This window comes from Xenopus laevis, chromosome 6S, assembly GCF_017654675.1.
Source record: "Xenopus laevis strain J_2021 chromosome 6S, Xenopus_laevis_v10.1, whole genome shotgun sequence".
In the NCBI taxonomy this organism is placed as follows: Eukaryota; Metazoa; Chordata; class Amphibia; order Anura; family Pipidae; genus Xenopus; species Xenopus laevis.
This window is the reverse complement of record NC_054382.1, coordinates 16,415,810-16,475,303: the sequence shown is the minus strand read 5'-3', so window position 1 is coordinate 16,475,303 and position 59,494 is coordinate 16,415,810. Positions and strand designations below refer to the sequence as shown.

The window sequence follows — 59,494 nt, the reverse complement described above, 5'->3', positions numbered from 1 at the left end:
AATAAATCACTTTCTTTACATTCAGTGTGCTGGAATTTCCATCAGCTACGGCCCCTGAGCAGGCAGTTCCCAGCAGGCCCGGACTGGCAATCTGTGGGTTCTGGCAAATGCCAGAGGGGCTGCTATAAGGTGGCAAGTATTTAGTGGGCAGGTGGGGGCTGTTCGGGCCTCTCTGTGGGCTGATTGGGCCTCCTTGTACCTGAAATGCCAGGGCCTATTTTAATTCTCAGCCCGGACCTGGTTCCCAGGTCCTCCCTCCAGAAGGATAATTTGCTGAGGGCTGTTTGAGCTCTACATCCATATTTTTGGACATACTTGTTCAACGTCACATGGAGAGGTAGAAATGATGCAATCCAGCATCTGACAGTTGGTCTCCATAAAGCACCCGTGGCCATACTTAAGCACAGCCACCTTCTATTGTTTCCACCTTCATTTTCCCGTATTTTTTTTTTTTTATTGGAGCTGGCTGCTGCTCCTGTATAAATGATAGTGACCCAACAGGACATGCCTAGACAGTTGGCTGGCATGGTTGGAACCAGTCATGTTGCTCAAACATATCTTAGCATGAAGAGCCAGCTTTACCTGTACTGTTTACTTTTGAAGAGGAAAATTAATACTGTCTCCATCAGAATAGTTAAAGGGACTCATGGCAAAACATGTTTTTTACAAAATGGATCAGTTAATAACACTCCTTCAGCAGAATCCTGCATTTAAATCCAAAAGTGCAAACAGATTTTTTTATATTTAATTTTTAATATGATTTAGTTTCCCGAGTGCCCTCAGTCATGTGACTTTTGCTCTGATAAACATCAGTTACCTTTTACTGCTGCACTGCAAGTTGAAGTGATATCACCCCTCCCTTTTCCCCCAGAAGCCCATCAACAGAGCAATATAGAAGGTAACACAAGATAACAACTGCCTGGTAAATCTAAGAGTAGCACTCAATAGTAAAATCCAGGTCCCACTTGCATTACTAACCATGCTCCTAAGGGCTAGTCCACACAAGGAGATCCGGGGAGATTTTGTCGCCTGGTGACTAATCGCCTCGTCTCTTGAGCGACTATCTCCCCGAACTGGCTCACTGAGGCAACTTCGGGTGACTATAGAAAGCGCATCGCCACGTGTGCATTAGCGCAGACGACGTTGCATTGTAGCCTATGGGGAAATAGTAGCTCAAAAAACGAGGAGATTAGTCGACAGGCGACAAAATCTCCCCGAATCTCTTTATGCGGCCTTACCCTAAGTGGTAGATATTACACTCAATAGTAAAAATTCAAGTCCTGTTTACCCAAGTCACAACTCCTTTAGTTACTCTGAGTAGAAGAAACAATAGCTTATCTGAAAGCAGTTCCATTATAAAGTGCTGGGTCTTTCTGAAAGCACATGACCAGGCAAATGACCCGAGATTGCTGCCTACACACCAATATTACTACTAAAAAAACATACATTTATTGCTTCAACAATAACATTTTATATGGTAGAACAAATTACTTGTAATGTACCCAGTGTAAGTTTGTGATAAAAAGTTTAACATAAAATTATGCCAGAATCCCTTTAAGTCCACAATATAAAATTGGTATCTTAAATCTAGGTAGCCACTACCATATAAGTATTTATTGTAAGGGCAGAGACACATGGTCAGATTCGGGGAGATTAGTGGCCACTAATCTCCCGGAATCTGACTATGTGTCTCTGCCCTAACACTGCTTGCCCTTTATATTGCAGTAATTGAATTAGTTTGTCTACAATATATAACTTACATGTTATCAGTTAATTACCTTGAGCATTATCTCTACCTTGGTGCTAGTCAAATACACAAAGTCTGACCAAACCAGAAGGATAATATCATGGCCATGGGAAAAGAAAACATGTTATTAAGCAAAAACAATGAAATGTCCACAATTTAACAAATGCTCTGAATCACCTTCCTAAAGAGCTTGCATCACGGAGAATAGGGGTTATCACCTTATACTCTTCAAATAACCTTAATCTAGCCTGCAGAGCTGAGACTCTACATCCAAGTTGGCCTTCACTTCGGTCATATATCAATGGGTGATATTCTGGAGATGGCAGTCGTTACAAAATACACATACAAGTTATATACATAAACTTGGCATCTTGGGTTTACTGTAAAATCATTACTCATGAGTAGAATAAGGATTTATTAAATAAAGAACTTCAAAGGTTCCTTGGTTCTGGTTTTATTACCTGGTCTTCAAAAGAAGGTGTGGCTTTCAACAACAGGAAATAATTTGCACAGGAATGAGTTCATTGCTTCTTTGTTATTCTCAGAGAGAGAGAGAGATAATCCGTTTATGTATAAACTTTGCTTTGAGACATTATTTTATACCTAGGGTCCACATTCCCGAATATTCAGGGGTAGTTATGTAGGTAGGAATAATAAAGAAGTAAAAGGTACGTTTCTTGCTCTGGAGAAAATCTTTGGTGGCCAACCCAATTCTGATTTATTTATTTTTTTAAGCACAATTAGTTCAGTAGCGCAAATTCAAGGCTCCAAATTAATATTATATGCTTGAGTTCTCCACAGTAGAGAAACTACTAGATAATTCTATCCCGCTGGTGGACCTCACTTTAACTTCTTAAGGGCAGAGACACACACTGCTATTCGGCTGTCCGAAGTCGCATGAAGTTTCCTCGTGAGGCAACTTCGGAAAGCGAAGCATTCCGAGTGCCATCCCCCCAGCGATTTACATTACATTAGGGGTGGGAAGGGGAAAACATTTTTTACTTCCTTGTTTTGTGACAAAAAGTCATGCGATTTCCTTTCCCTTCGGTTCGGCCAGGCAGAAGGATTCGGTGCATCCCTACTTTCTATTCTCTCGCTGTTGGCTCAGACTGTTGGAAAAAATGTAAGACAAGGCAGCTGATTAACAGACCTGTCTTTGCTGGGGAACTATGGGTGGCCATACACTATAACAGTGATCCCCAACCAGTGGCTCTTGAGCAACATGTTGCTATCCGACCCCTTGGATGTTGCTCCCAGTGGCCTCAAAGCAGGTGCTTATTTTTGAATTCCAGGCTTGGAGGGAAGTTTTGGTTGTATAAAAAACAGATGTACTGTTAAACAGTCTCCTTTAGACTGCCAGTCCACATAGGGGTTACAAAACAGTCAATCACAGCACTTATTTGGCAGCCCCATGTTTGTGATGCTCCCCAACTCTGGCTCACCGTAACAAGATGGTTGGTGCTCACTGCAGGGATCAGGGCCAGAACTAGGGGTAGGCAGAGTAGGCAGCTATCTAGGACGCCATCATTGGAGGGGCACACTTTTTTTTTCATTGTTTCTTTTTTTTTTCCAGCGTTATTTCATAATTTGTTTCAATAATCACGGTCACTCAGTCGGGTGGAATCCCCCTCCTTCACCTTCTCCCTCTTGCCAGCAAGTAAGAGTCCCTTCTGTGCAGCGTGACGTGCGTATACGCAGAGAGCTGGGGGGCTGCTTGGTGTGTCTCACACTCGCTGCTCTCAGCCTTGCACAGTTACACTGAACTGAAGACTTTCTTTCTATAACTGTAAAGTGTGAAGCTTCCAAATATCGATCGGAAAGACCCGTCTGAAGCCTCCATACACGGGCAGATTAGCTGTCAAATTGGTCTAAACTAGGGATGCACCTAATCGAAGCCTACTTTGCACGTGACACTTTGTCACAAAACAAGGAAGTAAAAAAATGTTTTCTCCTTCGCACCCCTAATTTGCGTGTGTGTGTGTGTGTTTCTCTGATATACCGTAGTAAACACATTTGTAATAATACCCAGAGAGTGCTTTCATATTATATATCAAACAATTCCAATGCACCCAAAGCCCTCCACAGTAATGTAATACAACTCTCAACATCTTCTGAGAGGTGAACTTACCTGAAAAGTACCTGCCAGGTAAAATGAAGTGTTGATCTGCCTCCACTACTGTACAGGTGTGACAATTAGAAGGAAGGGCAGAGTCAAAAAAAAGAAAAGATCCATTCCCTGTCAATAGTGGAAAATAATTAGCCATAACATTGAATTATATTTAATACCTCCTGAGAAAATTATATCCAAACAGAAATTATGTGTGCAACTTCCACTAAGCACATAGAATACTGCAGTGCAAAAAATTGTATATTCTGTGCAACCTTATAAGCAATTTAAAGGAGAACTAAAAATGAATGTGTCCACAAATGCCATATTTTAAATAGTGAACTTATTGCACCAGCCAGAAGTTTCAGCTTGTCAATAGCAGCAATGATACAGGACTTCAAATCAGCTACAGGGTTGATTATTACATTTTCATGCTAGTTGCACTGGTTTCTGTGCTGCCATGTACTAATTATTCTGCTTGATAATTAGCGACGACCCCTAAGCTTAGCTTCTCAACAGCTGCTCAGAGCCCACTGAGCATGTGAGTGTCACAGACACTTTCCAAGATGGTGACCCCCTGTGACAAGTTTGAAGTCCTGGATCATTGCTGCTATTGACAAGCTGAAACTTTAGGCTGGTGCAATAAGTGTAGTATATAAAATATGGCATATTTAGACATTCATTTTTAGGGTTTAGTTCTCTTTTAATCCCATTACCAATAGGGCAACCAGAAGATATCAAACTACTATTTCTTTTAGGCCAAGAACAAAAGCTAAGGCATAGAACGTGTCATTTAAATCAAAGTGGTGATCAAGCCAGCTTTCCCTACCAGTCATTGCTTCCAATTACAAAGAATAGGAAAATTTTCTTTCTATAGGACCTGCGGCTCACTTTAGACGTCACTGCCAGTGCAGAGTCTTTCCCATTCCCTGACTGGAGTAAGGACCACTGAAGTTAAAGGGGTTGTTCGCCATTGAGATGACTTTTAGTATGATGTAGAGAGTGATATTCTGATACAATTTGCAATTGGTTTTCATTTTTTTATTAATTCATTATTATTTTTGAGTAATTTAGCTTTTTAGTCAGCAGTCCTTCAATTTGCATTTTAAGCAAACTGGTAGCTAGGGTGCAATTTACCCTAGCAACCATGCTTTAATTTGAATAAGAGACTGGAAAATGAATATGAGTGGGACTGAATAGAAAGAAGAGTAATAAAAAATTAGCAATAACAATAAATGTGTAGCCTTACAGAGCATTTGTTTTTTTAGAAGAGGGTCAGTGACGCAGATTTGTAAGCTGCAAAGAGTCATAAGAAAATGGCAAAAAACTATAAAAAAAATAATGAAAACCAATTGAAAAGTTGCTTAGAATTGGCCATTCTATAACATGCTAAAAGTTACCTTAAAGGGGAACTATCACAAAAATTTTAATTTAATAAAAGTTTCAGCATACTGAAATAAGAAACTTTCTAAATATAAACAAATAAAAAAATCTGTTCAGTTCCTGAAATCAAGTTTATCTTCACTATTTCTCTGACAGCATCAATCTATCTATCTCTATCTATATATCTATATAGTCAAGCTCTGGCACTCACAGGATTTGCACAAAAAGGAGAAAAAGGGTTATCTGATGATTAAAGATGGTTTATTAAGTCGACGTTTTAATAAAGTCGGCTTAATAAAACATCATCTTTATTCATCAGATAACCTTTTTTCTTCTTTTTGTGCAAATCCTGTGAGTGCCAGTACTTGAGACTCTATATTTACAAAATTTACTTGAGCACCCAGGTCTCTTCATCTACACTCGAGGTGTGCAGCTTGTACTTATGGGGTTTATATATAGATATATTGGATCTAACTGTCAATGACTATATGACACCCAACTGCTGCATGAGGACAGAATGAAGAGAAACAGATGCTGAGAGAGGGATAGTGAAGATAAACTTGATTGTTTTGGAAAAGATATTTAATTGAGAATATTTAATTGATTGTATTTGTAAAAAAAAAAAAAAAGCTTATTTCAGTAAATTTTCATTTTTGCAAGAGTTCCACTTTAAAGGTGAACCACCCCTTTAAAGGAGAAACAAACCCTTTACCCAAAAAACTTTTACCGGAAGAAGGGAAGAAGACGGCTGCAGTGAACTCTGCTCCGAGGGGTAAGTAAAAAGTTAGGGGCATATCCCCGGGGGGGCCTCTAGGCTGGGGGAGTCTATGTGGGGTGGATAGGGATTTTGGGTAAAGGGTTTGTTTCTCCTTTAAAATGCCATGCGTGTTATATCCCTAATGCCTTTTTTTGCCATTAACAGTATAATGTAAGGTATTTAACCATTGGTGTTTAACAGCACATGGGTGAGATGCAACACTAAACATTTGCTGGTAAGCTTTACAGAGAAAGAAAAAAACAAGTATAACAACAGATACACGCGTCAGGGAGTAGAACTAGAACAGCCAAACACAGAAGTCAGCGAGATCAGTTTTAGGTCTTTTAATTTTTTCCTTAATTTAGTGGGAGCTTCTCCTTCCTTTCATTTAAGAAAACAAGTGCAGAACATTGAATAAACTTGACAATGAAGTTAGAGCTGAAATCAATACAGAAAAAAAGAAACATCACCACGCATTTTGTCTGTCAACATGTAATGCCCTGGGTTTATTTTTGTGTGAGATTTCAGTCACAATTTCTTTCCAGGTAGGATTAAAAAAACCTCCAAGGATAATGTATGCCATTGGTGCGGTCATTCAGACTTTCGGTACTGACATAACATTAGTAGTCTGTGATGTACCACTCTCTTCACAGAAGAGAAGTCAAATATTTCCAAAGGAAGGCACCCGATAGTTGTGGTTCTGGCCTTTCAGCCTTCTGGAGAATTGTAAAAGGAAGAGAAAAAGGAAAAAAAAAAAAAGCTGGCTGTTTCTGAAATTGGAATGATGATACACGTACAGCAACTACTGCATTCGTCTCCCTTATATCCTTTTCTTAAGAACAAGTAAAGAATGAAGTCTTTTAACAGTTACACAATAAAAAAATAATTTTTAGAGGGTTTTTTTTCCATTTTTTTTTTTTAAAAAAAAGGGCAGACATAAAAAAACAAAAAACAAACTCCAGTTGTATGGACTCCATTTGCATACTTGATTTAACACTTTTTTGGTGTAGGAGGAGATGGGGCAGCAACAAAACCTAAGTGCCTGAAGTAGCAGAAAGCACCCACGTGATGGACAGGCGAATGGGAAGATTCAACAGACTTCATTATTATCTTGTAACTTGTCATATTACAACAGGAAGATCCCTAAGACTTTTACATTCCCCACTTATAAATGTTGCCGTTTCTCTAATTTCTGTATGTATGTCACCATTTTTTTTTTTTTCACGATACACAGAAAACTCAGGGGCCCAGCGAGGAACCAAGTTATACCATTTACAAAATACCAAGGAGTCTACAGCTACCTAACACATTTACTACAGCACAGGAACCAATGAAGGTACAGTGTACAAAAAACTGTAAACACGGCACAATAAATAGATAAAACAGCAGGTTCCGCACCATGCACATGATGTGATGACACTTCTCATCTCTATACAATCTCACGCTCTTACTTTGTTGCAGTTTGTTGCCCGTTTTGTTTTTTATCCCCCCAGTGCAAAGCATCACAAATGAACAGTTCTGTATTCAAGTAACATATATACAAGGGTATTACAAATATGCAGTACTGTACAGATAATTGCTGTATTTATAATTTACAGATGTTTATTTCTTTCCTATTAACAGTACGAAAAAAATAAAATCAAAGCATGAGAGATGTGCATTGCTGTTGAGTCCCCACAGCTGCCACGGAAATGCAGTGTGCTGCTTCCCACCATCCCTTGCATTTGTAATGCTACTGATGCATAGCACCTAGACAAGTTCCGAAGGCTGCAGTCCCATTCCTGTGGAAACTACGTCACCTCCATGGCTACTGTGTTGTCTGTTATACTGTTCAATGCTGGCTTTTCTGTTTCATGGTTTTCCCTAGAGAAAAAGAAAGCAGATAAATTTACTAAATCCATGACCTAATCTCTTATTTTAATAAATTGAACTTTTTACTTTATTTCATAATGGAATAAATTATTTGACATTTCCGTTTTCTGTTAGTCCAGCAGAAGCACGTCTTGTATCAGTGGTGATAGGCAGTTAAAGGAACAGTTCAGTGTAAAATAAAGGCTGGGTAAATAGATAGGCTGTGCAAAGTTAGCCAAAAATGTAATGTATAAAGACTGGAGTGACTGGATGTCAAACATAATAGCCAGAACACGACTTCCTGCTTTTCAGCTCTCTACGAGTTAGTCAGGGACTTTAGGGGGGGGGGCACATGGGCCAGCTAGCCTACCCTATATCTAAAGTTTTATGAGATACTGATCGGGGGACATGGTTTACACAGGCTGAACAAAGCCCCATATTCTCCACTCAATTTTAACGTATGATTTTTTGATGGGTATTCCACTAGTACACTGAACAATTCCTTTAATGGCAAGCAGTGGGGGCAGTGAGAATTATTATAGTGGTGATTTACTTTCCCTAGCGCTAGAGTACCAATAGGAACTAAGGGAGTGCCCATCTAACAAGACTCTTGCACTCTGGAGAACAACTAAGCGACTATGGCTTTAATGTGTTGCTAGATTATCCTAGGCAGGGATGGCATTGGTTCCCCATCCAAATTAAAGATTATAATTTAAAATGGGGTAACAGTACATGATCCAAATCTGCTTGTCGAAGGAGGCCACTACAAGATCTTTGCTTGATTTGCCAACTCAAGTGGCAAGCAAAGATGGACTGATTTAATCATTGGGTCAATGATCAGATCACATGACAGACCTATGGCCAGTTGAGTATTAAAGAAAAAGGTCAGTGTAAATATAAAAACTAGGTTAATAAATAGGCTGTGCAAAATGAAAAAAATTCTAATGTTTCTAATATAGTTAGACAAAAATGTAATGTATAAAGGCTGGAGTGACTGGATGTCTAACATAATAGCCAGAACACTACTTCCTGCTTTTCAGCTCTCTTGCTTTCCAGTCAGTAACCAATGGGGAGGCACATGGGTCATAACTTTTGAATCTGAGCTGAATGCGAAGGATCAATTGCAAACTCACTGAACAGTTATGTCCCATGCAGCCCCCCTTATAGTCGCTGACTAACAAGAGTTAGAGAGCTAAAAGCAGGAAGTAGTGTTCTGGCTATTATGTTACACATCCAGTCACTCCAGCCTTTATACATTACATTTTTGCCTAACTATATTAGAAACATTTTTTTTTATTATTTTCCACAGCCTATTTACCCAGTTTTTATTTTTATACTGAACTGTTCCTTTAATGTCCATGGCCTATGAGATTCCCAGCCTACCCTATATCTAAACAAGTTTTATTAGATATTGGTTTATTCACACTGAATAAAGCACCATATCCTCCACTCAATTTAAAGTGTGAGTTTTTGATATGTATTCCACTAGTATGTGTTAGCAGCCAAACAAAGCAGAGGTGAAACAAGACAATATTTGTAGCCAGGTAGCACCAACAATTTACATATTTTCCCCTTAAATTAAAAAATTTGTTTGAAGGGAAAGAATGCATAAACAAAAGGCTAAGGGTAAGGCCACACTAGGCGATACGCTCGCAATTCCCCATAGACGCCAGCGCAAAAGTTTCCCCAGCGATTGCGGATTAAAAGTCGCGGCGAAAAGTCGCCGCGAGTCAAATCGCTGCGCTATCGCCTAGTGTGGCCTTACCCTTACAACATCTTCATTTGGAGGATTATGTTAAGGCTTCAATAAAATAAGCAGAAACATTAGTTTGATCAATTTACCATGACGGCACATTTTCTCTCACTTACCGTGGTACTGCATCCACTGAAGATGCTGCTGGAATCTTGGGTACCTGACAATTTGCCGCTGCTGCTGCAGCCAGCTTTAAGGCAGACGAAGGAACAGCACTTAAAGTCCTAGGTAAATGGCGTGCATTGAGGGTGTTAATAGAGTTTACAGTGGCAACGGAGGAGGGGACAGTCAATCGGATGCTATTCCCAATCAGGACCTGAGTTGTTGCAGAATTGACAGCAGTTCCTTGGTGACTCAGAGCGCTGTGGGAACTAGCAGTCTGTGAAATATTGGAAGGCTGTAGCAAGGCTGAACCAGTTGATAATGGTTGACTTGAATGTACAAGTGCTGCAGGTGTATTACTACTGAGGTGTAAGCCCTTGTATACTCCTAGAGGGGGAAAAGTTAATAAAATACAATTAAAAAACCTAAAATAAACAATATCAGAATATTTTTGACAGCAGTTTATGAGAAAATCAATTGCTATTTGCTTTTCAGGACACGTTTTTAATACCTTTAGAAGAGAATACTTAAAGAGGTGGTTCACCTTTAAGTTAACTTTTAGTACGTTATAGAATGGCTAATTCTAATCAACTTTCCAATTGGTCTTATTAGTATAATAATATATAGTGTAATAATATTGGTATTATTTATGGTTTATAGTTTTTTTTAAATATTTGCCTTCTTCTGACTTTTTCCAGTCTTCAAGTGGGGGTCATTGACCCCCATCCAAAAACAAATGCTGTGTAAGCCTACAGATTTATTGTTATTGCTACACTTTATTCCTCATCTTTCTATGGAGGTCCTCTCCTGTTCATATTCCAGTATCCCATTCAAATCAGTGCATAGTTGCTAGAGTAACTTGGACCTTAGCAACCCGATTGCAGACATTGCAAACTGGAGAGCTGCTAAATAAAAAGCTAAATAACGCCAAAACCACAAATTATAAAGAATGAAAACCATTGCAAATTGTCTCAGAATATCACTCTCAGTCTACACCATACTAAAAGTTAACTCAAAGGTGAACAACCCGTTTAACTTCAGTGGTCCTTACTCGGGACCTGGGGTTTTCCACATAACGGATATTTCCGTAATTTAGATCTTCATACCTTAAGTCTACTAGAAAATCATGTAAACATGAAATAAACCCAATAGGCTGGTTTTGTCTCCAATAAGGATTCATTACATCTTAGTTTGGATTAAGTACAAAGTACTGTTTTATTATTACAGAAAAAAAGGAAATCATTTTTAAAAATTGAGATTATTTGATTATAATGGAGTCTATGGGAGATGCCCTTTCCGTAATTCAGAGCTTTCTGGATAACGGATCCCACACCTGTACTTCCACCTCAAAGTTGTCCATACACATTCAACTGGTGAGTACACAGTTTGCTTAATTTATATGCAATGGAGTTGTAACTGCCAATTGACAACTGTGCACAAGTGAACAGGTAACATCCTAAGACTGAACCCACCTGAGGATTGAAGGATGCCATTCACTCCAATTCCAAGGACTACGTCATCCTTCATTTTGAAGGCCAACAGCTGTTCTGACGTCATCAAAGCTGTAGCAGCAAATTGAGCGCTTGCAGAATCTAATGTCTTTGAAATAAAACCCTTTATATGCATACAAAAAAAGAACAAACATTAGTTCCAAAACAATTGTAAAGCTAGAGCTTCTAAATGGTGAATCAAGTTTTATTTGTGCCACCAAACAGGCAATGGTTTGAAATGTCACCTAGTCATAAAAAGCTGTATAATAAAAGCCCTTTTCAGATTAAACATGAAACCCAAATGCTTTTTTGTAATTAAAATATCCATACTGGTTATAAATGTACTTAAAAATCCCAGCTGTAAATCTACCTTGTTCTTTATCGACACCCCTAATTCTCCAACTTCATCTGATCTGAAAGGGCTGCAGCTGACCCCATCCTTTAAATACCTGGGGATTACTGTCCATACAGATCTTAAACAGTTTATGGATCTTAATCTCCAACCCTTGATGCTCACCCTGGAAAACAAAATCAAAGCCTGGGCTCACCTGCCTTTATCTCTAGTGGGACGTATTAATTTATTTAAAATGGTTATGTTACCAAAATTCTTGTATGTCTTCCGGCAAACCCCTATTAGTATCCCGTCGCAATTCTTCCAGAAGCTTAAGTCGCTCCTGACGCATCTATTTTGGGGGGCTACCCAACCCAGAGTAAAAGCAACGAAACTGCAACTCCCCGCAGACAAAGGTGGACTAGCAGCACCCAACATGTTTCTATATTATCTAGCAGCCAGATTAACGATAGCATGGTGGTGGGCCTCTCCAACAAGGGAAAACCCTTCTACTACTTTGGAAGCTCGGGTGATGGGATCATACGAGGGACTAAAAAACTTGCTATATAGAGGCATTACCAGTTCACGCAACATTACAGTACCAATGACAGCGGTGGTGCAGGCCTGGCGTACAGCTCTTCAGCTATTCCCGCGACCTCCCAACCACATGTCACCTTATGCCCCCCTTTGGTGTAACCCAAACCTATCACAGGTACAAACAGTGCCAGACCCCCAACTGTGGGCCAGTTTCAATATTAAGTATGTTAAAGATGTTTGTGTAAATGATGCTATATGTGATTTCCAGTATTTGAAAGACAAGTTCCAAGTCCCGAACTATATGTTATTTAGGTTTTTCCAGTTGAGGCATGCCTTATCCGCTCAAGTCAAGGGCCACACTGTAGACACATCCTCGAGACGCATTGAAGATGGGGTGCACAACCCTCAACTCACTAAGCCACTGTCTACGTTTTATGCCCAATTAATCTTATCGTACTCAATACCAGACCTTACTCCTCTTCGTCAATGGTCGCAGGACATTCCTAGTATAACTGAGGAGGTTTGGCTAGATATTCTGGACTCACACTACGAGTATCTGGTTGCAGCTAGAGACAAATTACTACAATTTAAGGTTCTGCATAGAACCTCTCACTCCCTCCAGATTACATAAAATCTCAACGCAATACTCGGAGGAATGCCCAAAATGCCATCAGACCCCGGCAAATTTTATGCACATGTTTTGGTCATGTGCCGAAATCCAACAATTCTGGAACTCTGTTTCTGGTTACACATCCGAGGTCATAAGTATCCCAATTAAACCTGACCCATTGTTTATGTTACTTAACCAAGTGGAGGAACTGGTCCCAACAAGGGCAACAAGAACTCTCTTAGCAATCTTATTTACTACGGCCAAAAAATGTATAGCTCTGAAGTGGAAGGCCCAGGACCCTCCATCACTTGGCATGTGGCAGAAACAAGTTAACTCAGTAATCCCTCTTTACAAGCTGATATATATTAGAAGGGGATGCCCCGAAAAGTTTAAAAAGACATGGGACATGTGGCTAGAGGCTCAACCAACTCTCACAGTATAAGGCATAATATGCGAGTACATGCAGAATATACAAGGATCTAGTTGTTCCTACTCTTGGATGGCCCCTTTGTAATCTTCTAGCAGGTCCACCCCAACTGGTACAGTGAAGCAATGAACCACATAAAGTACCAAAGATTCTCACATATTCTTTAGTTAGCTTAAGCAGGTGTTCAAATCCTTCCCTGTTAGTTAAGGTATAAGTATGAGTCCTTGGGGCAAGTGTGTGTGTAACTCGATCACGTATATAAACTCCTATACCACCTAACAACCCATTTACCCAATACACAAGGTAGATACAGCACGGTGTTCGTTTAGCTGAGGCTTATATCCTGTATGTTATACATGCTATCATCGAGTGTACCGTATTCACTTGCAATATGACTTTGCTATGCCTACCTGTGTCATACTGTTGTTATTCTGATATACTTAATAAACTTGAATTGTTAAAAAAAAAATCCCAGCTGTCAATCATATATCGCCTGCCCCTCCTCTATGTCTAAAGCTGGCCATAGACGCAAAGATCCGATCGTACGAATCAACGTACGATCGGACTTTCCCATCTCCCGACCCTCCACTAACCATTCAGATCAAAGTCTTTACCATTCCGATCAAATAAGAACAGATCACCCAATGTTCTGCCCCTGAAAGCAATCGTACGATACTTATGTCTGACAACACTAGTGACAGTCTACCTCTGAAAATCGTACGATCGGCAATACACGCAGAGATATTATCGGCAGGCGACAGAAATTTTCTAACCTGTCCGATCGACCAAACGACCGATCTCCGACGGACGAAAAATGTCGGGACTCTCCACACACGGTCCGAAAATCGTACGAATCCACGATTCGTACGATCGGATCTTTGCGTCTATGGAAATCGTACGAATCCACGATTCGTACGATCGGATCTTTGCGTCTATGGCCAGCTTAAGCCATAGAGGCAGGGCAGGCAATTACTTTCACTTTCAATTCAGCACTTTCTAGTTACAGCTGCACTCCTCACATTGTCCCATCCCTCCTTGCCAGCTAATTGTGCAGCCAATTCATGGGCAGGGGTATCAAGTCCACAATTCTGGCACATAAACAAGCTTTTGGAAAGATGCAAAGCTTTTCAGTGTTCATGAAAGGGCTGCTGCCTGCTTGATGTGATTGTGAATTCCAAGACTGAAGGAAACAAAATGTAAAGAAGCTGTATAGTATAAATAAAGTTTATTTGCTCAACAAACCTTATAGAAAAGAATTTTCAGGTGACAGGTACCCATTAATAAAGGGACAGAACAGCCTGAAACGTTGCCTGGTTGTTGTTGTTGTTGCACAAATAAAACTTGATTCACCATTTCTTTGGAGAACTGCTGGAGCGATCATTGTATAGTATACCCTACCCTGTGCAGAGGGGATTGCAGCTTTGCACACAACTCTTCAAAAAGCAGGATTAAGTGTAAGTGAAGCACAGTCACTATCTTTACTTTCCATTTGGCCTATTCTGAGCAGGTAAAAGAGAATAATAATGTCCTATTCAGATGCTACTGGGTAAAGCTGCCACCCAGTGTCACAAACAAAATTATTTATAATTAAAGGGAAAAAAAATAGTCTTTATATCCAGCCAAATGTTGCACTGAACAATAAATCTTTAAGTACACATAACCCCCTCAGACTATAATTATATGTGCATGATAAAATATGTAAGAGTTCACTCGTGGTACTTGCTTTTACCACCCTTAAAGGGATACTGTCATGGGAAAAAATTAATCAGTTAATAGGGCTGCTCCAGCAGAATTCTGCACTGAAATCCATTTCTCAAAAGAGCAAACAGATTTTTTTATATTCAATTTTGCAATCTGACATGGGGCTAGACATATTGTCAATTTCCCAGCTGCCCCAAGTCATGTGACTTGTGCTCTGATACACTTCAATCACTCTTTACTGCAAGTTGGAGTGATATCATCCCCATCCCTTTTTCCCCCCAGCAGCCTAACAAAAGAACAATGGGAAGGTAACCACATAACAGCTCCCTAACACAAGATAACAACTGCCTGGTAGATCTAAGAACAACACTCAATAGTAAAAACACATGTCCCACTGAGACACATTCAGTTACATTGAGAAGGAAAAACAGCAGCCTGCCAGAAAGCATTTCTCTCCTAAAGTGCAGGCACAAGTCACATGACCAGGGGCAGCTGGGAAATTGACAAAATGTCTAGCCCCATGTCAGATTTCAAAATTGAATATAAAAAAATCTGTTTGCTCTTTTGAGAAATGGATTTCAGTGCAGAAATCTGCTGGAGTAGCACTATTAACTGATGCGTTTTGAAAAAATCATGTTTTCCGATGACAGGATCCCTTCAAGGAGGGCCACATATAGTCTATGAATTCTATATCAGCTTTAAGGGGCCAGTTTAATATTACAAACATGGTTTTCAAACAGTACATCACAAATAATCATTTTGACCAATTGTTTGCAATATAGTACAGTATGGGTCTCCTTAAAATGTAAGTTTTAGAAATTACTTTGGTCAGTATTTAAATAAATTGTGGCACATAGTAGGAAAAAAAATGTACCTGTGATGTGTTGGCAGAAGAATTATTATTTGCATGCTGCTGATGGATTTGAGCAAGCTGTTGTTTCTGCATTAGTGCCAATTGTTGTTGATGTTGCTGGTATTGTTCGGCTGTAACTGCTAGGAATAAAATGCATGGCATTAATACAGCAGCACGTCTGAACTACATGCCCGGAATTATAACGTTTTTTTTTTATTTTTACACTAGGTATATCTCTACGTTCATTCAGAGAAATGCATTCAGTTAGTACAGAAAGTAAGGGTATTCTGACAGCAAATATGAACAACTATTTTTGGTAAATAAAACTTACTATATACCGAGATAGGTGGAACCACAGTGAAACAAGGTGATGTAAGCAAGAAGTGATAGGACAGGATCAGTACTTAATCTGATTTAGAAAAATGGTAACATGGGATGCACAGAGGCGGATGACCATGAACTGTATCAGAGGAGGATCCAAGCAACAGTTACTGCAGCACACTGGAAACTGGCAATTTGCACAAAAAGTGATTTATTGGCTCGAAATAGACCTATCAAAGCAGGCAACGTTTCAGGCAACTTGCAGGACTCCAACTAAGCATACTACTGTATTATATTGCCCTTCATATACCAGGGAATAATCCAGTATGGCCGCATGTTAGCGTCCTTCTGTGTACTCTTAGGAAGCAGATTTTTGGTCATTGTTAAACAGACGGACACCCATATCATAGGAAGACACTGGATACTTGCTATTATCTTGGAGTAGTTCATCATTTTATAGTTGGTACATATTTCATAATCTAAAGAGTTAGTTATATACAATGTATTTGTAAATGGCATACTTTATAGGGTTAGGCTTGTCAGCGAGGCCCTCTCCATTGGGTCTTTAGTAGTGGCTTAGAGTATTATCAAATGAGGTTGTTTCTCGGTTTGAATATAAGCACAGCATGAGCAAAAGCCCCTCAGCTGCCATCTCAATTGTGTGTCTGCACCCAGCCTGGATGTAGAGACAGAGAACATTTTTCATGAAAATATGCATTTTTGGCCTGAAATCCATCAATGCCAAAAACAGTCGCATTTGGCATTAACCTTAAAGGAGAAGGAAAGGTAATTTTCAATAGCTATTAACTATAAACTATTAGTTGCATGCCCCCCATCGGAAACGCCATACTTTAATTACCCATTTCGCTGTGGATTTTTTGTACCGAGAGATAGAAGTAAATCCCCAATGCGGATATTGCGGCCAGCATTTTGGTGATGTTCTGAAAGTGCCAATGCGCAAAATGTATTCCTCCCCCATGACCCCTCGTGTCATGCTTTCAATGCTCACAAACACTTGCCTCGGGCCTTGCACAAACACTTGCCTGGGGGATATACAGTAACTGTTTGTACATTCACAGAGCTTGGATGATTGATTCTGCGCATGTGCAAGCCTTATATAGCAGATCTATAGATTATCTAAAAACACTTTTTTTTAGGCTACACATTTATTGTTTTTGCTACATTTAATTATTTGTCTTTTTATTCAGGTCATCTCCTATTAATTTTCCAGGCTCTTATGCAAGTCAATGCATGGTTGCTAGGGTAATTTGGGCCTAGTATCCAGATTGTTGAAACTGTATGTTTGGAAGGAAAAAGGAGAAATGTGTATTTATCTTGGGAAAGATGAAGAGACCTTGCTCATGTCTTACTGAGCAGCATCACAACATCAGTTCTGTTTTCCTACTGAACATATTTCTCTCCTATGACTGTACAGTTACTAGAATTAACCAGCAGGTGGTGCAGATGTTACAAAATTCATTATATTATTAGTTAAAAAGTGCCTTGACAAGCACCCAGGGCAATTTAACATTTTTTATAGGTTTACATATACTCAAAAACAATTTGAACAACAAATAAGCCCAATATCATTGCTTTAATATATTGCCAGCAATATGGATTCATGCAGCTTAGTAACTATCAAGTACAAGGCACTATAGGTTTACAGAGAAAATTGAAATAATTGAAAACTAAATTATTTGCATTAAATATGCTGTATAGGATATATGCCTTCCCATAATTTGAAACTTTCCAGATATTTCAGATATAATCTGTATTACCACAAGAGGCAACTAATGGTCTCTTCAGAGAGGCTACAATCTCCCCGGAACTGCCTTCCCTCTGCTATAATGAGAAGACGCAAGCGTCAATTCACTCGCGGCGTTTGAATTGCCGAAGTCGCCTCACAAGGAAACCGGAAATCGAAGCGCCGCGAGTGCGTCGCCCTGCAGAAGAGGCGATTAGTCATCAGCCAACTAAATCGCCCGAATCTGCCCGTGTGCCCCTGCCCTTAGGCCATCTTAAACCTTTTTCTCAACAGACCCAGATTAACCAGAAATAAAGACTTTTTCCAGTTACTTTCTATTTTTTGCGGGTACCGTTTTTCTAATATTTAAGTGTAGAATTTGATTTTTTCCTTCTAAAGCAGCTTGGGGGGATGCCGACTCTTTAACTGTTCCAAATTGATACATTTAGTTGTCCCTGCTGAGCAGAAACCCTGAGTTAGAATTGATACAGCAGTTGCTAATATTCCACAGATACTGCTGAGAAATGTATCAACTAATGGAGCAAATTGTAACCGTCCAGAGGCTCCTGGATCACTGACTGAAACACTAGAGACACGAACATTAAACTTTAAACTTCAAATGGTAAAAAATAAATAAGAAGGAAAGCAATTGAACAGTCTGTTTATGGTGAACAATCTGAAAACAACTGAACTGAAAAAAAAAAAAAAGTGTTTGGAAGGTGAACAACCTCTTTAAAAGGAACAGTAACACCAAAAAATTTATGTTTTAAAGTAATAAAAATATCATGTAGTGTTGCCCTGCACTGGTAAAACTGATGTGTTTGCTTCAGAAACACTACTGTAGTTCATATAAACAAGCTGCTGTGTAGCCATGGATGAAATTGAAAAAGGCTATATGGCACAGGTTAATAGTGGATAACAGATAACACCATTATGTTCTACAGAGCTTATCTGCTGTGTAACCTGAGCCTTTTCTTCTTTAAATGGCTGCCCCCATTGCTACACAGCAGCTTATTTATATAAACAATAGTAGTGTTTCTGAAGCAAAACACATCAGTTTTACCAGGGCAGGGCAACACTGCATTATATTTTTATTTCTTTAAAACAATTTCATTTTTTGATGTTACTGTTCCTTTAAGTTTAGAATTGGGACCACAACACAAATATTTGTTTAGAACCAGGCATGCACCTGGTTATAATGAATACAGCAAAGGGGAACCCATATTTTGGGTCCCAGTCCAAAGTTTAAAGGAGAACTACCCCCACACACACAAAAACAGACCCCATTCACAGCACTCCCTCCCTATCACAAGGTGCCATCTTCTGTATCTGTGGGTTTTCTCTGGATCAGCTCACCAACACAAAGTCTGCTGGCGCGTGCACAATTGCAGCGAATAATGGAGTATTGTCCAATGCACATACACCAGAATAGCTCAATGTCGGCAAACTGAATAGAAGAAAATCTGAAGATACAGCTTGTGAACTCTGTAAAGCCGACCTTTTAGATGCAGAGTAGCAGAGCAAACAGGGATGCTATTTCTTGTAATAGACTAAGGGAAGAGAGCAGAGAGAGGACCAATGGAGGGCAGTGTGTGGGGGGTTAGTTTTCCTTTAAAGGGGTTGTTCGTCTTTAAATTAACATTAAGTATAATGTAGAGAGTGATATTCTGAGAATTTGCAATTGGATTAGATTTTTTTTATTATTCGTTTGTTATTTAACTTTTTATTCAGCAGCTCTCCAGTTTGCAATTTCATCACTGGTTGCTAGGGGTCTAAATTACCATAGCAACCATGCATTGATTTTGAACTGAAATATGAATAAGAGGATCAGAATAGAAAGTAATAAAAAGTAGCAATTACAATAAATGTGTAGCCTTATAGAGCATTTGTTTTTAGATGGGGTCAGTGACCCCTAACTGAAAGCTGGAAAGAGTCTGAAGATGAAGGCAAATAATTAAACAACTATAAAAAATAAATGAATACCCATTGAAAAGTTGCTCAGCATTAGCCATTCTATAACATACTAAGAGTTAACTTAAAGGTGAACCACCCCTTTAAAGTGATATATACAACCTTTTTAAACATAAGCTCATTGAACAGGATTTCATCAGGAAATATATGTTGCTTGTTCTTGCATTAAAGTAAATAAACACTTTCACCATAGTGCTTTCTGTCTTACTGCCGAGTCATTGTTTACATAAAACAATCTAATAATAGAAATCAGTCTGCAGATACTGTATAATGTACTGCTCATTATCTCAAAGCATTAAAAAGGATGTAATTTAGGTTTTTTTTATACATAGCTCATCATCCCTCTTTAAGCTAATTAACCTGATTTTTTTTTGGGGGGGGGGCAGAGTGTATTTAGGGAAACCAAACAATTTTCCAATAGTGCTTTAAAATGTCAAGCACATTGTCAACACAAGTCTTATTTATTGTGTTTAAGGTACATATAGGTTTATACTGGCCCTTTAGGGTCAGGGCACACAGGCAGATTCGGGGAGATTAGTCGCCCAGCAACAAATATCCTCTTCTTCGCGGCGACTAATCTCCCCAAACACCTTCCCGCCGGCTATAAAGTGAATTGGCGGCGGGATGGCACTCGGAGCGATTCGTTTTCCAAAGTCGCTCGAAGTTGCCTCACGAGGAAACTTCTGGCGACTTCGAAAAACTAATCGTTCCGAGTGCCATCCTGACGGCGATTTACATCATAGCCGGCTGAGGATGCAGTTTGGGGAGATTAGTCGCCCTGAAGAAGAGGAGATGTCGCGGGCAACTAATCTCCCAAATCTGCCTGTGTGTCCTGACCCTTAGGAAGCATTGCCCTTTCCCCCCCAACATGAGGAAATCAAATTAAAAGAATATGTATTCTATATTGGTATTCTTTTACCTCCCACACTGCTTACAAGAACCAAGAAGTTAGAAACAAACTAGTTTTAATTTCTGCTTAAAAAAAAAAAAAGGTTTTTGATATCGCCGAGCTAGAATAGCAGGCAAAAGGTATGCCCAGCACTATCCTATTCACTGAACTCATGTTGAACAAGGGTATATGCCCTGCAAAACCCAGCTGCTACAATAGATAAATAAACCCATGGATTAATTGCAATTCACAGGGAATAAATTGAATGTACACACAGGCGTTTTTTGCTGCGCTCCCCTGCATTGCACTTTCTTCCATTTAGCCGCAGGGGAGCACAAGAGTAGACGCACTCAATTATTGTCAATGGGGCTGTCCTCACACAGACGCATGTATGCGCCAAACGCAGGTGGGACACAGCATGTTGCATTCACCTACATGCGCCTTTGTTAGTACAGCCGTCACAATAATTGAGATTTATTAAGAGTCGAATAGTAAATTCGAATTTTCAAATTGTAATTTTGATCAAAACTGAATTGGGAATAATCCAAACTCCAAATGTTGAGATTACTCAAACCTTGACAATGGGAACAATTTGAATTTGACTATTTTCCACCTAAAACCTTCCGAGTTCATGTAGAAGTCAATGGCAGAGGTCCAGTGACCCATTTGAAGATGTTAATAGCCGTCCTAACATTCAAGGTTTTTTTTCCCCGGAGGAAAAAAACTCAATGGGTTGAATATGAATCTAATACGAATTGAATTTTTGGATTGTCCCTATTCATTAGTTTCGAACAAATTTTTTCTTAACCTCCCATTCGAATTGTGAGTGTATTCGACTTTATTAGAGCAAAAAATATTCACATGAATTCGAAATACGACCTTTGAGAAATATGCCCCTAAGTGCTAATCCAGAGATAGATTAAACGAGTACCACCCCTTCCCTTTTCTAGCAAAAATTTTCTCGTTCTGTACAGTTGAGTGCTTAAACCAGGTAGAGAGCTCTAATTTTCAATTTTCAGCTCACTGGTTGCTCTCTTTCCCATTGTCAGAGTTAAAGTGACAACACACATACAGTTAGGCCCATAAATCTTTGGACAGAAACAAAGTTTTTCCAATTTTGGTTCTGTACATTACCACAATGAATTTTAAATGAAACAAATGAGACTTTCAGCTTTAATTCAGTGGGTTGAACAAAAAGATTGCATAAAAATGCGAGGAACTAAAGCCTTTTTTTTTTTTTAACACAATCACTTCATTTCAGGGGCTCAAAATCAATTGGACCATTGACTCAAAGGCTATTTCATGGGCAGGTGTGGGCAATTCCTTTATGTCATTATCAATGAAGCAGATAAAAGCCCTGGACAACATGACACCATGAGGTCAAAGGAACTCTCCATGCAGGTAAAACAAGCAATCCTTTAGCAAAAACAGAAAAAACCCATCCGAGAAACTGCTACAATATTAAGAGTGGCAAAATCAACAGTTTGGTATATCGGTTTACGCTACTCTACTATTTGCCAGCATTCAAATGGGGGTCACTAACCATGCAGCCTGTCTGGCTAGATGGAAGCCTAGCAACCAGATAGCTGCTGAATTTCCAAACTGGAGAGCTGCTGCACATAAAGCTAGATAGTTTAAAAATAAATAAATAAATAACTGCCTTTTGCACAAATCCTGCATGTAGAGAGACATAATGTCTGGTGATTTCAACAGTGAGCTCGAATACATCTTCTAGGATAAATTGGATCATTCATGACACCCAACAGATTTTTCTCCTAACTAAAAACCATTTAACACAGACCAATGAACCTTTACTTCACCTCCTTTGAGCAGGGTGTACCGATTATTAGCACTGAAGCAGTGCAGGGGGGTGCACAATCTTACTCGCCTTTGCATGAAATTAGGAGCTCAGTTCAGATGATATTTAATATCTGTATTTGTCAGATAAGCATCGCACTGTAGCTCTGTTTCTAATCTAGCAACCTGCTAGTTTTTAAAACAAATGTGAAATGTAAGATAAGCAAGCTTAACTGAACAACTTTATTTTTTACACACCTCATTAATGGACAGATGAACAAGTATGGCAGTAACAAGGGTATGAAAAGATAAAGAAGAAACATACCAAAGTGTGCTGAACCACTGCTACTTTTACTGGATGTCGAGGTACTACAAGACTGGGTTCCAGGTTGTGCTGCGCCTGTTCGAGTTATACCCTTGTGAAACGTTCTATAGGAGTAGTCATTAATGTCACTTTCATGTAGGGATGTTGTCCGAGGCCTAAAATGGCGCCACCTACATGATTTAATATGGACTAATATCTGGCTGAGGTCTTTAGAGAAACATTTATCCGAGGTATTCGTTTCTGAGGTATTGGCAAATGAATTGATTGAAGAGTGTTCTGGAGAGGAAAGCATGTCAACGTCCAGCTGACGAAAAGCACTATTGTAGTCTGAATGGGCTCTGTCAAGGAGCGCCCTGTAGAAAAAAAAAAAAAAAAGATCAGGAAATAGAGTTTAACACTGAAATATATATTGAAAAGATATAGACTGGAAAAGAAAATTCGATTGCCTTAATAAGAGATAGTTTTAGGGGATAGACCACTGAAATCTTAAAATAAATTAAACCTAGGTAGGTGTATACACCATGAACAAGAAGTTTTTAAAGTGTAAAGTTTAAAGGGATGTGCTGCAATTCCAGATTAAATGTTATATTGTGCGTCGCATTCTAACATTTTCTCATATGGCAGTCTTAAATGCAGCTTGAGCTCTACTTAAATGGGAACTATCACGAAAATGAAAATTTAATACAAGCTTCAGCATACTGAAATAAGAAATTTTGTAAATACAAGCAATATTTGGCATCGTTTCTGAAATAATTAGGTTTATCTTCACTTGCCCTCTCTCAGCATCTGTTTCTCTTCATGCAGCAGTTGGGTGTCAGATATTCATTGACAGTTAGATCCACTATATCTTATAGGGCTTCCTTTCTTAGCAGATGAATTAGAGCTCACTCAAATAACGGATTCTTGTACAAACAAAATAACTGCCTTTTGTACAAATCCTGTATGTAGAGAGACTGGATTTAAGGTAATTGTAATAGAGTGAGCTCTAATACATCTTCTAGGCAAAAGGAGACCCCCCTATAATATATATTGGATCTGCCAATGAATATCTGACATCCAACTCCTGAATGAAGACAGAATGAAGAGAAACATATGCTGAGAGAGGAATAGTGAAAATAAACTTGACTATTTCAGAAACGGTAGAAAATTAATTAGAAAGTTTCTTTTAATATGATGAAGCTTATATTAAATTTTCATTTTCGCAATAGTTCCCCTTTAATTTTCCAGCTAAAGACACACATTGGCAGAACCATATTTTTAGGAGAATAATAACATAAATAAGATAATATAAATAAGATAATATAAATAACAACATCTGTTATTAGCTGGGCCCACAAGTTGTATGATGTCACTATGGTGACCTTACAGAGGACAATGCTGCTATATTGTATTTGACAAGATCGCTTACCTTCCACCACGTCCAACCCGTCTTCGCGCAAATCCAATACACTTGCGTGGAACAGTGAGAGTAGTGAGGCAGTATCTATAGCGAATTTCTCCAAGACCTCCTTCCTCTGGACTACACCATGGCCAGTTGCCAGTTTGGTCCAAATGTGGCTTGGAATTACAAGAAGGAAGCCCTTCATTATTAGTATACAACAAAAACCGCTTGTCTGTGTATAGGCGTGAGGACTGTTACTTACAGCATAGTAATTACAGCCAGCTTTCCTACGGAAAGCAAATGGACCATCTGGATCATTTTCTTCCTCAGCTTCTGAGGAGCCAGACATGACCTGGTAAAGAAACCAAAAAAACTGTGTAGATCAGTTTTACCATTTCTCATTATTACTATTGATTTGATAGCTTCCCATTTCCTGCTTTGTAAAAAAACGTATTTATTTCACTAGTGGAGTTTATCCAGGGAGTGGAATAGCTCTTAACCAAATATATGCAAAATATTTAATGGCTATTTAAACTACTCCAAGCATGAAAAGAAAACCATTGTCATTTAAGGCATCACTTCGCTTTCAGCAAAATAAACGGTGCTTCCCATGGAAGGTGATCCTCCAAGTTATTTTTCTCTATATTGCCACACATTATAATCAGAAAAATAATTGTATGCCTTAAAGGAGAAGGAAATGCTAAAATTAAGTAAGCTTTATCAGAAAGCTCTATATACATACCAGTAAACACATACGAACTGCTACTGTTTTAAGAGTATCTAGTTTAACAATATCAGATCTCTATATTGACCTTTAGACCCAACAATCAATGCACTGCCCCCAAAAAGGCTGTCTGAAGAGACCCAAGTAGACATTTTGCTGGACCAAAATGTATAATACAGTCCTTAGTTTAACCTGAACTTAATTCCCAATTTAATTTAAAAAAAACCTATATACCTGGGAGAGAGGTTCATCATCAGAGCTGGGAAAGTCATACTGATTTAGATCCTTAGCATTAAACACTGGCAGTGCAGCAGGACTTGTCTGTAGAGCAGCAGGAGATGAAGGCAAGACTTTGGGCTTCTTCTCATATTTTCTTTTCGGTCGAACAGCATCAGATTTTTCTTGCTAAAATTAATTTGAATGGTCTTAAGACATGAATTCAATTCTTTAATAACTATTATGAACAACAGTTTAGAATTATTAACATTAATAAAATAGGAGTGTGCTCTTCTAATGTAACTTGCTGACAATTATTATAAAATAACATTTTCTTTATACAGAGGAAAACTTGCAGGAAGTGGTACAGATCTTTTTTTCTATTTTTTGATCATGTACCATCTATGTATTTATATTGTTTCTCAGACCAAGTGGCTGCATCCTAAGGTCACATGTGATTTGTCAGATTAGGAGATTGCAGCTGGCTGGATGAAGTGGTTTGCATATATCCATGGAATAACCATGTTTCTAAAATTGTCCCACACAATCCAATATCACAGCAACGTTAAAAACACCACGTTAAATAAATCTTACCTTGTTAACTTTAATATCTATGGTGTCTTTATGTAAAAATGGAATAGGAGAAATGGGCATGAGGGGGATAGTATAGGTGGGCTTCAATGGTTGACGATGTGCCATAACCTCTGATAGAATTTCTCCATTAAAGTCACCTACGTTATACCTGCAAAAAAGAAAAAGAGACTAAAAAAAACTGCATCATAAAAAGAATGTAATATAACATTTTAAAGGTATGTGAACACTATTTAAGTTTTTGTACAGATTTTTTTTTTTGTAAAAGCAGAGAGCAGAAAAAAAGCCACCTTTATGCTACTTATACGGCTGTCTATTCCAGTATTACTAATCAAGAAAATGGTCATTTTCCAAATTAGCCTGTGGTGAAATTTCTTATGCCAATGAGAAGGTGGCACTGCTTATACAACAGTGCTCTCCATAGCTTATTATATTCAATAAACAGTTACAAATCATGTTACAAAACACACAAACAAGGAAATTCAGCACAGAGCCAGACACGAGTAGCCAAAACAACTACATATGAATAGACCTTTATTGTAGCCCTGTCTCCCATTATAGACAGTAAGGTCAGTAAATAACTTACTAGCTAGTCAACTTTGTGAATACATGACAACAGCTACTTAAAGGGATACCGTCATAGGAAAAAATATTTTTAGTTAATAGTGCTGCTCCAGCAGAATTCTGCAATGACATCCATTTTTCAAAAGAGCAAACAAATTGTTTTGTATTTAATCTGCCATGAGGCTAAACATATTGTCAGTTATCCAGCTGCTCTAAGTCATGTGACTTGTGCTCTGATAAACTTCAGTCACTGTTTACTACTGTACTGCAAGTTGGAGTGATATCACCCCCCTTACTGCCCCCCCCCCAGCAGCCTAACAACAGAACTATGGGAAGGTAACAAGATAGCAACTCCCTAACACAAGATAACAGCTGACTGGTAGATCCAAGAACAGCACTCAATAGTAAAATCCATGTCCCACTGTGACACATTGTTACATTAAGTTGGAGAAAAAAAACAGCCTGCCAGAAAGCAGTTCCATCCTAAAGTGCTGGCTCTTTCTGAAAGCACATGACCAGACAAAATGATCTGCAATGGCTGCCTACAGACCAAAAGTATAAATAAAAAAAATACACTTGTTGCTTCAGGAATTACATTTTATATTGCAGAGTAAATGACTTGCAGTGTAAACAGTGTAATTTAGAAATAAAAATGACATCATAAAAATCATGACTCCCTTTAAGAGTTTTTTGCCACGAGATGTGTGATATAAGCACAAAACATATTTCAAAAACTGCCCGTATATCTACCCCTTCTTATTAACATTTAATTTTACATGGGTATTAGAATGCGTCTTTTGGGCAGGGCCCTCTTTATCTCTTTTAACAGTTATTGTATTTAAGTCGACATGTCCAATATAGCCATTTATTATTGGCAATTTGTAAATGTGATAAAATTATTATTATTAATATTCAGCTCTTACAAGAAAGAACGCTGTGATACCAAGAACCTGTTGATGCCATGAGGCAGCAGTAGACTTGGATGCGCCTCTGAACTTAATTTTTATTTTGCACATTACATATTTGTAACTGATAAAAGCTAAACATGAACCTTTTTTAGTGCCTTGGCCTGTCAGAAGCACTTTATACTTATAAAAACATACGGAGACAATACCACACATTTACCTCTTTTCCATTATTTCCAGTGTTAGGTGAAGCAATTCCCGCTTGCTTTTCTCTCTCCTTTTTATCATTTCTAGTATAGTTACAGCTCGACTGAGATCCCGACGTAACTTAAGCATTTTTTCATAAGAAGCTTCATCATTCTTTCGGTTCTAAGTAGGGAAGGAAAAAAAGTTAAAATTAAAAAAAAAAGAAAAAAAAAACCTACATTTTATGAAAGACCATAATACACAGGACTGGGACACTAACTGGGTAAGACAAATATCAATACAGGTTTTGGATCTATTACCCAAAATGCTTGGAACCTGGGGTTCTCCATAACGGATGTTTCCGTAATTTGGATTACCATACCTTATCTGATCTGAATTAATTTAAACATTAAATAAACCCAATAGGACTGGTTTGCCATCAGAATTCATTAATTCAGCTTACTTATCAAGTACAAGGTACTACTTTATTATTACAGAAAGGGGAATCATTTTTAAAAAAAAATAATTTTCTTAAAATGGGAGATGGCCTTCATGCAATTTGGAGCTTTCTGGAGAACAGATCCCATATCTTTTACTAGAATTAAGAAAGTGATTGCAGTTATGGGCTGATTTACTATCATCCATAACAATGTTCAATGAGTAAAAAAAGTCATTTGTGGCAAGTTACAGTGTAAACAGAAAAAAAATAGATGTTTTGCGTATTCATACAATTTAGTAAATAGAATTGAATGGGGTACCAATCTGAACACTCAAAGTAGATTTCAGTCAACAGCTGCCAGGATGAAAGGCAAGACAGTGCCCTATTGAGGTAAAGCCAATAATGCAAAATAGCTAAACCATATTTTTGCCTGCATCGTTCAAGATGTGAGAGAGATGAGACAAGACATCACAAACCTTTCTTGTTTGCATCTTTTCTGTACGCCGTCTGAAGGCTACATAAGGATCACTGGTACTGGAGCCGTCTCGCTTCTCCTGTTTAACTGCTGGTATGAGGGAGGAGCCACGGCAGTTTTTCCGTTTCTTAATCCAATAGTCATACACCTCAGTAATCAACTCATCATCTTCTTTTAACAAGAGTTTGGCCTCTTGGAGATTAACTGGCTGGAGAATAGATTTAGAACCGTCAGTAATCAGTTACTATTCCCAGTTCAATGCTGGAATGCAAAGAGGACATATCATTCATTACCTGCTGCCCACTGCCCTTCTCTAACCGGTCAATCATCTCTTCAAACTGGAGCGAAGAGATATCTAGTTTCTTTTTCAGCTTATTCAAAAAGGCATCATCTTCAGTGTCCAAGTCGTAATCTGGCTGTTCAGCATCCAAACTAAAAGCTAACAAACAGAAAACATGACTTAAGTCACGTTTTTCAAGATTTCTTTGATAAGCCAGACTAAATCTGTGACCCAGTAGTTATCAGGCTTTTAATGTATGTATGTATGTATGTATGTATGTATGTATGTATGTATGTATGTATGTATGTATGTATGTATGTATGTATGTATGTATAACTTTATTTGTAAAGCGCTGCTAAAGAGCCGCATCGCTGTACAGTGCATAAAAGTACAATATACATACTAAAGTATACATGGGGGAGATAAATCACATAATAAATATATACAGAATCATAGGATAAAGAGATAAGTGCTATGTGGTACGAGACATAGTGGGAAGGAGGTCCCTGCCCCGTACAGCTTATAGTCTAAGTCAGGGGTCAGCAACCTTTACTATCAAAAGAGCCATTTTGACCCCTCTTCCACTAAAGAAAAAAAAATAGTCTGGAGCCGCAAAACATAACGGCTTATAAACTATTAAATAAAGCCCTCGCACCTGCTGGCAGCTTCCCGAGTGTGCAACCACGGTAAGCTTACCATTAGCTTACCGCGATCGCACACAAGAGGCTGTCAGCAGGTGTGAGGGTTGTATAGACGACGTGACAGGCAAAACTGCACGACCGAGCCGCAGCAAGCAGGATGAAGAGCCGCATGAGGCTCCGGAGCCGCACGTTGCCTACCCCTGGTCTAAGTAGATGGGAGGCCAACATACAGGCACAAATTGGAGATGAAAAAGTGCACAAGGTAAGGCATAGTCAGTAGGGACAGGACTAGGATGTCAAACTCAAGCACACAAAACACAACACAGGTTACATAGATACTTTCTGTAACTTACGCTGTATGTGAATAAGCTGCTTTGGCATCTTAAATTCCCCTGGGTATACAGATTCATAATATGCGATGTTACTTTCTGCCTCTGGAACAGGAATAACCATGTTATCCCTTTTCTCTCCATACACCTGCAGTGCGGAAATGGCTCGCTGGAGATGATGTTCCTAAAAAAGCAAGAAAACAAGTGTGTTATAAGGATATATTTGTCTTATCACTATTAAAGCTAATTTCATACATTTTAAATGTAATATCTTACTGTAAAAGGGGATTGGATTCTGAAGAAGGTGACAGCAATGTTTTAGACTGTATGACAAGAAACTAGAACAAACTACCAAATGGAATTTTTCATGTGTTACTACTTCCATGTTCTATTTTAGACAAGTTCAATACAACACACGGATACCGGTTATAAAGGGCACCAATATATAGGTAGCTCAACCATGAAACAGTTTTACACAGACACACACGGGGGGTAATAACTGTTACGTGTCCAAATGGATCACTTCACAATACTCACAGGCTTTTTTTATAATTACTATGTAGTAAATTGTAATGTATTGCACTGTAACACGTCTTGACTGTCTGCCAGAACCCATAGGAGCAGAAAAACTATAAACAATTTCTTCTGCATTCAGATTTTATTTATGTACAAGAGGCTGAGGATTCTCCAGCTGCATTTTAAATCAGCAGGTGATTAGAGTCAATGTGCTACTTTTTGTATGTGCACCTATCTGCATAGCTTTCCATTGAAATTTATGTGAAATGCCAATTATTGCAAATTATAACACAGGAATACCAAAGCAAATGTTCCTGAGCAGTAGTCCAACTGTCAAAACCACAGCTGACACAGGCAGAGTATTTCTTAAATATCTCTAAGTGGTGATTGGCTTTAGCAAGTTCTCCTGGATGAAAGATCGCAATTAAACCATGCCCATATCTCACTGGTTGTCATCAACTTGAATCCGCCCAACTACGGCTTACTGCAACAGAGGCCAAGAGTACCCTTAGTACAAATACATGACGCAACAGCATCTCATGCCTGGCTCTTAAAGGGAAACTATCGCAAAAATTTTAATGTAATATAAGCTTCCTCATACTGAAATAAGAAACTTTCTAAATACAATCAATTAAATATTCTGCATTGTTTCTTAAATGAAGTTTATCTTCACTATCCCTCTCTCAGCATCTGTTTCTCTTCATGCAGCAGTTGGGTGTCAGATGAATGATTATAGGGGGGCTCCCTTTCCTAGCACATGAATTAGAGCTCACTTATATAACTGATTCCAGTACAAACAAAATAACTGCCTTTTGCACAAATTCAGCATGTAGAGAGACAGGATTTCTGGTGATTTTAATAGAATGAGCTCTAATACATCTTCTAGGCAAAAGGAGCCCCCCTATAAGATATATTGAATCTAACCATCAATGAATATCCGACACCCAACTTGCTGCATGAAGAGAGAATGAAGAGAAACAGATGCTGAGAGAGGAATAGTAAAGATAAACTTGATTATTAGAGAACCAGTACAGAATTTTTAATTGATTGTATTTAGAAAGTTTCTTATTTTAGTATGCTGTATCTAATATTAAAGTTTCATTTTCACGATAGTTCCCCTTTAAAGGAAATCTAAATTGAAATAACAGGAGGTCCAAACTGTTAAGCAATATATTCTAATCTGAAATCGCTTACTTAACTTCAGGGCAGCACTCCACTTTAAAAAAAATAAAACTTTGGTAGGATTCTGCTTAATTCTGTAGGACTTCCCTGTGCCACCCTTAGCAAGTGCATGCACAAATTCTACAGTAGTACATGTGCCCAACAGGGGAGAAGTAAAAAAAAGCAGTGTTCTTTGGGCAACTTAGGTCACTGATGGGTGCCTAAAAACTAGCACCCCTCGGTCATTCAGAGTTTCCTTCTTTAAATGGGTTGTTCAACTTTAAAAAAACAAAAACAAAACAGTTTAGTTGATTTCAGGTAGTTCACCAGAAAGACTTTATTCAGTTAATTTCTATTTGAGGCAGTTTTTCTAATATTGAATTTTAAAGTTTCATTCAGCAGTGGGGGGCACAAACTATATAATGGCTAAGAATGAATAAACTTCTCATCTTTGGCCCTGGTGAGCAGAATCTTGATAAGGCAGCTGTTAGAATTGCTACAATAGTTGCTAATATTCTAAAGGTGGAGATATGAACTTACATTTTGGGAATACTGTGAAAATAGCAACCCAACTGAAAAAAAAGTTGTTTGGAAAGTGAACAACCCATTTAAATCCGCATTCAAAACAGAAATCACAAATCCAATCCATAAACCGCCCTAAATCCACTGTAAACCATCCAATAGGTTTATACGCATAGCCAATACAGCGGGAGGGAACATAAGTATTGAACAAATCAACGTTCTCAGTAAATATATTTCTGCAACAATAGGTCTTGGCAGAGCTCTTTGCTTGTATAAACCAGCTGATATTCATTTGCACTGATAGGGGGCAGGATTGCTTTCAGACAGATTTCAACAGCTTTCTGCACCTTTTTTTCTTCATGTGTTCAATACTTATTCCCTGTGCCATTCCACTTTATTACACATAATTTATAAACTTTTTTGCTTTGCTTGGGTTGTTACCAACATTTCATATCCATAGCCCCATTAGACATATATTTACCGAGAAAAATGTTGACATGTTCAATACTTATTTTCCCTGCTGTAAATCTAATCCTAAAATGGGAGCTAAAGTCTAAAATAGATAATGCTAGAAATGCTGTATTTTGTATACTTAATATGAACATGAACTTACTGCACCAGAAGCCTAATAAAACAAAATGATTTATGCTTTCAAAGTTGGTTGCAGGGGGTCATCATCTTGTAACTATGTTATACATCTATGCAAGACCAAGACTGTGTACATGCTCAGTTGTGGTCTGGGCTTCAGTTGGGAGGTAAAGCTAAGGGATGGTCATAAATTATCAAAACAGCACACATCAAATCATTTCTGACATAGAAGCTGATACAACAAGACTGATTAATAATCAGAATATACAGATTGCCTGGGTCTGCGGATGCAAATCTCTACACAGTCGCCGGCTGCTCTACAGGGAAACAAACAAAGCTTTGGGAAGATGGGAGGGCTCCCCTCTGCCATTTCAAAGTATGATCAGTTTCCCTGCAGAGCAGTTAGGGACGGTTTCCTATCCTAACCTAGTGTGTTGGAGATAGATTTCTTTTTCATTAAAGAAAGTAAAAAAAGGATTTTATTTGTTTACCTTTACATCCCCTTTAAGACCAAATCATGGGATGTTTCAGCTATCTCACCCACTGATATATATGGAAGATGTGTGCCTTTTATCCTGATCAGAATTTGTGAACGATAAATAAGGTTATACAGGTATGTGATCGGTTTCCTAGAAACCAGTTACCCAGAAAGTTCCAAATTAGAGGAAGGCCATCTTCCACAGACTCCATTTTAATCAAGTAATAATAATAATAATAATAATTAAAAAAAAGAAAAAGAAAAGGATTACACTTTTCTCTATAAAAAGGTTTGATACCTATATGGACATTTGTGTGGCTAGAAGCCAATTATTGGGGTCAACATTCACTAAGCAGTTCAATTCCTAGCATCCTAGGAAATGTATTCCTGCTCAAGTCATAATGGGGGCACTGCTTTGGGACAGATTTAGCAAAACCTGAGATTTGAGTTTACCATGGGAAAGTTCACTCACTTTCTATTCATTCCTATGGGATTTTTAAAAGGGTGTTTTTCAATGGGTGAATGCTAGAGTTCACCTTTTGATAAATGTGCTTATTTGCAAAGCTGTGTACATATCCCCATAATACATTCTTATGAAGTACCTATCCTTCAACTGAAAGACCTATAAAAAGAACATTTACACAGCTCTCTACCAATAACACAATTAAAGTAAAATAAATAGAATTAAGACTTTAACCTTAATCTGATACCAAAAGCAAGACCGTGACCACCTACTGGATACATAACATGCTTCAGCAAAAATAAGTACAATAATGAAATTGTTTACTTCTCAATCACATTCTCTCAAAATAAATCTTTCAGAAGCCTAAATGATGATGTCTTGTTCCTTGAATTGGATTATTAAACTACAGTTTAATAATTACGATGATTTCACCTGCAGATCTATTGTGCAGATCCTGCAGCAGGACCCAGAAAGCAGTTGCAGAGGAAATTATATAGTGTAAAATATAAGGTTATTATAAGTCCCTGAGGAGTTCCTTGACCATATAAAAGCACAAGGCTGAATGCAGAGTTTGATCAATCATCTCCAATCGTTGGATATATAGGCGTACCGGTACCTAAACGCCTCTGACAGCTTTTGCAGTTTGTGATGAACTGCAAGAGAAATCCATTTCAATCCTCATGGTCTGATAGAATAATATTCATCTAACTATTCAAAAATTTTAGGCTTCTGTCTTCAAGTCTAAGGCCCCCAAAACCCTTTGGCAGTGAAGTTCTGTAACCCCCAAAATCTGACAGATATCCGACTAATTCTGCTAATGCTTTGATGATCGGACAACCCCTAAGCTAAACTTCTTAACAGCAAAACAGAGTACTATGAGCATGCGCAATAGTGATGTGTGAGAAATTCTCGACCCACGCACGACCCTAACCTGCGCCCTCCTAATACGCACCCGGCCAGCTATTGCCCCCCTATTTATAGACACACACCAGACCCACTGTGACGTCACAAAAGGGGTGGGGTCGCATCAAGACTATAGATTTAGGAGCCGGAAGTGCTATGTCAAACAATATGGCCTTAATAATTCAAATATGGAGAGCTGTTGCAAACAATGAAGCCATGGAGCATAATGGGTTACGGTGGCCATATACAGAGAGATCCGCTCGTTTGGTGATGATGCCAAACTAGCAGAAATCTCCCCAATATGCCTACCTTGTAGTGGACAATAGACTGATCCGATCATGGGCCCTAGGGCCCAACAATCGGATCATAATGCATTACTACAGACGGTCGGATCTGAATGGATTTCTAGCTCTGCCCGATCGAAAAGTCAGCCAGATATCGATCGAGTAAGCCTGTCAGAGGGCCCCATACACAGGCCAATAGGTCTGCCAGCTGCTTTTACCGGCCGTGTATGGCCACCTGAACAGGGCCAATGAAACTGAGCTTGTAAAGCAAGTTCAGCAATGCTTATAAAATACAACATTTCTATACAAAATTCTTTTATGTTTTAGTTCTCCTTTATGGTTTCATATTTGACAATTCAAGCCTACATAGGAACTTTTCTCAGGAACAAATGACAAAGCAGGAAATACCAAGAATCAGTTCTATACCCTGCTCCCACTAACTGGGATTTCGTAATGTCCATCTCCCTTGGCTTCCTTTATTTTATTCACATTTTTCCGAAAACAATTCGCTTTTTCTCTGTAATAAAATGGTGCCTTGTACTTGATCGTAATTTAGATATAAATAATCCTTATTCGTGGCAATACAATCCTATTGTGTTTATATATATTTTCACTGATTTTTTTTTATAGAAAAGCAGGGGGATCCATATTACCAAAAGATCCCTTATCTGGAAAGCCCCAGGTCCTGAGCATTCGGGATAACATGTCCTATACCTGTATCATGCACAGCAACAATGATCAAGCACAATGCAAGCAAACTAGCAATCTGTTTGGTTGTACATCAGCGTTCAGAATTGGGGTTCACTGCATTCCCGTTTTATCTAGTTTTTTAGACACAACTTGCTGCATTTCTAGCACTGGGTGCATATTCAAAAAGCTCATTTACACAATAGAAATAAATTCTGCACACCTGTTTCAAGAAGGCCCCAAAGTTTATTAGAGAATGTATATATGCACCCTAAGGGCTCTTATGCAAGGACATTCTATCCTATTGCAACCACTGGTTAGTTTTGTTTGAGTCAGCTGAAAGTAACCATACCACCCTGGCACAGATTTGACCCCCCCCCCCCAACATGTGTCCAAAAACTCAAAACTACTTCTGCATCAGGTAGGAATGTTTTTGGGGGTTTTTTTTGTCTTTTTGCTATTAAAAAAATAAATAAATAAATATGGTTTTGCATGGAGAACCCACAGTGAACTAAGTGGGTAAACTACATACTCATAATGCATTTATGAAAATGTAGACTTGAGATAATGTTTTTGATTTTGCTTTTTACAGAATTAGATTATTAACTGAGCTATAAAGAATCCTGATTGTATGGGACCCTGAAATATGCATTAATTATATTTTGATATTGGAATAAGATTCAACCATGTCAGTATGTTTGTAATATAGGAGTCGAGGATCTGCGATTAAACTGGTGTTTTTGTTTTTAAACCAATTGTTTATACAGGTATGGGATCCGTTATCCGGAAACCTGTTATCCAGAAAGTTCCAAATTACGGAATTAACATCTCCCATAGACTCCATTATAATCAAATAATCCACATTTTTAAAAAGGATTCCCTTTTTCTCTATAATAATAATAATAAAACAGCAGCATGTACTTTATCCAAACTAAGATATAATTAATCCTTACTGGAAGCAGAACCAGCGTATTGGGTTTATTTAATGTTTACATGATTTTCTAGTAGACTTAAGGCATGAAGATCTAAATTACGGAAAAATCCGTTATCTGGAAGACCCCAGGTCCTGAGCATTCTGGATAACAGGTCCCATACCTGTACATATAAAATATTTAGACCGATATTTGCATTTCCCCTTTGTAGCCTATGATAGGTGCAGGGTAAGCATGAAACAGGCTTGGCTATTTGTATGGGGTTAATATCGTTTTTATTGTATTTGTAATAAAGGTGGATTTTTAAGTTGCGCAGGTGTTTATGAGGAGTACCTGGTGGTGGTAAAGGGGAGGCGGCCTATGGTTTCGAAACAGGAATATTACACATTATTCTCATGAATATGCATAACATTTATTACTCATTGGTATAAACAGTGTGCTACTCCAAACATCTGGGTACGATTTGTACAAATGAGATTCCAAAACAGACAATACAAGATATATAGTCACTGCCGAAAACCACAGAAACAATATGGACGAAAATAGAAAAGAACCAAAAAAAAAATCTAACATACTATTTATTTTTGCACTGTACAAGGAAAACTCCCTCAAAAAAAAAAAATCTCAATCAAAATATTAATTTTAATATTTATAAAGGACTAGCTCATTACCTTTTAGTTTTATAATTAATTCTTTTAAAATAAACAGCTCTTTCCCTTCCCCCATTTGTTGCGCTGACAGGTAATCAGAAGTCCATTATGCAGGCGGTTTATCTCTGCACTGGTAATCTGATAACCTCAGAAGACCCATGCATTCTGAAAGTGAAACTATTTTCAGTTCTAGGTTTGCTCAAGAAATAGACATTTTCTTAATTAAAACCGGCAGAAAGTATGTTCAGAACAAGCCTTAATAATTGATCCTGTTTTGAATACGGCAGCACACTGCCCCCATTAATCATATCTTATCTAATAAGCCACAACAATTATATTGTGTTTTAACCATGTTAGAAAAGCAACAGGTACTTCCAAATAAAAAAAAAAAACACACGTAGAAATGGTACAGGTTTCTCAAATGTGCAGAATAAAGCTACAGGCAGACATCTGCAAGGTCACTAACCAATCTGATCTTTTCCCCAATTTGGCCATTTGGGCTAGCACAACATGTGGGTGGTCTTTGATTTGGGCTTTATCCTCTTTGTATTCAGCATCTTCTATAGAACTTACATTTAGAGGCAGGGAGCGCCTATACTGTGTATAGTTCAGATCTTTTTTAGACTGCAGGGCAAGGAACAAAACTATTCAGAAAGATCATGTCATGCATGCTTTATGCAATAGACTTTATATGCACTCCTCCTGGGAAATACATAATAAATAAATACATAATAAACCAAGCTACTAGGCTGATGCAAAAGAAAATCTTCCTTCAGAGTAGAGGGTATGATTTTATTTGTCAAGTATTCACATAAAAATTTAGATATACAAATTTCTGATTTCGCTCCTGATATGTGTGATTTTTGGTACAGGACCTGCAAATCATAAAAATAATTTCCTCATGTAAAGAGTTATGGTGTTCGGGCAATGGTTCCCAGTAGGTGAGGGCAGAGTACAGTTAGTGGGGCTCAGACTAAAGGCCTCAGGTCAGTTCGGGTCAGAGCTGCCCCAGGTATTCTTGGAACTATGGTTAAAGGGAAACTATCACGAAAATCAAAATTTAATATAAACTTCAACATACTGAAATAAGAAACTTATACAATCAATTTAATATTCTGCATCAGATCTGAAATAATCAAGTTTATCTTCACTATTCCTCTCTCAGCATACGTTTCTCTTCATTCTCTCTTCATGCAGCAGTTGGGAGTCGGATGATCAATGACAGTTAGATCCAATATATTTTATAGGAGGGCTTCCTTTCCTAGCAGCTGAATTAGAGCTCACTCAAATAACGGATTCCAGTACAAATAAAATCTAACAAAATAACTTTGCATGTAGAGAGACATGATGTCTGATGATTTTAATAGAGCTGTAATACATCTTCTAGGCAAAAGAAGCCCCCCTATAAGATAAACTTGATATAACGTTCAAGGATTATCTGATACCCAACTGCTGCATGAAGACAGAATGAAAAGAACTGACCATGAGAGAGGAATAGTGAAAATAAACTTGATTATTTCAGAAACAGTACAGAATATTTAATGGATTGTATTTAGAAAACTTCTTATTTCAGTATGCTGAAGCTTATTACATTTTCGCAATAGTTCCCCTTTAAAAAGCTGATCTGCAATGCTTACATCAGCCTGCAACATAGTTATGAGTGAAGGGGAGCCCTGACCGAATGCTACAAAGGACTAGGTGTTGCATAATTCCTAAAGCTCTGATTTAGGCTGGTGGCACTTTGGGACATTCTGTCAGCAGAGGAGAACCAAAAACAGTCTTGGTTGGCTCGCTCTAACGTCAATGGAAACATCCAGACAGCACATTACAGGCAGCTTTCGGCTCACTTTAGAGTATTTTCAGGCTGAGATCCACCAGTACTAACAGTGTTAGGGTGTGAACAATGGGAACCAACAAGGGAGATTCTCTGCTGGCTTAAAAAAACTGGAATAAATAGGGATGAGCAGTCATATAAAGCAGGGTGGATCCCATGAAGCCTTCTAATGGAGTGACATTTAATTCTCATCTTTTATCATAGGATGAAAACAAGGTACACAGCTGATTCTAAACAATTCTTCAGTTTTAAACTGATCCCCATATTTAATTTCCCAACATTTGAGAAAAATATAAGGGACACTTAGAAACATGACAAATATGAATGAAAAGATATCGGGGATAACATACAAACACAGGAGCTAAAGGTCATCTGTATAGTTGCTCATAGAAACCAATCAATATTTAGACAACTATCAAGCCAAAAATATGATTAGTTGCTGTTGGAAACTGTCCTGGTGCAAATTAGACCCTATGTTCATAAACCAGCACATTTCTTTTGTTTTACATAATTTTTGAAGGTAAAGACTATGGCAACTCTCCAAACTCAGGTCCCAAGTCCCAAAACCAGACCGCAAACTTCAAAGTAATTAAAAATGAATAAATTACATTTACTACAATTACTACATTACTACTCGAAGATTCAGGGAGATTTAGTCGCCCGGCGACAAACCGCCTCTTTTTCGGGTGACAACTCCCCCCGAAAAGCCTTCCTGCCGGCTAGAATCGAAATACCTAGTGAGGCAACTTTGGGCGGCTTCGGAAAACGAAGAGCTCCAAGTGTCATCCCGCCAGCGATTTCGATTGTAGCTGGCTGGAAGGCAGTTCGGGATGATTAGTCGCCGGGCGACTAAATCTCCCCAAATCTTCCTGTGTTTCTCTGCCCTAAAGGGGTTGTTCACCTTCAAACAATTGTTTTCAGATAGATCACCAGACATAACGACTTTTTCCAATTACAATCTATTTTCTATGTGTCACCGTTTTCGAATATTGAATTGTAAAGTGAAATTTTTCACCTTCGAAGGGCAGAGACGCACATGGAGATTCGGGGAGATTAGTCGCCTGTGCGTCTCTGCCCTAAAGCAGCTCGGGGGGGGGGTGCCAAAAAAACTGTCCTAAATTGATACATTTAGTTAATACATTTCTTATCTTTGTCCCTGCTGAGCAGAATCTCTGGGTTTCATTGAAGGCAGCTGTTAGAATTGATACAATAGTTGCTAATACTCCAGAGATGCTGCTGAGAAATGGATCAACTAAATGTTGCAAATTGTAACAGTATGGGCCTAGGGTTGTCACCTTTTCTGGGGAAAAAATACTGGCCTTCCTATATATTTATCCCAGGGGTGTCCAAACTGCGGCCCGAGGGCCAAATGTGGCCCAGGATGCATATGAATGCGGCCCAGTTTGGTTCCCGAGGAAACATCATGTTGCAAAGGATATAGGAGGAGAGGGGACTCTGCCCATTGCCCAGTTAGTAATAATAATATAATAATAAGTCTATTTAATATCTAGGTGTCCCATATTCCAGTGTATAGCTCCATCTGGTTATCCAGCTGGCATTGTAGTTCTTTGCTGTGTATTTCCTTTACTTTTACAAATTATACAAATCAAACGTGTTTGTATATTTCATGTGTGGCCCCAGACAATTTTTCTTTTTCCAATGTGGCCCTGCAAGCCAAAAGTTTGGACACCCCTGATTTATCCTTTTTCCCTATTAACAACATTGGCATCAACCATCATTTTAACTGGCCAGGTGTCAACCCTATATGTGCCTGAATTACTGAAACACCAGAGACTGGAACATTCAACATTTAACTTAAGATTTTGGAAAAACAGTAAAAAATAAATAATGGAAAGTAATTAAAAAAAAGTCTTTACTTCTGGGGAACAATCTGAAAACAACTGAAAAAAGTGTTTGGAAGGTGAACAACCCCTTTAAGTCCACTAGAAAATCACGTAAACATTAATTAAATCCAATAGGCTGGTTTTGCTGGATTCCAATAAGGATTAATTATATTTTAGTTGGGATCAAGTACAAGCTACTGTTTTATTATTACAGAGAAAAATTAAATCATTTTTAAAAATTTGGAATTTTTGGATAAAACGGAGTTTATCTGAGGCCTTTTTTGGAGCTTTCTGTATAACAGGTTTCCGGATAACGGATCCCATATCTTTATTATAAAAAAACCTGTGATATTCTGCCACAAACGCTGAGATTTGGCATCATTGCCCAACAGTGCAGCGATGTCTGTAGAGATGCACACACTGATGCTCCAATAATCAGAGATATCATCAGATCACAGTCAATCGGTAGATGTACACAGATAAATCAATTGCCAGGCACCCAATCTCTATTTGAATTAAACCAGGATAAACGGCTGATCATGTAAATAGCATCATTTATTCTAAACAAGCGGATTACTGCTATGTTGTTACCCATGAGGATACCAAAATATAAATGGATACTAAGCAATGGGCCCTGATTAGTGACTATTAGGGACTAGCGCACATCACTCAAAAATACAGGGTGCTGTGTGCTCAATAGGTATGTGCCAGTCACTAGATGGGACCCAGTGCTTAAAGGAAAACTATAGCCCCCAAACAACGTAGGTCTCTATAAAAAGATATTGCATAAAACAGCTCATATGTAAAACCCTGCTTCATGTAAACAAACCATTTTCATAATAATATACTTTTCTAGTAGTAGATATTTTATATATTGTAAGTGCAAGTCTGTGGATGCATGTGCCGTGTCTTCCTGCGAGCATTAGGCACCTAGTTTTATACATGAGCAATTGGTTCAACTTAAAATCACATATAGAAAGCTCCATCATCCAGATTTACATAATTTTTGACACGAGGCGCCATTCAAGTCTATGTGCGTCATTTTTGCGGCTTATCAAGGTGAAAGAATTTGCCCAATCCCTACTACAGACATCTCACACCAAGAGAAATAGGGGCCTTGAGATAAACATTGGATACTAATGAAAAGGAAAAAAGATTAGCTGTCTGCACAAGGAGCAGAAGTTGGATTTAAAGGACAAGGAAAGTTAAACTAAAGAAGTACCTAGAAATGTTGTACATTATGTTTTGTGCTTCTGTACCAGCCCAAGGCAACCACAGCCCTTTAGCAGTAAAGATCGGTGTCTCCAAAGATGCCCCAGTAGCTCCCCATCTTCTTTTCTGCTGATTCACTGCACATGCTCTGTGCTGCTGTCACTTACTGAGCTTAGGGACCCACTCACAATATACAGTACACATAGAATAGAAATGTCACAATATAAGGCTGATTAGTAATTAATACAGATAATTACTACATGGCAGCACATAAACCAGTGCAATTAGCATCAGAATTTAATAATCAGCCCTGTAGCATCAGCTTATATTACAGACCAACCTCATTTTCTGCTGGATAATTAGTGACGAGCCCTAAGCTTAGCTTCTCAACAGCAGCTCAGAGCCCACTGAGCATGTGAGTGTCACAGACACTTTCCAAGATGGTGACCCCCTGTGACAAGTTTGAAGTCCTGGATCATTGCTGCTATTGACAAGCGGAAACTTTAGTCTGGTGCATTGAGTTCAGTATATAAAACATTGCATTTTTAGCCCTATTCATTTTTAGGGTTTAGTTCTTCTTTAACTAACCATTTCCCTCCATGTGAGGTGTCCCTATCAAATACCTGCCATGCAGCCCAATAATCATTGCCACACAATATCCTAATTATAGACTTAAAAAAAAAAAGTCCAATCACAGAGATATTTCCTTTAACACCTCAGCTGGATGGCAGAGAAAATTAAAAGCAAGACTTTTGTTGGCAGTTTATAAAGTCAGGGCAATGTCTCAGCCATACTTGTGGGTATAACTTTTGAGAACTCATTCTCTGATCGACAACACACTGACACTACAGTATTACTAGGCAGAGATGTAAGTAATGAATGTACATAAATAGAAGGGAGAATAGCAGTGAGGAGAGAAGAATGTGCTTCACAAGGCAATTAGAAAGTGAAAGTTACACAAGCAGTCCCATTACACACAGGTACAAGCTCCAGGCCCGGCTGAATTAAAGGAAAGTTCAACCTAAAATCATTTTTTTCTAATAAAAGAAAACAGAATTCTAAGCTTTGCAATATACATTTGCTATAGTTTTTAAAGAGATACCGACACCTGAAATTAAACTTTTTTTTACATCTATTATAATATTGGCTTTGCAAGCTACTTCTAACTTTGCCATAAAGTATTTGCATGATGCTTTTACATTAGCTGTCTGATCCCCCATGTTCCTGTATGAGGGAGCTGCCATATTTGTGCAGCAGGAGTCCGTTAGCATTAGAAACTGTAACTAACAGGCTGAGATGGGACAGTCTGGTTGGCAAAGTCAGAGTGTGTCAGGCTTAGGAACTTCAACTAACAATTTTATACAAAAACAAACCTCTCAGCAAAAAATGATCAACATGACCTATAGGTAACATTTAATGTACATTCATATGCTAAAATTCATTTTTTAGTGTCAGTATCAGTTTAAGTATCTACTTAAAGCAGTGTCTGTTAGTGATGTCAGGGTTTACCTGACCCGCACCTAACCCGCGCTTCCGGGGTCCTTTTATAGACCCCGACGATGACGTCACAAAAGGGGCGGGGCGAGCAGAGACTATAAAACCGGAACCCAGAACCCGGCATTTGAAGGTGGCGGGCAGGGAGAGCAGGAGAAGAGCTCAACCCGCCCGCAAATCACTAGTGTCCGTCACATTTTGTTCTCTGCCCTGATGGCTCAGACTGTGGATACAATGTAAGACAAGACAGCCGATTAACAGACCCGTCTTTGCTGGGGAACTCAGCAAAACTTTTCCAACATTGTAATGGAAACCCCACATGAGAAAAGCCTGTGCCATCTACTAGGCACATGTATCCCACTACCGACGTAGTATGACTGAGAGGACCAGTAGGTTTTGTTGAAGTGAGGTAGTTACTCCTTTGCTATACAGGTATCGGATATCCAGAAAGGTTTGAATTAGGGAAAACAATCTGCCGTAGAATCCATTTGTTTAAAGATTATTCCTTTTTTGTCTGTAATAATAAAACAGTACCTTGTACTTGATCCCAACTAATATATAAATGATCCTTGTTGAATTAAGGTATGGAGATCCAAATTATGGAAAGATCAGTTATCTGGAAAACTCAAGGTCCAAAGCATTATGAATAACAGGTCCAATACCTGTATACAGACCATTGACAGACCACAGCCAGAATAACTAGAAAAACCTAGCAAATTAAAGTGATTGTAACCCTGTTGGCAAGGATCAGCAGTAAGGTGATGATTTCAGCTAATTTGGAGACTTGGCTTTTTATGACCTGGAGCATGCTCAATAACAATACAAGACACATTGAAGAAAACAGAGGCGAGCAGCTGAAGCATTCCTAACTGCTAAGATTTCATGAGAAAGGCCAGTTGCTTCGCTACAACAAATCAGCTGAGCAAGAGGACTTAGTAAGGAATGAAGCAGGCAAAGCCAGCATGTTCCAGCAACCACACTGAGCCCTGCGCCTGTAGAAGGCAGTCATTAAAGGAATTGTTCAGTATAAAAACTGGGTAAATAGATAGGCTGTGCAAAATAAAAAATGTTTCTAATATAGTTAGTTAGCCAAAAATGTAATGTATAAAGGCTGGAGTGACTGGATGTGTAACATAATAGCCAGAACACTACTTCCTGCTTTTCAGCTCTCTTGGTTTCCACTGATTGGTTACCAGGCAGTAACCAACGGCTGGTGCAGTTTCAGCAGCAGTTAAAACCTCCTGCATTGCCATCAGCCTAATGGTTTATTTAGCTATGATATCATTTTTGCAAGACAAGTGCAAATGCATTACATATATTCATTGGATAATGTGCACCCAAAATCGACCTCAATATTTAGTATTTTGGCAGACCTTAATAAATAAGTACCTTTCCCATCACTGCTTACTTCCATATGGGTCAGTTCAGGGAAAAGGACTGGGTGCCATTAGGGGAGTTTTACCAGCTGCTCTGTACTTGAACCTGGAATGTTTTGGGTCAGACTGATGAATCCCAAGACTGAATATATTAAGTACAGACGTACTTGCTCTACTAGGTGTTTCATAAGTAAAGGCATCCAAATCCCCCGGTACTTCATTCCAGCTTTTGACATGTTAAACAGCCCCAGGTCAAACACAGTTACTTTCATGTATATGAATCTTATGGAGGAGGTCCAGATCCCCCAGCAGACTCAGACTATAAATGTACTGTTGCTCTGCACGGGTAAAACTAGCATATTTGCTTAAAGGGCAAGTAAACCACAAAATAAGAATTGCCTAATAAAAGAAAACACAATTCTAAGCAACTTTCCAATACACATTCATTACAGATTTTCAGTGCTTTTAAAAGTTATTTGTAAAACAAAATTCATATTGAAAGCAGCAGTTGCTTAACTCCCAGTTATGTTTTAAACAATGTTGCAAAAGTCTTGGTTCCTCAGAAAAGACAGGTCTGTTAATCAGCTGCCTTGTCTTACATTGTATCAACAGTTTTAGACATCAGGGCAGAGATTAAAAAGGGACAAATGCTGCTTTTAGTAGCAATACATATAGAAATAACTTAAAAACCATAAAAAATGTGTAATTAATGTATATTGCAAAGTTGCTTAGAATAATGTTTTCTTTTTTTTTAGGTATATTTTTATTTTGGGGTTGACTTGCCCTTTAAGAAAGACTATTAAAGTTTATATAAGGGATGCACCAAATCCAGGATTCAGCCTTTTTCAACAGGATTCGGATTCTGCCAAATCCTTCTGCCCGGCTGAACCGAATCCAAATCCTAATTTGCATATGCAATGTATATATATTTTCCATGTTGATTGAAAGACGTTAAAGGGGTTGTTCACCTTCCAAACACTTTTCAGTTCAGTTGTATTTATAGTTCCCCAGAAATAAAGCCTTTTTTCAATTACTTTCCATTATTTGAATTAAATCTGGCATATACAGTAGCTGCAGAAAAACTGTTAAATACAAGCAAAAATGAACTTAAAGTATTGTTCCAAAATGAACTAAATATTGTTCTTAGAAACAGAATTGCGTCGGCCATATCCTCCATCATAGAGGCTCATAAATCTGATTTGTTTTCAATGCTTGAATTTAATGTTATTAGGAGTCAGAACATTTTTTTGCAACTTGTTCTCCAGATACCCAAAATTGCTTCCGTCTCCAACACTCTGGCCCCAACAACACCCACCATTTGGGAGGTAATGACAATAAACTTGAGTCAATTTGCATACAATAACATTGCCTGAATGCTTCAGAAGAGCTGAAAGAAGTGAACAATCTGACTGCTACTGTAGGTAACCACACTCGAATTATAAGTACAGGTAGGAGACCCATTACCCAGAATGCTCGGGACCTGGGGTTTTCCGGATAACGGATCTTTCAAAAATTTGGATCTTCATACCTTAAGTCTACTAGAAAATCATGTAAACATTAAATTGGCTGGTTTTAGCTCCAATAAGGATTGATTATATCTTAGTTGGGATAAAGTACAAGCTACGGTTTTATTATTAGAGAAAAAGGAAAATATTTTTAAAAATTTGGAGTCTATGTGAGACGACCTTTCCATAATTCAGGGTTTTCTGGATAATGGATCCCATACCTGTACTTCCATCACTTTCCAATATAATATACTCCAAACAATAAAGAAACACTCTCCCCTATTATTCAAACCACAGAAGTCCAACTATTGTCAAAAAGTGAGTCCTCTCTTAACTTAAGGTGGCCATACACAGAGAGATCCGCTCAAACGAGTGGATCTCTCCCTAATATGCCAACCTTGAGGTGGGCAATATCGGGCTGATCCGATCGTGGGCCCTAGGGTGGCTTTACGGGCGGTCGGATCACGGGACCGCATCAACGAACAGATGTGGCCGCAATCCGACTGGATTTTTAGTCGCATCCGATCGAGATCTGCACGACTTTCGGCCAGATCTCGATCAGGGAAGCCCTTCGAGGGCCCCATACACGGGCCAATAAACTGCCGACTCGGTCTGTCTGCAGCTTTTATCGGCCCGTGTATGGCCACCATAACAAAAAAAAAAAACCTTGTAAACAACATCAGACATGCAATTGGGTACAACGGGGTCAATCTCCAATACACACGGCAGCTTCATGTTGGTTCCAACACAAATAACCCAGGGCAGCATTATGGAGCTTGAGTCTGTCACAATGCACCTATATCACATAATAGTCACTATTCATGCCTAGAGGAGCTTACAATGGAGGTAGCCCATCACATTCATACACAGTACTTCTCAATTTTTTTCAGTAGTCCACTAACCTGTCTGTATAGATTTGGAGTGTCAGAGAAAACCCATACACACAGAGAAAGAACATACACATACATTGCTGTTAGTGTCCTAAGAACTCCTTCCCTACATTCAGCAGAAATATATTCAGCTTACTCATAGTTATCAGTATAAACTATATTCTGCCCTAAAGGCCAGGATACTAGGGATGCAAGTGTGTGCAAGTGTGTGTGTGTGTGTGTGTGTGTGTGTGTGTGTATATATATATAGTGTCTGTGAGGCTGCTGCACACACTTTAAAGAGTGTTAATGCCCTGGTGCTAACAGATAAAGTATAAACAGATTGAAGAAAAGCTGTTGCACTCTAGGGACTTCTTGCAAATAAAAACCTTTTATTTAGATCAACGTTTCGACTCTCACTGGAGATATATACATATAGATATATATCTATCTATAAACATTGGCACTCACGATAAATCAAGTTAATGATGCCTGGGTGCAGTAATTGAAAATGAGTGATACGAAGGTCATCTGTAGAAAGCGCACTCACAGGTCTTGTGAACATTAAACTGTCTTTATTGCAGGAAAACAAACGTTTCGGCTAAAGGCTGGCGTTCCAGCCGAAACATTAGTTTTCTTGCAATAGACTGTTTAATGTTCATGAGACCTGTGAGTGCGGTTTCTACAGATGAGATATATATATATATCCTATTTTACAATCTCTATTAAAGTGGTTTATTAAGTGGATCTGCTTCTATTTAAGAGGTGTATTTGTGCACTGTGTGAGGCAAGCTCCAGACCCCACATCATTCACCAATAAGCCACAGCTGTGAACTGGGTTTTACACTTTAAAAGGTGTTTCAGTGCAGGACTGTGATGCTATACAAACACAGACATATCATATGAGATATAAATATATTATTTTGTAGCACAGAAGAGGTTTCCAAGCAATGTTGAGTTCCTATACAGCAGCACCAAGTCAAAGCAGACGACATTAGGGAAACTCGCCGGCTTTCTCTACTGTTAATCAGCTTCCAATGTACACAAACAATCCCACAAGGTGAGCAAATGCCTGATCATCAGCTCCCCCCAGCGGCATCAGTCGGATCAACAACCCTCACTCAGGCCCAGCCCCAACAGTCAGGGAGAGAAAACACACACACAACAAAATGGCCGACCGCGGCCCCGTCACGTGACTCCTTTGTGCCTTCCCGGCTGCTAAATTCCTCCCAGGAAGCACCGGCGGACAAACCGGAGACATATATCCCTACAGGGAGATGAGTATTAGCCCTACAAGCCACCCCGAGTGCGGAATTACAAGGGGAGAGGTATGTGCGCCATCGCCGTTCCCGTCGGGGAGGAACATGGCGGCCATTTTGTGTAAGCTTGCGCAGAGCAGGGACCGGGTGGAGGGGGGGTATAAGCGGTAAAAATAAAGTGAAAAAAAGCGGAGCATTACCGACTCTTCTTCCTTTTCCATGCCCGTCGGCATCTGCGGCACGGCCCGGTTGATGGAGGCATACTCGTGTAAATCCGGTAAATCCTCGCAGCGGAAGACGGGTAACGGTTTGGACGCGTCAAGCGCCCGCGCCCGGAACGATAACTTGCTCATGGTGTGTCTAGCAGAGAGCCATGCGACCGACGAGCGGGGAAAAGCTCCCGTGCCGCCCTCTCATGGAGATCTCTCCGCGCCCCCCCTCGCTGCCTCCCCGCCAGCCTTGTTATTCCGATAATAATCACTAATATTAGACAGGGCGCTTATCCTGGCACTCCCGGTGGCAGTGGCTCAGTTTGGGGGGCGCTTTGGTGGGAGTCTTTGTGCTCCTGTGGGTCAGTCTCTCCCTCCCTCTTCAATACGCCATGGCCAACATGGCGGACATTAAAACTCCGCTGTCTGCTCCCCCAGCCAACCCGAGCTGCGCAGCCATTCCCAGAGTGCATCGCGCACTTGCGCGCTCTCCAGCCCCGCAGAGGATAACAGGGGCGCGCGCAATCGCTCCTCGTGCTCGCGCGTCTGTGACAGGACCCCGGTGTATGAGGGGGGTGCAGAGCATGTAGGGTCCCTTCAGCTGTCCCCCTGTTTGTTGTTATGTCTAAGTGCCACAAAGCCTTCACATCCCATAGAATCACCCCGAAAGTGTGAACAAACGTCACTCTAATCAACTTTCCAATAAAAATGTTAAGTGGATTCATAAAGTTAATGTCACTGCAATTAAAAACACAGTCTGTCCCTGTTATGACTCATGAAACATTGTAGCGCAATTGTTTCTCCTCCAGCCCTGACAGGACTGCTCCTCACTGCTGCCTCCTTTCATTTGCTACTTTCCCACCTTTTGTGACTGAAAACAGATAAATATATAGGAAGGCCGGTATTTTTTTCCAGTAAAGGTGGCAACCCTAAATATAAGTAATAATAAATGAACAATACCAATACATTTTGTAGCATTTTTTTGGTGCGTAGATGTGGTCACTTAAAGGAGAAACAAACCCTTAATAAAAAAAAAACCTCTACCTTACATAGACCCCCCCCACCCTGGGCAAATGTCCCTAAAGACGCAAAGATTTTGTTTACAGAACAACTGATTTTAGCGAAGTCCGATTTATCGTGCGGTTAGTGGGATTCGAACGATCGAACATCTTCTGATTTTTCGGCGACATCTGTCAGGAAATTGATCGGCCAGGTTAAAAAATCTTTGTCAGTCCCAGTGCAATCTATCTAAGTTTGCAGGGCCAAGCAGGCAGCTACCCTTTGTTTTCCTGACAATATTGCCTGAAATGGCCTTCTTTCTTTAAAGGAGAACCAACCCCTTGCTAATAAAAACCCTAACCCCCTACCCTACATAGACCCCCCCCTCCCTGCTCCCCTGGGCAAATGCCCCTAAGTCTTTAATTACCCCTCTGTGTAGATTCAGGGAATTGGAGTTCACAGGGCGGCATTTTCTTCTCTTCGGTAATCTTCGGGAAGAGAGCGGCATAACGGCACATGTGCCGTTGGAGCAATCTTCTGTTTCACGACAACTGTGCATGCGCCGAAAGTCACGGAAACTGCTGAAGTGCCAGAAGAAGTCACGGAGAGAAGAAGATAGTGCCCGTGAACTCAGGTGCCCTGAGTCTGCACCGAGTAAAGAGTCAGGGGCATTTACCAAAAGTTAACACCTAGCTAGGCTGGGGGGGAGCAGGAAGGTGTCTATGTAGGGTAGGGGGGTAGAGGTTTTTATTGGCAAGGGTTTGGTTCTCCTTTAAAGCTGAAAATAGTCAGAAGGCAAATAATTTAAAAAATTAAATAAAAAATAAAGGCCAATTGCTAAAAGGGGTTGTTCACCTTTAAGTTAACTTTTAGTATGTTATAGAATCGCTAATGCTAAGCAACTTTTCAATGGGTATTTATTTCTTATAGTTATTTAATTATTTGACCTCTTCTGATTCTTTCGAGCTTTCAAAAGGGGTCACTAACCCCATCTAAAAAACAAATGCCCTGTCAAGCTACACATTTATTGTTATTGCTACTTTTTATCACCCATCTTTCTATTCATGTCGTCTCCTATTCATATTCCAGTCTCTTATTCAAATCAATGCACAGTTGCTAGGGTAATTTGGACCCTAGCAACCAGATTGCTGAAATGGCAAACTGGAGAGCTGCTAAATAGCTCAAGAACCACATAACAGATAATGAAAACCAATTGCAATTTGTCTCAGAACATCATTCTCTACATCATACTAAAAGTTAGCTCAAAGGTGAACACCATTAAGTTGCTTAAAGGGGAACTCCACAAAAACATAAGCTTTTTGAAAAGTAAACATAATTTCATTAAGCCTAGCCTCCTGCTCTCCTGCTGATCTTCCTGACTGCCAGGATTTCAAATGATGCAGAAAGAGAACAACTGTTAAACAGCTGGATTTCAACATAGAAAATGGCATTTATTCATACTTTTTGAAGAAACAGAAAACTGTGATGGGTATGTTATGGGTTTCTGTGTTATGTGGGCCTCTTTATCAAATTTTGGTTCGGAGGCCAGAGTTCCCCTTAAAAATACATACTATAGTAAAAGTTAACTTAAAGGTGAATCGCCCCTTTAAACTGGGTCAGACACATGGAAGGTTGTCGACTTCATGCCCCAATAATTCCCTTACAATATTCCTTAAAGGAACAGTCACTCCAAAAAATTTAAAGTGTTTTAAATGAATGACAATATAATGTAGTGATGCCCTGCACTGGTAAAATTAGTGTACAGGTATTTGCTTCAGAAACTCTACTATAGTTTATATAAACAAGCTTCTGTGTAGCCATGATGGGGGCAGCCATTCAAGCACATGATACACAGTAGATAAGAATTTCTGAAGAATCCCATTGTATACTACAGAGCTTATCTGTTATCTGTTGTGTATCCTGTGCTTGAATGGCTGCCCCCATGGCTACACAGCAGCTTGTTTATATAAACTATAGTAGTACTTATCTGTTATCTATTGTGTATCCTGTGCTTGAATGGCTGCCCCATGGCTACACAGCAGCTTGTTTATATAAACTATAGTAGTACTTATCTGTTATCTGTTGTGTATCCTGTGCTTGAATGGCTGCCCCCATGGCTACACAGCAGCTTGTTTATATAAACTATAGTAGAGTTTACCATTGCCCTTTAGATATGTGCCTGTGTGTTTATGGGGACCTCAGACTAGCCCAATTTGACAGATATCTGGGCAAAAACCATGCAGATGTCTATCAGACAATGCCGATTTTCCCATAAGATCGGGGACCCTAGTCTTCACACTGATGTCTTGTATTACCAGCTGTTGTAATCCGATAGTTTGGGCCAACGATCAAATAAATGGGTGGTTGACCTTTCAGTTAACTTTTTAGTATGTTATAGAATGGCCAGTTCTAAGCATCTTTTCAATTGATCTTATTTATTTTTTATAGTTTTTCTTTTTCTTCAGATTCTTTCCAGCTTTCAAAGGGGGCAGTAACGTAACTAGAGGGGGGCGGGCCCTGGCACAGGATGTGCAGCCGAGCCTCCCGCCCCCCCCTCCGTACGTATATTTTTTTCTGCCCGCAATTCCGCAGGAGTCAGTGGCGAGCGAGCTGCCGGGGGGCCCTGAGGGGGTGCGGGCCCTGGCCCAATCGCACCCCCTGCTCCCCCGGTAGTTACGCCACTGAAAGGGGGGGGTCACTGACCCATCTAAAAAACAAATGCTCTGTAAGGCTACAAATATATTGTAATTGCTACTTTTTATTACCTATCTTTATATTCAGGCCTCTCCTATTCATATTACAGTCTCTTATTCAAATCAATGCATGGTTGCTAGGGGAATTTGGACCCAGCAACCAGATTGCTGAAATAGCAATTTGGAGAGCTGTTGGATAAAAAGCTAAATAACTCAAAAGCCACAGATAATTAAAAATGAAAACCAGTTGCAAATTGTTCCAGAATATTATTCTCTACATCATACTAAAAGTTTAAAGATGAACAATCCCTTAAAGCCTGATTCCATAGGTAGGAACTTCGGAGAAAGATCCAAGCTTGCCAGTCATGCAGATTTTATAGTGTATGGTCTCTTTAAGGGTGCAGGCACACCAAAACTGTCCTGCCATTTGTCTTTGGGAGACTCACTGACCCAACAGAAAAGTGTCCCTAAAAAAAGTTTTCAAATCTTGGCAAAGGACTGAACAGGGAAATACCTTTCTGTATAAAACTTTACCTTTACAGAAGTTAAGAAGAATTCCAGGTACTGATGGGGTCATCAGAAAAAAAAGTCTCGGTGGGGTTATTAAATAAAGATGCAAAACGGACAGGGGCATCGCCATAAGTTTTCAGTTCAATTTTTTTGTTGTTGCAGAAGGAATTTTAAATTGCTTTATATTTCTGTTTCTTTAAAGGGGTTGTTCAACTTCAAACACTTTTTTTTCAGTTCAGTTGCTTTTCAGCTAAAAGTTATTTAGCTTTGTATTCAGCATCTTTCCAATTTGGAACTTCAGCAGCTATGTGGTTGCTACAGTCTTGTTTACCATAGCAAACAAGCAGTGGCTTACATAAGAGACTGGAATATATATAGACGAGGAACTGAATTGAAAGATAAGGAATAATCCCCTTTAATGTTTAGTGGAGTAATGGTGCTCCCTACTGGAGTATATTTCCTGTAACGGTGGCAATACTCTATAAGATCAGCTTTGGTGAGGTTGCCAAACAAGTGGCTCTTTCTCCTATATGTCCACCTAAGGTGGATCATAGACTTTAATCTGATCGTTGGCCGCAGGGCCAAACAATGATTGCAATGGCGAATATACAAGCGTTCGAAGCAAAGACTGCATCAACTAGCAAATTTGGTCCCCAATCCGACGGAAAAAAACAACCTTCCCAAACGACATCTGCTGATGTCAGATAAGTCGATGGCCCATCAGAGGTCCCCATACACGGGCAGATAAAATGCCCAACAACGTTGCCTCTAAGCTGTGGGTGTCCTGACAAATTTTGAGGCTGATGGAACTTTCTTACACAGCTCTGAAGCAGTGTAAAATAAAGGCGGAAATCTGGCTTTCAACATGGCGTAAAATGGAACACACCTTGATCTATTCGCCATTTATTTTATACAGCTTTTTACACTGTTTTTCCAGCACATTTTTTTTTTTTTACACAGTATAATAAACAGACCCCTTTAAATTTATTCTGACCTGCACACAGGGAGTTTTTTCATGTGGGCAATTCAAAGACTTTAATCTTTCTGAACCATAAAGCATGACAGTACTGCTGTTTTAAAGGAAGGAATTAGACACATCGCTATGAGCACCAGGAAATAGAAGTATCTATGAAATCCCAATGAAAGCGCTCACTTTCTTCCAGAATGCGTCCTTTTAATGCTAATGTTACAGGGATGCCAGTAAAAGGAAAACTAAAACTATAGACGCCGGTTGGCAGTTCTCCGGGTTTGCGGGTCACGGGTCGGGATGCAGATCTTCTCATTTTTTTCTGATCACGCCAACTTATAATGATGTCACTTCCGGTTTACAATGACAGCACTACCTGTTTTACTCCAGTTTTTCTGATCACGCCAACTTATAATGATGTCACTTCCAGTTTACAATGACCACTTCCTGTTTCTTGATGGTCAGCGGGTCGCGGATTGGGTTGTGGATAAGGTACGTGCGGGTCGGGTAGTGGGTCCAAGCGGGTAAGTATGTGGGTTGCGGTTCGGGTTTAACAAATTGTTCCATGCAGGGACTCTACCCTCCATTCCAAACCTGTCTACATAAGTATAATCATGCCATGTGCTGCCTTTCTAATAAGCAGATACTGTATCAGTACTTAGGATTGTCACTGCATCAACAAGCACCACTTAAGAGTCACAGCCTAAATCACAGACAAGTGAGGGCCACCTTGTATTCTGACAGCAGCTCTCAGTATTCAAGCACTGCAAGACAGTAGCAAAACCTGCTCGAAGGAATCAGGATTACGGAGACACTCACTGATGTACCACACAGAGCTGATTTCCCCAGTAACAAGCGTGTGCAGTTAATAATGCTCTCCATTCTCCATATTAATTTAACTATATCTGCTATACTTCAAAACAAGAGAACCCAAGAGCCTGTAGCAAATACACATTTCACGCATTTTGAAATCTACCTTTCTAATGTTTTAGTTGGCCAAAGACTGGCTCTAACCCTGCCAACTTAACAGTTGGCCTATAAAAATAGGATGTTCCATTCATATTGCAAGAGAATCTGGAAAACCTATGTCTTGTGCTCATCCCATTAAATATAAGTAAGTACCCCCAACATTGTCAGTTAGGGCCCTTACACTCGGTTGTTTATTCCTGTGTTACAATCCACCTGGCTTCACCTCAATGAGCAGGGCCGTTTTTTTAATTGACATAAAAAATTGTGCACCTCTAGGCCACCCATCTGCATGCACCCACAAATACCCCTGGCTGCTCGTACCACCCTCTAACCACCATCCGTTCCTATGAGATCATCTTTACTGGGTGGAGATTTAAAGGAGAAGGAAAGTCGTTTAGCACTTGGGGAAGCCAAATGTTAGGCACCCCAAGTGAATGTATTTACTTACCTGAAACCCCGAGCCGGTGCTCCTATCAGCAGAAAACTGCACCGGCCCGGGGTTATTCCAGTGAGCACCACGGGGTGATCCATTTCAGGCTTCTTCTTGCTTCAAATTTCCCGGGGGAGACCCATGTGCAGTAGAATGAAAAAGCCGACATTTAGTTAAAGTTCGGCTTTTCACTCTAATGTACATGCGCAGCCGTGTGAAGAAAGAAGAAGTCAGAAGAGATTTGTGGTGCTCACTGGTATAACCCCGGGCCGGTGCAGTTTTTGGTGCCTAACACATGGCATCCCCAAGTACTAAACGACTTTCCTTCTCAATGTCATAATCTTCTTCCCAGTGAAGTTGCAGCCAGGGGGCAGCATTCCGTCCGCAGACTTCTCCAACTGCAGGGAGATGCAATAACAGATGTGTGTAAAGGCCCTAAGGCTTTTTTTGGGAAAAGCAGAAGACAAAACATGGACATACTGGAACATGTAAAACAGATGTAGATGTGAGGGGCTTGGATAAATAGACTTTGTTGGGCCACACGTCATATTAAAGGAGACATATAGGATAAACGAAAAAACCCTCATTTTGTAGGCAATTATGAATAATAAATGTGCTCCCTATAGATGTTCACTGGTCCCTGTCTGTGTTTCAAATGAGGGGTGTGGGTGTCCTAACAGTCCCTGCCAGAAGCACAGTAGGAGGGGGACAGCCAATCACTGTGCTGCATTCACACAAGCAAAGATAGGCTTCAGTTCTCTATCAGGTCAGCCTAGCTGCTTATTGGTTCTTATCCTACTGTGCTGAGTGCCGCCGGCTCCCCTGCACAGCCTGAGAAAGGAGGCAGCAGGAAGTGGAACAGATGGGCAGGGCCGGGATTAGTAGGGTTTTTGCAGGACTTTACAATAAAGTAACCAGAAACACAATGTATATATCTAAAAGAGTTTAATGCACTGGTACCTTCTTGTTTTTTTACGTAAAATGTCTCCTTTAAGAAGTGTCCTCCAAAACACCTTCAGACCTTTAAAAGGAGAAACAAACCCCTTGTAAAAAAAAAAACCCTACCACACACAGACCCATCTCTCTACACCCCCCAGCCTAGCTGCTACCCCGGGCAAATGCCCCAAGCTTTTTACTTACCCCTCGGTGCAGATTCAGGGATCGGAGTTCACGGCAGCCATCTTCCAGGTCTTCAGGTCTTCTTCTGGCGCTCCTGCATTTTCCGTCAGTTTCGGCACACGCACAGTTGTCGGGTAATTGTGATGCCACACCGGTCTCGTCAGATTACCGAAGACCTGGAAGATGGCTGCCGTGAACTCTGATCCCTGAATCTGCACCGAGGGGTAAGAAAAAAGTTAGGTGCATTTGCCCTAGGTAGCAGCTGGGCTGGGGGTCTATGTGGGGTGGGGTAGGATTTTTTTTTTTAATAAGGGGTTTGTTTCTCTTTTAAGCAACACAAATACAAAGTTTAATATCACTGCTACACTGTACAGGATTTACAGCTTCTGCTATATCTGGCCACAAGCAGTGGCCCCTGCAAAAGACCTGATATTTTACTGAGCCAACTGAAGGACATGTCAGATAACAAAGGACAATAGCTTGATAATTACAAATAATGTTATACAATGTAACTTTTGTCAAGGTTGGAAATGGAACAGATACATTTGGGAATATTACAATATTATATATATATATATATATATATATATATATATATATATATATATATATATATTTCCTAATTGTATTTTATATTTAGTGGGTCCTTTGCTACATAAAACATGTAACATATATCAAAAAGCCAAATGGACAATATTATCATTCACAATACACCAGAACCTTTTTATCGGATGGCTCATCTAAAATTTAGACCTGGAGACTTTGTATTCTGAAATTTACTCCCTATGACAGTCCAAAGCTGATCTGCAGGTGCCAGTTCTTGATCCCAATTAAGATCTTTATTAGACACAAAACAATCCTATCCTGTGCAGGGGCACACAGGCAGATTCTGGGAGATTTAGTCGCCTGGTGACTAATCGCCTCTTCTTCGAGACGACAATCCCCCCGAACTACCTTCCGCCTGCTATAATGAGAAAACGCCAGCGCAATGGCACTTGCAGCGCTTAGATTTCCGTAGTCGCCCAATGTTGCCTCATGAGGAAACTTCAGGCGACTTCAGAAATTGAAGCGCCGCCAGTGAATTGCCGCAGGCGATTTTTCATTTTAGCAGGTGAAAAGCAGTTCGGGGAGATTGCCGCATCGAAGAAGAGGATGATTAGTCGCCAGGTGACTAAATCTCCACTAATGTGCCCGTGCCCTTAGGGTAGAACTCCACGGGCGACTTTCAATGCGATACCGTCCGTTCTACCGCAATGAGAGTAATTGCTGGCGTCATGATGGATGCACCGAATCTAAGGTATGTAATAGGAATGTCGGATGTTGTCGCTACGTGCATCCTACACGATTGTCAGATGCGAATGCTGCATGTTGCGTCTTCATCCGACAGTCGTGTTGTGTCGGATGCACGCAGCAACAACATCCGATATTCCTATTAAATACCTTAGATTTGGCGCATCCGACATGATGCCTGTGATTAGTCTTAGCGCGTCAAAACAGACAGTATCGAAACGAAATTCGCCCATGGAGTTCTACCCTTAAGGTATGGAGATCCAAATCACAGATCCTTATCCAGAAAACCCCAGGTCCCAAACATTCTAGATAACAGGTCCTAAACATTCTGCATAACAGGTCCCATACCTGTAGCAGTTTCAACCCCATGTTGTCTATTCACAGAATCTGGCCCTGTGGTCATTTGTTAGTCTGGGTGTCTGTGCCACATTCTTTGTGAATATTCACCCCCAGACAGGCATTGGAAAGGCAACACAAAGGATTAACTGTTTCATGTCCTGCTAGAGCCTTAAATGCTAGAACATTCCAATAACAAGACAACGTCATCAACATTTTTATTTGTGTAACTGAATCTCATTGTAACACTGGCAATTTTTTAATTATAATAACCGAGTTATATTAAAAATCAAAAGAAGATATCTTTAGTGCTTTTAGCCTTCTTTAAAGCCCTTAGCAACTTTTTTGGGGGGAGGGGCAGCAGCTCAGCCTTCTCTGCCTCTGGATAGCATTTCCCTATAGATTGCTCAAAGACTTTCCCTAGATACAGTCGGAATACGACCCCCCCAGCTCTGAATCCTAATGCATTATACAGGGTTAACATCATAATGTGCTTTTATAATTCAGCAGAGAAAATGGATCAGCCTGGAAGAGACAGAAGCTGGCTGCCATTGTTGGAAAACAAATGGAGAATGAACAGAGAGAGAGAGAGAAAATGTCAGACAAACTGCCCTGCAGTTCACTGCACTGTTCCCTCTGCCCATGAACTGAAACACACAAACTACACATACACACACACACACACTATACAAGGCACACACATGAAACGACAAGATCAAGTCTTGCCCCACCTCTATCTCCCCCCTTTCTCTTAGTGAAACTGACATATTAAATTGTTTAAGAGAACCACAGCGCCACCAACACACATCAATGTAGGGAGAGAGAGAAACTCCCACCGTGTGCAAAAATACAGATAAAAAAAATTAAAACCTCACTATAGATTTCTGTATTTCCACCTGAATTAAATACTTACTCAGCCACCATACAGCTCAGTGGATCTCTCCAGAAGAAATAAAAAAGAACCACTACCAGCCATAACTTAATGAGATAAAAGAAACCCCTCCAGTGCCAGTCTCTAGCTAATAAGCCACTTCAGATCGTTCCACTAATGAGCCCCCCCCCTTTATCTAAAACCCAGTGATCATTAATTTCTAAGCGATCCGCAATCGATATCACCAGGCGAGGTGGAAACAATGTTACTGCTTTTATTTGTAAACATGTTACAAGGAATAGTCTCTTGTATGTAGTGGGGGGTCAGAGGGAAAATATATCAGCAGAGAACAATATGGCACAGAGGAAGCACTTGCACCACCTCCAGGGACACAAAACACTTATTTGTATTAAATAAAAATATATGGGGGTGGGGGATTAAAAACAACAACATACACAATTAGAAAACAGTCAAATACAAATATGTATATTTTTTTAAAACAAGATACCGAAAAATGTGCATTGTCAGAATAATGGAATGGAGGAAGAAGGCAGAGGACTTTTACAGCACTTTTAATAGGAATTTAAAAGAAATGGATGTCTACTAGTAAACTCACCTTTCCAGCAGGCAGGGAGGTTGCCAGTCCAGAGGGAACAATATAAGCGGCATGTTGGTGGCACACAGTCTCCAGGCAGCTGCTGTCTCTCCAAACATCTTGTAATGGAAAAGGCAAAAAAGAAGTGCTACTTTCTCCTGCCCCCCCCCCTCCACTAAAACACACACACAGGACTGCTCTCCTCTTCTTCCTTAATCTTCAAGCTTTGTAAGAAGACAGAAAAAAAAAAAAAAACCCCAAAGAAGATTAAGAAGCAGAGGAAGCCAGAAGACTCCAGGGTTAACAACTTTGCAATGGCAAATAGGCGTGTTGTGATTGGATGGGAGGGCAGTGTCCCTCCAATCTGCACTATTCCCCCCCCCAACCTCCTCCTCAACTACCCCCCACCTTCTGCAGCCTGGAGAAATAAAAAAAAAAAAAGGCAGTGTGCCATTTTATATTCCTATCATACAAACAGTCTGCCTTCCTGTGAAATCCAAAC

The 59,494-nt window shown here is 39.5% G+C and overlaps 2 protein-coding genes across 2 annotated transcripts; both read right to left on the bottom strand.

Moving 5' to 3' along the window:
• Positions 1-6,323: 6,323 nt before the first annotated feature.
• LOC108719842 (enhancer of polycomb homolog 1) lies at positions 6,324-59,290 on the bottom strand. The gene is made up of 14 exons (XM_018269057.2): positions 59,014-59,290; positions 29,452-29,611; positions 28,471-28,616; positions 28,179-28,385; positions 27,298-27,446; positions 25,612-25,759; positions 25,036-25,206; positions 24,340-24,429; positions 24,105-24,253; positions 22,697-23,049; positions 15,671-15,789; positions 11,173-11,314; positions 9,715-10,087; positions 6,324-7,857 (listed from the first exon to the last, which is right to left on the bottom strand). Exons 2-14 carry the CDS (start codon positions 29,549-29,551, stop codon positions 7,785-7,787), a joined length of 2,220 nt encoding a protein of 739 aa, XP_018124546.1. The 5' UTR covers positions 29,552-29,611; positions 59,014-59,290; the 3' UTR covers positions 6,324-7,784.
• epc1.S (enhancer of polycomb homolog 1 S homeolog) lies at positions 45,294-48,659 on the bottom strand. Its single transcript, NM_001094516.1, is given in 1 exon segment — positions 45,294-48,659. A coding segment is annotated over 1 exon segment (345 nt). The 5' UTR covers positions 48,358-48,659; the 3' UTR covers positions 45,294-48,012.
• Positions 59,291-59,494: the final 204 nt, after the last annotated feature.

What these genes read in the sequence shown, in the direction of transcription:
- LOC108719842 (XM_018269057.2), bottom strand. Translation starts at nt 29,551, where the DNA reads ATGGTTATTCCTGTTCCAGAGGCAGAAAGTAACATCGCATATTATGAA. An exon ending in CTGGAAATAATGGAAAAGAG is followed by an intron (nt 25,760 to 27,297) that starts GTAAATGTGTGG and finishes TCTTTTTTGCAG; the next exon opens with GTATAACGTAGGTGACTTTA. An exon ending in CTTCTGCCAACACATCACAG is followed by an intron (nt 11,315 to 15,670) that starts GTACATTTTTTT and finishes ATGCATATAAAG; the next exon opens with GGTTTTATTTCAAAGACATT.